This window comes from Arvicola amphibius, chromosome 9 (genome assembly GCF_903992535.2).
Source record: "Arvicola amphibius chromosome 9, mArvAmp1.2, whole genome shotgun sequence".
NCBI classification, from domain to species: domain Eukaryota; kingdom Metazoa; phylum Chordata; class Mammalia; order Rodentia; family Cricetidae; genus Arvicola; species Arvicola amphibius.
Window position 1 is genome coordinate 108,608,134 of NC_052055.2, and position 71,017 is coordinate 108,679,150.

At 46.3% G+C, this 71,017-nt stretch overlaps 2 protein-coding genes and 1 long non-coding RNA gene across 10 annotated transcripts; 2 read left to right on the forward strand and 1 right to left on the reverse strand.

Moving 5' to 3' along the window:
* The first annotated feature begins 2,001 nt into the window (after positions 1-2,001).
* Egr2 (early growth response 2) lies at positions 2,002-8,300 on the forward strand. 3 transcript variants are annotated; one of them, XM_038343439.1, is made up of 3 exons: positions 2,002-2,100; positions 4,650-4,758; positions 6,088-8,300. In XM_038343439.1, the coding sequence occupies exons 1-3, from the start codon at positions 2,002-2,004 to the stop codon at positions 7,323-7,325; spliced, it is 1,446 nt and encodes a 481-aa protein (XP_038199367.1). In that variant the 3' UTR covers positions 7,326-8,300. The 3 variants fall into 3 exon arrangements, with proteins under 3 accessions (XP_038199367.1, XP_038199368.1, XP_041911642.1); XM_038343440.1 differs by lacking the exon at positions 2,002-2,100 and adding an exon at positions 4,469-4,549; XM_042055708.1 differs by lacking the exon at positions 2,002-2,100 and having other exon boundaries at positions 4,590-4,758.
* A 2,377-nt stretch (positions 8,301-10,677) lies between these two features.
* On the reverse strand, positions 10,678-14,816 carry Ado (2-aminoethanethiol dioxygenase). Its single transcript, XM_038342267.1, has one exon. The coding sequence runs from the start codon at positions 14,690-14,692 to the stop codon at positions 13,922-13,924; it is 771 nt and encodes a 256-aa protein (XP_038198195.1). The 5' UTR covers positions 14,693-14,816; the 3' UTR covers positions 10,678-13,921.
* An 892-nt stretch (positions 14,817-15,708) lies between these two features.
* On the forward strand, positions 15,709-47,961 carry LOC119822151. Of its 6 annotated transcripts, none has more exons than XR_005286726.1 (7): positions 15,709-16,207; positions 18,946-19,145; positions 31,448-31,526; positions 34,076-37,642; positions 42,238-42,319; positions 42,417-42,614; positions 44,561-47,961. It is a non-coding gene; the product is annotated as an uncharacterized LOC119822151 (long non-coding RNA). The 6 variants fall into 6 exon arrangements; XR_005286724.1 differs by having other exon boundaries at positions 34,076-34,205; positions 34,841-42,319; XR_005286727.1 differs by having other exon boundaries at positions 34,076-34,205; positions 37,543-42,319.
* Positions 47,962-71,017: the final 23,056 nt, after the last annotated feature.

Genomic DNA, 71,017 nt, shown 5'->3' on the forward strand with positions numbered 1-71,017 from the left:
GGCACAGGGAAGTATTTCCCAGCTTCCCCCACCCATCAGGAGATCTCTCTAATGATTGTGCAGCTAGCAATCATCTGGTTTGCAAAGGCAGCAGGCTCGGTGCCATCTGAATTGGCCATCCAGTCCGTGCTTGTGCCGACAGTTCAGAGAGATTCTAACATGACCGTGCCTCCCCCTCCACCAGCAGTTAGAGCTGGGATGAAGATGACATCACAGAAGAGGGAGCATGTGAAGGTTTCCAAACATGTTCCTTTGCACATCAAAATGCATGTGGTAAATTATTTGACATGTCTCCTGCGTAGCTGTCATCCTGATACCACACTGTGAATGGCAGTTGCAAGACTGGAAGAAAAGTCGAGAACCACTCAGACAGGGCATTCCTTAGGACCTGCCAGCTGTCTTCTCCCAGTGGCCCATAGGCCCCCTCACCTCCACCCCAGGAGCGAGCCTGAGGCAGAGAAGCCTCTCTGCTTCTCTATTTTTCTCCTATACTTTTCCTCCTCTGGACAAAGCAAAATAGAGCCTGGCGGCAAGTGGCTCTTCTTGATTCCATATGTTTTGGAGTCTCTCGTTTACATGGGCAATTTGTCAACTTTTTTTTAAAGAGTCATTTGTTTGTTGTATTTTTCTCTAAACCCTTAAAGTTCAAATGCTTCAAAGTAGGGACCCTGGTTTCACCTTTGTATTCCACTCCCACATCTCTGGTCTCTTCCTTGCCTCAGCCCAGACTCAACACCCCTGCCTTCCTCTTAACCCTCCTTGCCTCCAGGAAGGATACTGTGGGGTTGGGTTCTCTTAAGATAGCAGCATTAATATGCTGGTTTAGTGCCAGCCTGGTCATTCCTTCCATCACGCATGTCTACAGAGTCTCTACATTTAAATTCTCCATCTATGGGGGTCCATCTGTAACAACCCCCTCTCGCTTGCCTTTAGCCTTCTTGACTTCAGCTTTGCTTTCCTCTGAAATGCCAAAGAAAGATGGAATTGATGAAGACAGTGAGTTCTCCCCTAATGGGGTGAGCCAGGCTTTCAACACTCAACCTTGGGACTTTCCGACGACGTTGTGAGCTCCCCACATAGTGACCAGTGGAAAGAGCCTTGGATTCTGAACCCGGAGGAGGTAGCAGGTTTGAAAGGAACCAGTCACCAGCTGTGTGACTTTAGGCAAGTGCTCAAGGTTTTCTAAACTCATCTGTCTACGCGGTGGCTGGTTTGAAATATGTGCTCTTGATTTTTGTTCCATTATCTAAGCTGCCCATATTTAAGGGTTTATACTTAAAGGGACACTCTTTAAAAAGGGCTGGGAGGAGAGGAAGAGAGAGGGAAAGAAGAATGTAAAGGCAAGGCTATTAGAGGCCATCACAGACACATTCCCTATGGATGTTCTGGAAGGGCTGAGAGAGTGACTGGCTCCGGCACCCTCCGGAACCTGGCCTGCCAGGTCTTGGGCAACTAGCTTTTGCTACCTCTTGCCCCCTCCCCCATGATGTTGCTCTCCAACAGCTGGATCCAGCGAAGCTCTTAAGGGAGGTGAGAGTTCTTGGAAGGCTTGGCTTCCATAGCGGTGCCCCGCTCCCACGCTCCCCCTTTCTAGACTCCTCAATGGTGCGAACCCCCTGTTTCACCACCACTGACCTCCTGCGCGAAGGTTGGTAGCGGCAATCCGCCAGCATCCCGCACTCCAGCTCTACCCTTGTTGGGCGTCCTGCCCTCGGCTGGCTGCCTTCTCCTCGCTCTCTCTGCCGCCCGGGAGCTCCCCCTCCGGGCGGAGCACAGCAGCAGCCTGCGGGGTTGGCGACATAGCTGGTAAGAGGGGCGGCTGCTGCAATCCTCCCGCCCACGTGCACCGACGGCAGCGAAGCACCAGCAGTCGCCAGGCCCGCGCCTGCCGCGGGTGGGTGCTTCACCTCTGGGGTTGGTGGGGGACCGTAACCCGAGTCCCACCGCCGGGACCTCTATTTGCATAACCCGACCCCCCTTTCTTCTCGGACCAGGCTGGAGATGAGAGTCGGGCTCCCTTCCGAGGCGTCGTCTTGCCTGTGGTCAGCGCGGGGGCCGCGGGACCGGCAGGAGCGCAGGCGGAGCGGGCTGGCGCACGTGGTAAGAACGCTGCTTTCTATTTCTTCCTTTTCCCCCAGCTTCGGAACAAGGCTTTGCAGGGGTTTTGCAGAGGGTGGGACACCTATAGAAGTTCCACCCTCGATGAACTTTCCCTTTGAATTTGATCCCCAATCGGAAAGAAGAGCGCGCACAGCGCGATCGAGAAACTTTCCCATATTCGCTTTTGGGCATTTGAAGTCAGGGCGATGGCCATTCCCGGGAGAACAACTTTCGCGGTTGGCATGGGGAGAAAAGAGCTGCTCGGAAAGCGGCACCGAGAGGGCTCCTGGTGGTCTTGGGGCTCCCCTGATCACCGTATTCCTGGCCGGGCAGGAGCGAGCGCGCTGCGGCCGTGGACACCGCAGGTGATCGCCGGGAGAGCGCCTGCAGCGCTGCTCTCCATCCACGGCGTGGCGCCGTGGCTCCTGCCCGCCCGGGTATCCTCGCTGCTCCGGGTAGGGGGGCAAGAAAGAGAACCGCGGGGCTCGCGTCCGATCCCTCCCCTGCCCGACTTTGGAGCTGAGAAGGATAGGGCGCTAAGATCCTAGCCCGCATCCAAGATCCCAGGCTAGGCAGGTCGCGAAGCCCGGTGTTTGGGAACCGGCCGCGCAGCGGGAGCGCTTCTGGAGGGGGCTGTTTGGGAGGTGGGAGCCGAGTGCCCAGAGAGCCCTCTGAAAAGTTTTTGGGAATTTGACAGTAAGGATTCTACTGGAAGGGTTTGCTTATTATTTGTTTGTTTGTTTATTTGCCAAGGGGAACATGTGTTGGGTCACCGTGACTCGAACCTGTGCCATTTGTTGTCTCTCAGCACCGAGCAGGTTCCAAGCAAAGGAGATGAATACTATTCCTGGGGTAGACCTTAGGCTCGACTAGTAGGATGCACCCCCGGAAAAGTGTATACACGGGGTAGGGGGAGGCTTGGTGGCTGCAGACTGGGAGGGCTTGTGAAGGTGAGGACAGTGTCTTCTCAGGCTGCCTTGTCTGATGTCTGGATACCCTGTTGGTAGGCAGGCACACAAGCGCGCTGTCAAGAGGGAGGCGTGTGGTGTGTAGCGTAAGGTGTGTGAGTGGGTGTGTAACAGGGTAGCGGAGGAGGGAGAGTGTAGCGGAAGTGGAGGGTGTGTGTGTGTGAGTGTGTGCTTGTGTGTGTGCGTGCACGCGCGTCGGGCAGGGTGAGTGTCCAAGCCTCCATCTGGTCGCCCCCACGCAACGGACCGCCCAGACACGCCGGGAAGGGCGCCCGCACTGTGCAGCAGCTGGAGGAGGGGCGGGGAGCGCGCGGGCAGAGGAAGGGGGTGCCTCTGGCAGAGGATCTCTCGAAGCTCCCGCAGTTCTTCGGCCCCATACTCTACTCTAACCTCTACCCTTAAGGTGCCTAAAATACTTAAACAAATAAACAACCCAGACCTGTTCCGTTTTCGCTCCAGTATAAATAGCACAGACTTTCCAAAAAAGCAAGACCGCATTCACTCTTATCGCCAGACACTACTTTCCACAGTGTAATTCAGAAAAAGGCAGTCAGCTTCCGTGAATGCGGCTAGCTTTTTTTTTCTTTTGCTTTCTTTCTTCTTCTTCTTTTTTTTTTTTTCTCTGTCTCTTTTTTGCTTGCGGTTTTGAGCTGCCAAGAAAGTGAAGGAGGGGTTTGACTGTAGTGTCTCGGCTCCGCTCGGTTTCTTTCCGAAGTTTAATTTTCCGGAATGGCTCCCAAACAAGGGCCGGGGAGGCGGAGCCGCCACTACCGGATCTTCTCCTTTTTTGGAAAGTCTCGGCGAACCGGAATTCCTCCCCGCCCCAAGAGACAGAGCTGCCACCTCGGCCCGCGCGTTCTCCCGCGGCGACAGCGCCGGGGTCGGCGATCGAGCCCTCCCCTCGCTGAACTCAGCAACCCGGAGTCCAGGCTGCAATGGGGGCCGAGAGCCCCAGACCCCGGCGGGTGTCCACCGGCGGCGAACCGTTCCGGGGGGGGGGGGGGGGAGTTCGGTGGAGCCCGCGCTGCCAAGCCCGTATGCAAATTAGCCATGTGACCGCAAAGGCTGCCTGGCCCAGCCCTGTTCCTCAGTCCATATATGGGCAGCGACGTCACGGGTTTTGAAAACCTGCCCATAAATACTCGGAGCCTAACACTTTCCGTCTGAGAGAGCAGCGATTGATAAATAGCTGGGCGAGGGGGACACACTGACTGTTATAATAACACTACACCAGCAACTCCTGGCTCCCCAACAGCCGGATCACAGGCAGGAGAGAGTCAGTGGCCCATAGCTATTTTTCTTCTTAAGAAGCCAACAACTTGCTTGCTAGTTTTATATCGGTTAGATTTTTTTCTTTCTTTTCTTTTTCTTTTTTTTTTTTGCGTGTGGTGGTGGTCTTTACTAAGTGTGGAGGGCAAAAGGAGATACCAACCCAGGCTCAGTCCAACCCCTCTCCAAAAACGGCTTCTCTGGCACTCCAGGTAGCGAGGGAGTTGGGTCTCCAGGTTGTGCGAGGAGCAAATGATGACCGCCAAGGCCGTAGACAAAATCCCAGTAACTCTCAGTGGTTTTATGCACCAGCTGCCTGACAGCCTCTACCCGGTGGAAGACCTCGCCGCCTCGTCGGTGACCATCTTCCCCAATGCTGAACTGGGAGCCCCCTTTGACCAGATGAACGGAGTGGCTGGAGGTAAGCCGCGTGTCCTCTTTGGAGCTGGTGGGTGGGGAGCGGTGGGTGTGCGGGACTTGGAGGGGAGAATGGGGACCTGAGGTGGTGGAGGGCGCTGACCACACTGACTCTGAAGACTGGAAGTGAGTGCAGGAGGAGCGGGAGAGAACAGGGACTAGAGCGCCGAGATGTGTGCGCCTAGAGATGCACCTGGTCACCAAAAGGAACTGGCATGCTTGCGGCCCTCTGCGCGCCCAACTGGGCGCAGGGCTCAAGACACACCCTTACTGGGCTGCCAGGCTGGAAGCAAGTCCACTGGCCTGACTCTGCGCTTCTGGGATAGGGTTAAAGTAATGGGAAAGTTGGGGAGTCCGGGGAAGAGCTGCGCGTCTGGAGAGCCAAGTGGCAGGGGAGCGCTGAGGAAGCGCGCGTGTAGCGCTCTCTGGGCAGAGCCCACTCCGGGAGGGCTCGGAGCTCTTTTCGCTTCTGGTGCGGCTGAGAGGCACCACCCCACTTGCCTATCGCCCCAAAGTGAAGGGGGATAGCGGAGCAGGGCAAGCAGCGGGAAGTGGCCCTGAGACTGCCGAGGGCGGCCAGCGCAGGCATCAGTGTGCGTCAGGCTCGGCGGCGATGCTGTGTAAAGTCGTCCTCAGTAGCCCCCGCGCCTTCTTCCAAGCCCAGTCTCTAGTCTTGGGCTGGGGCGGGGACGCGCGGGTGTCGGGCCAGGCTGAGGATCTTGGGAGGGAAGGGAAACCTAGACTCCTTCCTCCGCAGCCTGGGTTCCCACTGGCAGTCGTCAGCTGAAGCGCAGCGGGAGAGGGAGGGGGAGATGGCACCAGGAATTAGCAGCGGGAACATCACCCACCCACTTACCCGTTCTGGGGTTCCCCTCTCCCGCGACTGGCACTTTCTCAGTATCGCCTGGGATTGGTCGGATCTTGAGTGGTGTCTGTACCGTTGCCTCGGTGGTGGAACCACAAGGCAAAAAAGCACTGGGAAAGGACCGAGGCAGATGGGAAATTGTTTGATATTGTTGCTATTATTGGGTGTTTTTATTGGGGACTATAGTCACAGATGGCTGAGGGACGGAGGGGAGGGGCACGTCCTACTTTCTTGGAGACAGTTTTTACGTCTCAGGCGCTGGCTAACGTCTTACTGTCTCCAAGCCTCAGTTTCCCTACCTGTTGGATGTTGTTCTATCCCTATATTGTTGGAATCCTGAAACGAGGACGGCCGTGTGCGTGCGTGGTGTGTGTGTGTGTGCGCGCGCGCGCGCGCGCGCGTGTGTGTGAATTGGCACTTGGCTGCGTTTTCATTGTTCCACCTCTTTCCTGCCTTTTCCTTCCCCAGATGGCATGATCAACATTGACATGACTGGAGAGAAGAGGCCCTTGGAGCTTCCATATCCTAGTAGCTTTGCTCCCATCTCTGCGCCTAGAAACCAGACCTTCACTTACATGGGCAAATTCTCCATTGACCCCCAGTACCCCGGTGCCAGTTGCTACCCAGAAGGCATCATCAATATTGTGAGTGCGGGCATCTTGCAAGGGGTCACCCCTCCAGCTTCAACCACAACCTCATCCAGCGTCACCTCTGCCTCCCCCAACCCATTGGCCACAGGACCCCTGGGCGTGTGTACCATGTCCCAGACCCAACCTGAATTGGATCATCTCTACTCTCCTCCACCACCTCCTCCTCCGTATACGGGCTGTACAGGAGATCTCTACCAGGACCCTTCGGCGTTCCTGTCACCACCCACCACTTCCACCTCCTCTCTGGCCTACCAGCCACCTCCTTCCTACCCATCCCCCAAGCCAGCCATGGACCCAGGTCTCATTCCTATGATCCCGGAGTATCCTGGCTTTTTTCCGTCTCCGTGCCAGAGAGATCCACACGGTGCTGCTGGCCCGGATCGAAAGCCGTTTCCCTGCCCTCTGGACTCCCTGCGGGTCCCCCCTCCGCTCACTCCACTCTCTACCATCCGTAATTTTACTCTGGGGGGTCCCAGTGCTGGAGTCACGGGACCAGGGGCAAGTGGAGGCAGTGAGGGACCCCGACTGCCTGGCAGTGGCTCTGCAGCGGTATCTACTACTCCCTATAACCCGCATCACCTGCCATTGCGGCCCATCCTGCGGCCTCGAAAGTACCCGAACAGGCCCAGCAAGACACCAGTTCACGAAAGGCCCTATCCCTGTCCTGCAGAAGGCTGTGACAGGCGCTTCTCACGCTCGGATGAGCTGACCCGGCATATCCGAATCCACACGGGCCACAAACCCTTCCAGTGTCGGATCTGCATGCGAAACTTCAGCAGAAGTGACCACCTCACCACCCACATCCGCACCCACACCGGGGAGAAGCCGTTCGCCTGTGACTATTGTGGCCGCAAGTTTGCCAGGAGTGACGAAAGGAAGCGCCACACCAAGATCCACCTTCGGCAGAAGGAGCGGAAGAGCAGTGCCCCCTCCTCGTCTGTGTCTGCCCAGCCTTCAGCCTCTGGTCCTGGGGGCTCACAGGCGGGAGGCAGCCTATGCGGTAACAGCACCATTGGAGGACCACTGGCCTGCACCTCTCGGACCAGGACACCATGAGATGAAGCTCCGGCGGACACACCCAGGTCCCAGAGGCCCTGCGTCCACTTGAGCTGCACAACACTATCACCCATCCCTGTCCCTTCCTGTGATCCTGGGCAAAGGACCTTGATGGAGCCCGGCCCTGCCCCTACCCCTTGCCAGACACAGGGCCCTCCTAAAATTTAGGCCATTTTACTCTCTTAGGGGAGTTGACTGCCACTCCAAGCAATGGGGAGCCAAGAAGAGGGCTGGGTGAGGGCCCTTGGACTAGAAGGCTGTGGTCTGATCCTGACTGAGAGACATCTCATTAGGTTTTGCTAGTCCTTCCCTTATTTTGACCCTGGATGCCAGAGTTGTTCTGAGACCTTTTCTACAATAGGTTGGGAGATGCTGATTCCTTTGAGTGAGGACAGCAAAAAAGACTAAGGAAAACTGACATTGCACTTTATGGCTTGGAACTGATTTGGGGGAAGCTGTCCAGTGAGAGGAGCCCGGTTTCGGCTTTGGCACTCCAGGGCCTAGAACAGTGAATTGAAGGGTATCTAGCCACCTCAACCCTTAAGCAATATGTACTAAAAACTCAGAGAATGGAAGTGCAATGACGGGAGGGACAAAGCAATATTGGCTCCTTTTTGTTGAAAAACAAAGGTTATTTTTTTTCAGTGTATATCCATTCAGATTTTGTGTATTTTTGATGTGCACTGTTCACTCCGAGTCCTGAACCTTCGGGGGGAAAATGTAAAGCATTTATGATCTCTTGAAATGAGTCAAAGGTTAACTTATTTAAAGGGGGATGTACATAGGGTGCATGCAGTTGTGCTGGAAGTGTCCTCTGTGCCTTGTGTGATGTGGACAGTGTTACAGGGTCTGCATGTATGCAGGAGGCCTTACTATGGAAAAAAGAAATCATTTCCTGGGTTGAAGTATGGCTGTATATTTCTGCCTATTAATATTTGGAATTTTTTTAGAAAGTATATTTTTGTATGCTCTGTTTTGTGACTTAAAAAGTGTTACCTTTGTAGTCAAATTTCAGATGAGACTGTGCATAATGTCACGCAGCTGATTTGTTTACTAGCTCTTAATAGTTGTGGAAAAAATAAACAATCTATTCTAACATAAAACCACTAACTGGAGTTCAGATAATGGATGGTTTATGACTATGGTGTAAATAAATACTTTTCAACAATATCTTTTGCTGCAGAAGTCATTTACGAGGCACCTACTGGGTGGAACTGAAACAGCTCTTCTCGCCTGTGAACTATGGCCATAAGACCACTCTGGGGGGGAGGGGCTAGCATAGGACCTCCATGCTGCCTTGCTAGCCTGTGGACACCAAGTCTCACTCTAGTCTGCATTCTTAAGCCATAGCTAGTTTTCAGGGATTTCCCCCTTGAATCAGTGTAAAAGCCTCCTGACTCATTGTTCCGTCCCCTGTAACAGCCTATAGCTTCTCTCTGCTCCTGAGTGGGCTCCGGAAAATAAACACTTACAAACAAGTGCCTACTTGGAGATGACAGCCTCAGAGCTGCGTTCAGAACTCTGACCACGGACAGCCTGGGGCTCAGTCGAGTTGTGGCTTTGAGGAAAGTGTGGCGGCATGGTCAAATTGGAAATGACTTTTGGGTTTCCAGGATTAATCTTATGACCACAGAAAACTTTTTCAGAGAGCTATCATTCTTTCAGATCAAAATTGCTCAGACATTGCTGATGACAACATTAATGGGTGGTTGCAGGAATTACCCCAGGACTCATTTCTCTCCAGTCCCGGCTTTTCAGATGACTGGCCATATTTGGAAGGATCATTTGTCACAAGTTTGGTGGATCTAGAAGTGATTCTCAAAATAGCTTGCTAGGTAAGATAGGTGAACACCAACTTGCCAAACTCCAATGCAATCTAAACTTAGTAAGTAGCCTCCTCCAAGATACCAGAGAACGGTTTGCAAAGTAATACAGTGTAAGGTTTCTTCTTCTGGGAACCTTTTGTGATTTGGTTATAAACACAAAACAAGAATCGTATGAAGCAAAAAGATTGTCTTTGTTATTAGCATCTTTACTCTGAGAATTAGCGCCTAAATACTTAGTGTCCAGTCACCAACTCAGTCTCATCAGGAAAGCTGCCCTTGCTTCTGTTTTACCTTTATCCCCACTTCAAGGATACAGAAACTTCTTCCCAGAACTCCTAAATAGAAATTTCTAAACCTGAGCATGGGATGTTTTCTCTGTCTTATAATTTCCCACTGAATTCAGCTTGCCAACTCTCAAGAGTATTGGCACTGTTTATCCACTGTTGGCAACTATAAAGCACATTATGGCTACTTCTAAACAAAATACTTCTCTTCCGAGGAACATTATTTAAGGATGTAGTACACCTACATTTTTTAGTTTTTAACTATCTTCCCAAACTTTAATTTTACAGCATCTCCAATCAAGACCACCTAAGTCTTGTTTTTAAAAGCAAGGGTGAACGATATTTAAAGAAAACAAAAAGAACTCCCCATGCTACACACATGGGTTGTGTGATCAGTTTCACATTGGTGTGGTGGCAAACCTCACCAACAAGCCAGGCTCGTGGCTTTGACCCCCGGAGTATCACGCAGCAGACCAGCCAGCATATCTTTAACCAGGGTTCTCAGCTTCAAAGTGTTCAGCTCAATTTTCAATGCGTTTTAAAGTTTGCCCAAGAAATCAGCACAGAAAGGCAAGTTTGGTTCCTTTAATCTCTTCCCCCTGTACTTTAAGGGATAATACTGTAAATGTTTCAGCTTGTTTTGTGGAGAGGGATTCCTTAGAGTCATGCCTCTGTGATGGTTTGGTTTGTATGAACTGTTGATTAAGCCTAACGCTCTCAAGCCAGGTTATTGAATTTCCATATTCTAACTAATGTGATCAAGGTAAATTATTTTATAAACGTTTCTCAACTGTTGTAAAACTTCAGTGTATGTGGATGTGGGTAGGTGCAGACACCTGAAACGCTGCCAGTTCAAACCACCATCAAATTCATAAGGAAAGACCAAGAGATGAAAATACTTAAAGCTATTTTTTTGTTTAGGATAAAAGTTAACTTTGTTTTCTTGTTATTTTCTTTAGGTTAAATACAAAAGTGGCCTTTCTGTGTTACAGCAAAATAGTGCAATTAGACATTAAGTATTCTCAGATGTGTTTTTAGTCATCGTGTTCCACAGACCTCTCTCAGGAAAATAAAGTAATTTTAAGTTTATATCATTTCTTGGTCTTTGGAAATCTGTAGGTAACTGGCTTTTGGCACGATACGTTATGAAATAAACTGTGAGCTTTTAACAATAATTAAAATATAGTTATTGTAGGTAATGTTTCCCTTTTCCACTTTGTAATAACCAACATTATTTCCACATAATTTTTAACATGCCTTTATTTCCCATAAGTACACAGATTTTACCCAGAAACGTAAACACCCCTGCATTTAAAGCTTGGGTATCATTAACAAATTATCTTTCTTTGACAGCAGAAACCTCAGTGCAACAGACCAATGCGCATTTGGAACATGTGGATTCTATGACCCTAAGCTCTGAATTCAGGACTGCAAAATGCTGTCAGGATAGCTGAACAATGGCAGAGGTCTCAAGTGGGATGCATTGCTTCTCTTTGGGCAGGACAGCTAAAACAGGACTTATTTGCAGTCGGATTGGACAGAGTCCTCCCCAGATAGCAAAATCGAGGAACCTACAAGACAAGGCAAAGGGGGAATGAAAGGTGTACATGTTGATAGTGAGACTCTAGTCATGTTAAAAAGTCAGAGAACTCACTCTTATTGATAAAACACATTACTTAAAAGGCAGGCTTTTCCATTTAATCAGCAGCATTTGGTATTAAACCCATCGGTTCTCAAAAGAGTAGGAAGGTACAAACAATCTTACATCAATCAATATAACTGATCACTGATATAACTACGATATTTAAAAGTTTCAGAGTAGACAGACAGACAGTTTCTCATCCATGAGCTGCAGTTATTGCATTTATTATTCATCAGAAAAGTTAACTGACTAACACCACTGTGCTCATTGGTGTTCCCGGAGGGAAGAAGGTAACTTCTATCCCCGGGGTCTGGACCACAATCTACAGTGTAGACCTGTATGAAAACACAGTGGCAGCAGTCACAGCTAATAGTTTATGCATAGAAGTGCACATGTTGTCTTAGTAATGAGCAGATTCTTTCCATGGTGGCTCATGAAAACATGTTACAGTTTTCACTGGAAGTTTACTCAATGTATTAGGGAAACGACAGTTTCACTGTTCTTACTGAACGAATGAGGAACACAGTATTGCTGTTTTAGCCCAGAACAATTTCAGTTATTCTTTTGAAAAGCACCTTAGGTTTTTTCTTTCCAAATTGCTTATAATAAACCTTGAACAGCCCCCCCCCCTTCGTAATTGTAATAAAGGCCTTCATAATAATTTTTATTATTAGCCTAGTTCCAGGCTAGGTTTCTACAGGCTAGTTTAAAGTACCTCCAAGTATGCTGGAACAAACACATGACTTTCAATGATTTTTGTAAAAGAATCAACTTTTGCTACAATTCAAAAACTATATGTGGTTGAAAACTACACTCACTGCTGGTCTACGAAAAAAAATATTGTCAAGTTTAAAACCATCACTTGCTATCTAAATTTTAAATGAATGGCTCAAAAAGCTGCTTCACGGGGATCCAAAGTTATTTTAAACATTACGATGGGAAGCAACTTGAACTCCAGTAGCCCTGGTGGAAGTGCTTGGTGCTGGAGCTGTGTCAGAATTCCAACAGGTTTCATTTTTATTAAACAAAACAAAAAACCCACAAGCCACACCATCAATAATTTGCTTTTTCAGACCACTTTAACGACTGGGAACAAGTACCCTGTAAGCCTGGGTCTGTGTAACCTAGATACATGGAGTCAAAAGCAGCTTCCCTACCAGGTCAACGAACACTAGCTACCCTTGATAGTAAGACTCCATTTATTACAGATATTAGAATTCTGTGGCCACATGAGCAATCAAGAGGGCTTAGAAGACAGCTGGACACGTTTTATTTTTACAGTCTGTCTTTATGAAAAGGCCTGTGATAAAAAGGAACCCTATAAATAGTAAGAAGGGAGAACCAGTGCTCCATGGCCAAATGTTAGGGTGCCAACACGTTTGTAAACAAGGTAAAGGTACCCAGCCGGTGCTAATGCTGCAGACAGCTGCTAGTGTTTGCTCCAAGAGTTGGTACACACAGGTCTAATCTCCACTCTTGGTGCCCTAAAATGGCTAAATTCTCAACTGTCTATCCCATGTATCCATTACATAGCTCTGTATATATACACACACACACAAACATACATATACACACTTATGTTAGTGTCTCAGGTATTCAAGGATCCTCTCAAATTCACTATGCAGCCAAGCCTGACCTTTAACTTCTGATCCTCCTGCCTCCACTTCCTAATTGCTCGAGTTACAGGTGTGTGCCATACTGTTTTTATGTACTGCTGAGGACTGAGGTGAGGGCTTCTTGCCTGCTTGGCAGGCAGCCTACATCCAGAGCCACTCCCAGGGTATTGCAGGCCTTCTACCTCTTCCTGCAGGAAGGGACATCAGTAGCCAAGAGTGGTTCTTGTTTAAGGGAGGGCTAGGATATGACCAGCAGCAACACAGCTGGAACTGTGTTCCTGGGAGAATACAAAAAATGGTCAGAGTATCTGCCTCCACTTTCACAGGAAGATGCTGGAAGTAAATTGTATGGATTTCAACAGGTGGCGATGGGTTTTACATTCAGTTATTTGGAAGCAGAACAGATTCAGCTCCTGACTCTACTGTATCGTCTTTGAAGAACATTAAAAACAAAAGTCACTTGAGGATAATACAGTCTTTGCTTTAAAGGTGAATCCCCAACAACAGAACTGTTTTAACGGCAGATCTGGAGACTCAAGGGGAAGGTGACCTCAGGGAATGCTCATATGTGAATCTTACTAAAGGCTACCTGAGAACACCAAATGTGGCTACTAGGCCAGGGGAGGACAGAGCTCTTCCTCCAAGAGCGTGAACCGCAGTGCTGGAAAGACGTCTTTTCAGATCTACTCACTTTAGAAACTCGGTTTTGTATTTTTGCTTGTTTTTGTTTTGTTAAAACCGAACCAATGGCTTTAACTAAAAAACAATTCAAGGTCATGAACGGTCAGTAATAAATTATTAAGGAGCAAAATGTCCTTTGGGAAGAAGAGAAAACAAATCTTAGTCACCAAAGGGAGGAGGGGTTCAAAATATTTAGTGTATTTTGTAGAGCATGAGAAACAAGAATATTTTCATTATGGCTTTAGGATGGAAGCGCTTTAGGGTCCCCTGCCCCACTCCCTTAAATCAAAGCCTTGGTGGCAGTGCCAGTACCAGGAAGCGACCTAGCCTCCCGCTCGACCACCCCCATAACCGAGCCCGGTGGCTGTACTCCACTGGGCCGTACTCCCCAAGGTTGTCCAAGATGAGGCGCTGGTCAGTCCAGTAGATCCATCGCTCAAGGGAGGGGACAGAGAGAGGAGCCCTTATGGTAGGTCGTGGGCAGCCAGGCCTTTCTCGAGCCAGGCAGGGCACAACTTTGGCCCACCGTTCCCAGGTAGCGGGTGCTTCAAGGCAGAACCTTGGGGCCTGGGTAAGGTTCTCCCTCGCACCAGAAGTCATCGGCCTGTGGGGTCTCCAGAAGCCACACTTCTCGGGGAAGGTCGCAGGCAGAGCTGGAGGCCTCCTTGGGTCTGATGGGCTCCAGTACACGGTAATAGTGGCAGTCCCGGCCGTCGTCCGGGTCGTAGGGTGGGGCCAGGATGTCCAGGAAGGCGGCTGGCCCGTCCACCGCATCAATCTGGTGCAGGTTGTCCCGGTGTGGCGTGAGCATGCAGGGCCCGCTGGCCTCGGTGTACTCGGCTCGGGAGCGCAGCACGCCCGGCCGCACGGCCTCCCGCTCCCGGGGCTGCAGCGGCGGCTCGAACTGCTGCTCAGGCGGTGGCGCCCGCGGCCCCGCACCCGTGTCCACCTTGTCCATGCAGCTGATGCGTACCTTGCCGTAGAGCACCTTGAGCATGCCGTGCATGCCCGGGTGGTCGTGCAGCGGGATGCACGTGCCGCTCTTGAGCAGGAAGACGCCCAGGCTGAAGCCGTCGGTCTCGTAGATGTGCATGTAGGTGACCGGCGGGAGGTTGCGCGGCAGGGGCTGCGGCAGCGCTTTCCGCGGCGCGATGTTGAGGTCCTCGGCGCGCACCTGGGTCAGCAGGCTCTTCAGCTGGTTCAGGTTCTCGGGGAAGCCCGGCGCCGGGGCTTCGGAGCCCCCGGCGCCGCCGCGGAAGGTGAGGCACGCCTGGCGAGCGATGCGCTGGATCAGGGAGGCCATGTTGTCACGGGGCATGCTTGGCGCTTCCTGCGCGGCTCGCGGCCGGCCCGTTCCGCCTCTGCGCCGCCCCTTGCGGTTCCCGGCGGCCGCCACGGCTGCCCGCAGCCCCGCGCCAGGCGGGGAGGCCCCGCAACCACCGGCCGGCCGGGCGCGCGGGGCCGCTTTGCACTGTCGCCCCGCTAGCGCGCCAACGGCCGGGCGCTTGCCCGCGCGCGAAAGCGAGTGCGCAGGCGCACGGCCGCGGTCGTCACTCACGTTCCGGGCACAGGTAGGCGCCGCGCAGGCCGTGCCAGGCGCTGCCTCATGCGCAGAGCTCCATTCACGCGGCCCGCACCAACGACGATGGCCGGGCGGCGGCGGGCACACCGCAGGGCACGCTGGGATTTGTAGTCTGCGGCTGCGCCTGCGCGCCGCGCGAACGCACTCTGCCGAGCGGGGAAGCTAGAACTCTTAAGAACCGGCAGAAAGCAGGCCACTCGCTCTCCAGAGTCGTAGGGTGTTTTCTTGTGTGATAGAACTTCAACGATTCGGCCTGAGATATAGCCCTCTAACTACAACTCCCGGGATGCCCGCGGGCGGGGTGACGCACTTCCGGCAGCTGTCCGGGCTTCGCGGTGGAGGCGTTTCGCCGCTGGGAGGAACGGAGCAGGAGGGCTTTTAACCTTCTGGTGCCGCTAGGGCCTACAGGGTCATTCCGGGTCACCTTTGACCCTTGCCCCCTGGGAACGAGGCTGCTGGGTTAACCTCAGCTGCTCGTTGGCCGCGCTGTGTCCGCCGCGGAGGTCCGAGGATGGCGCTTCTGTGCTTTTCTGATTCTTAGGAGGTGAACGGGGTCGAGCATGTAAAGCGGTCTTTCTGCACAGCTGGGCCCAGCTGTTGTTTTCCCCGGGGCCTGATGACGCTGCTCCTTGACTCCCTGACAGCTGGGAGACTTCGAGAGGCCGTTTGCTAAGGCCAGGGTTCCCTAGACCAGTGGTTATCTATCCTGGGAGCGCCCGAGAAGCACCAGTTGAGGAGGAAAGGGCTTTTTTTTTTTTTTTTTTTGGTCCGTAGATTATCGTTGTCATTGAGAGATGAAGTCTTGTCATTGAGAGATGAAGTCTCTGGTGCCATGCAACCCTCGGGCCAGCTTTTGAAGTTATTTCACCGCCGAGTGATGAATTATATTCTCTGGACTTTTGGCAGACGTAGGTGGTGGCTGGAAAAAGGGAGACACTAGATACCACAAATTTAAACTTTTATCCTGAGTTTAGGATCCTCTTAGATTTTCAGAGCTAAACACGGGTTCCTTGTACATTTTTTAACTGCAGTGGCTTAGAAAATCCTCTCCAGTTAAACAGGCATTTTTTTTTTTTTTTAGTGAGTTATGTAACCTAGCCAATAAGTACAATATAGCAGGTACCTTGTTAAGTACATTAAATAACGAATGTTATCTTAGTTGACCCTCAGAGAAACTTACAAAGAATGAAGTAACGTTATTCTCCTCCTGTCCACGGGGCAAAACGTTGAGACTGCCCATGCAAAAGTGCTGTAAGTGTAACTGAATTAAATACAGTTTGAATTGGTGTAAATGGAACCAGGGGGACGCAAGCCCGTGTATTCTGTTGCTTACAAGCTGCGTGTCTTTTGACACATCCTACCCTTTCATGTCCTCAGTTTGTTCATTCATAGAATGCTGGTTCGGGTATAACCAGACTTCTTAACCACTTTTTTTTTTTCTTTCTTCATCCTAAGCCTCCGGTTAGCTTAAAAGGTGATTCTAGATGTTACACTTAAGCCCTGAAGTGAAGGATAGAATTCTGGTTGGGGGAATGCTGTCTGAAGTAGCTCTAGATTCAGCACCATTTGGGGGGCACTGGGAGATCTGTAAATGGTGAGCCAACTTGTAATAGTAGGTGGCCGTGAATGAGATCACCTGTTTGCTGCGTAAGAGAATCTTTGTGATTGCTTGGCCTTTAGAGGCCGTTGGTGTGCTGTTCTTAAATGCACCATCGAGGTTCACCGTGCGAGGAAATCCCAGGCTGCTTATTTGTAAAGTAAGGCGTGTTTAAAAGAAAGTCCTCTCTGCTTATTTACAAACACAGATTTCTACTGGCTGGTTTTACACATATTAAAGAGTAATTAGGGAGAGGCTTAGACTCCACAGAACATAGGCTTGAACAGCATACAGATGTGCTTGATTTATGTGTCCCTTCGTCAGAATTGTCTGCATTTATGTAAATGAAGCTAAGATTTAATCTGTAAATTGGCAAGGTAGGATAACACATGTAAATCACCATCGCAGCTTTGGGATCAAGTAACGACCACAGGACAATAGGGACTATTAAGATTTTCAATGGCTAAAGTTTCACTTTAAAGACCAATAGGCTTAGACATCCGGTGAGTACTGATGTGGATTGTGGCTTGTGTTTATCAGTTTCAGAGCAGAGCTTTGAAAAGTTCTTTTGTCGGTTTGAGCTGGTGATACCTCTGCTCAGGCCCTTGCTGTTCATTCTTTAGCTGAAGAGTTCACAGTTTCTAGATTACCTGCTAGGAAACTCTGGGGGTGTTTGTCCAACGTGCAGTTCCCAAATGACATCAAAATCTGTATCAGAATCTTTGTGTATTGAGGTTTTGGAGATCCAGTGAGGACCTGCAGGACATGTGGTACCTTACAGGTTACCAGCAGGCAACTTCATAGTTCCGTTTGATGCTGTTCTTTAGAGCTGCACTAAGGGAGGGTACTGGGCCCGAGGGAAGGTTTGAGAAGTGCCTTGCTTGTCTTCCGGTCCCACTGCCAGTAGCATAGACTGGGTGGGATTCTGTAATAATAACCTTTAAATACCTTTTATTTCTCATTTCTCCATCTTGCTGTAAGCAGAGTGATTACCAAAAGAAATGATAGCAAAGTCCAGGAAAATGCATGGCAGAAATATGTTCGGAGAAGTTTGGGGCACATGGGATATATTGTCAATAAATAGTATCTAGTGGGTACAAAATATTGCTCTAGGCATTAGAGGTTCAGCAAGGAATGGGGAGGGAAAGGTTTTATTTCTCAAGGAATTTACTCACATATATTGACCACATGATAATACCCAAATCCATACGTTCATGGTAGATGGATATGGGTCCTTTGGGAGGTAGGTAGATTAAGTGATGACTGTGCAGCCCCATGACAACATTGGTGTCTTTATGAGATGATGACAGCTGAGTTTGTGTGCTCCCTCTCTCTCACCATGTGATACCTACCTTCTGTCATGTGAGGATGTAGCAGGAAGGGCCTTGCCAGACGTCACCATAGACTTTCCAGCCTCCAGACCGTAAGGAATGACTCCATTTATAAATTCTTCAGCCTGGCACTGGTATAGCAGCAGGTAATAGACAAGGCAGTTTGCTCCAGAGTACAAAGACATGAATGTGAAATTTCTTACTGATGTAAACACATGAGACAATTGAAGAGGGTGATGGGATGGGATGGTGTTCGTGTGTGGTACTTTACTTCAGTTATTAGGAGTGATCAAGGGTAAGAACTGGGTGTGCCCCAAGTATCAAAAAATCAGCTACAGAAAAATATCAGAGCATGGCAGTTAAGAGTCTCAGTAGTTAAGCTCACTGGCTGCTCCTCCAGAGGACCTGGGTTCAATTCCCAGCACCCACATGATGGTTCACAGGGGATGTGACAGTCTCCTGTGGCCTTCAGGTACTGCAGTGCATGCATGTATCACACAGCATACATGCAGGCAAAGCACCCCTTCAATTAAATTTTTTTAAAAAATAAAATGGTGTCTGTGACTCAGATAAAAAGGTGCTTTCCAACTTAGGACAATTCTGTGTGCAAGAAAACAGTGCGGTGTCACTCTCCCAGAGTCCCTGAGAGTGTGCACCCAAGAACCTCTCATCTCAGGCTGCGTCCGTGGTGCTTGAGAAAATCATGTAACACAACAGCAAGTATCTCTAGTCCTGTGAGTCAACAGAGAAGTTGCTATAAGCTATTCATGCCACTCAGGATGTGTTAAGACACAGCCATGGCCTGACACACTATGACTGACCGAGTCAGGAAGAACCTGAGTCCTACCAAATAGGAAGGGAAGAGAAGTCTTCAGGGACATTGAGAGTTGGGGGTCTTGGGTGGTGATGATGTTGGAGAGATGGGCAAGAACTAGCTTGTGGATGCTTTACAGCTATGGCCGGGGTTTGGATTGTGTTATAAGTATGGCAGGAAACCTTTGAGAGCTGTGGGCTGGACAGGGAACTTGACCAGCTTCATTTGCATGTTTTTTTTTAAACAGGAGAGATTGCTGGTGGGTCAAGTGTAGAGAACCCCAACTGGATGCAGTGATTCGGGGAGACGAGAGATGGTGTGAAGACAGATTCTGCTTTGAAGGCATAGCTAGCAGGGCTGTCTGGTGAGCTGTTGCTGTAGCACTGTTCCAAAGTGTTAAACCCTCCACATTCTCCCTTTAGAAGCTGACAGCTCTGTGGTGAACAGGTAAGCCTGAGAAAGCTATTGAGTTTAGGAAGTGGGGGAGCAAACAGAAGCAGGAATAAAACAAATGCTTTTTTCTTCAAGTTGGTTCATTCATGGGAAGCCACTGGAAGAGCTCCAGCTGTGTCTGTTTAGCTCCCTATCCCTACTAGGGTTCCATTCCTCTTTGGGAGTAGGCTGTCATTTTGTTTTTCATCCTTCTCTTCAGCTCACAAAGACTAATTTTCCTTTAGTCACAAGATAACTCCCAACTTTTACATGAACTTTCCCCTGCAATCTGTCTTGCCCATCTCTTGGTCACACTGCCCCTCGCGGAACAGTGACACAGTATTAGTACTCTGAACTGCTGGAAGATGTAAATAAACTGTATATAGTGAGACTACTTATATTTAGTTATATTTAAATATTTGGGGTTTGCATTGTGGCTTCCCTTTTAGATTTTAAAAAGATGTTACTTTTCTCATCCTATATTATGAATGAATACCAAGTTGTAAGAATAATAAATAATTGCCAAATCAGAAGAACTGGTTGCATGGCCTGTGCGTGTCTGGGTGTCACTTGACTTCACTAGATGTGCCGCCCCCTTCTCCAGGGCATGTTGTGGGAGATGATGCTCACATCGGCTTCAGGCCACTTAAATGACACCCTCTTTTTTTTTTTTTTTGCAAGACAGGGTTTCTCTGTAGCTTTGGAGACTGTCCTGGAACTAGTTCTTATAGACTAGCCTGGACTCTGAACTCACAGAGGTCTGCCTGCCTCTGCCTCCCAAGTGCTGGGATTAAAGGCGTGCGCCACCACCGCCTGGCTAAATTACCCCCTCTTAGCTCAGGCCATCTCCACTGATAATCTCACTCAGGAACTCCTTTCCTGTTGCTTGGTCTCACTGCTCTGGTGCCAAAGCTATTCACTTATATATGCTAAGCTTAGAGATATTTAGTGTTGGGTTAAACATTAGGTGATCCTTACACCAACATGCTGCAGATATCCATGGTATCATATAAACAGTAGGCACCATTTTCTGGCTACTTTTGTAGACCAGGGCTTCTTGCTTTTTCCTATTTGTGACCCCTTTTTGACAGAAATTTTTATACCACTCCTGGTTATAAAGGAACATAAACTTTATGTCTTAAAGATATATAAGAGTCAAGTATTTACTGATAATTCTTTATAAAGACATTTATTTTGAAACCATTCTTGAGCCAGGTATGGTACAGGTACTTCTGTAAGCCCATCACTTTGGTGGCTGAGGCAAGAGGATCACCAAGGGGGTGGAGGCTAGCCTGACTACAAAGTGAGATCTGATCTTAAAAACGTTCACAAAAGAAAAACAAAAACAAACCTCTGGAATCCATGTGATTTTTTTTTTAAAACATTCATTAAAGTGGAAAGAGAATTTGTACGCTAATGAGATGGGTGTGTTTATTTACATTTGCATAAAGGACTAAATCTTGACTGAGTAACACTGAAGGACCTAGAGCTTCTTCCAATAGTTTTCAGAGTTAGTAAGATTTTTGTTAAAACAATTGTGAGCGCTGAGAATGCCACCTTGTGTAACTGTGCAGCACACAACAGCCACATCAGAAATCGCTGGGCATTCTATCTTAATTCTAACCCCAAATTTACTTTGAAATCTTTTTTTTTTTTAATGAAACACAAGTCAGTCATTCAAAAAGCAAGTTTTAAAAGCCAGCAGTATAATCTAAGGATAGAAACATGCTGAGAGACAGTGGCTGGAAATATGAAAAGACTGTTTTCCCCAGTGAAGCCATTGTCTTCCTGTGAGAGCAGAAACTGTTCTGTGCATGGGGAAAGCACTGCAGCTGCGACACACAGCTCAGTGGTGGTCAGAGCCAAGGCTGCCGTGCCCTCGTCCAGTGCAGCAGGGGCAAGCACTGTCGGAAACACCTCGGCCTGATTAGGCATTTGGTTTTGAAGCAGTTTTGGTCATTGTACCTTCAAAAACTTTACCATTGATGTGTTTCCATGCCTGCCTCCTACACTCACTTATGGGGTCACAGCCCCCAGGTTAAGAAGCCAGACTTTGGACCTGTGAATCAGGGTTGGGATAGGGAGGGACCTAAGCTGACTCCTTTCCCTTCCACACCAGCTTTTTTCAGGCAATGGGAGATATGGGAGAAAGGAATGAAAAGCGAATTTGCAGGCAGAAGTGGGGCAGGGGATGGCTCATGAGTTGTTGAAGAGAAAGAAACTTTTGCTCTACACGGCCTGACATGCTGCCAAAGTCAGTGTACTGGATAGTTTCATGTCAGTTTGACACAAGCTAGAGTCATCAGAGGAGGGAACCTCAACAGAGAAAATGTCTCCATAAGATTGGGTTATAGACAAGCCCGTAGAACATTTTCTTAATTTTACAATGGGATGGCCCATTGTAAGTGGGGCCATCCCTGGGCTGGTGGTCCTGGATTCTAAAAGAAACCAGGTTGAACAAGCCATAAGGAACGAGTCAGTAAGTAGCATCTGTCTGAGACTTCTGCATCAGTTCCTGTCTCCAGGTTCCTGTCCTTTTTGAGCTCCTGTCCTGACTTTCTTTTGTTGATGTGGAAGTGTAAGCCGAATAAACCCTTTCCTTCCCTGCTTGCTCTTGGGCCTGGTGTTTCATCACAGCAATAGTGACCATAACTAAGACAGCCAGTTATACCCCCTTTGAGAGTGGATTTATGGTTTCAATCCCCACACTTTTTTGCTTTGTTTTTGTTTGTTTGTTTGCTTTTCGAGACAGGGTTTCTCTGTTTCAGCTTTGGAGCCTGTCCTGGAACTAGCTCTTGTAGACCAGGCTGGCCTCGAACTCACAGAGTTCACCTGCTTCTGCCTGCTTCTGCCTCCCAAGTGCTGGGATTAAAGGCATGCGCCACCATCGCCTGGCTCAATCCCCACCCTTACCAGCTCAATACTGAAGAGGATGTCCTTTTGTGCTTTAAGCAATGTGACTATTCTGAGACCCAAAATAGTCACAAACTGTAAATTAAATTCAGACACATCTTACCTCTCTTAAGTACCCACCCTCCCTTCATGCTTTTTGTTTTTCTTCCCCCCAACCCCCCCAGAAGATAACAGCTATCTCCACCTCCTCCGCTTTTCCATCTGTCCTTTTCCTCCTGGCTGAAGCTGAGATTTTTTTTTAACTTTCTATTTATTTTAATTAATGGATTTTAAACACAAGTGGTGAAACAGTTGATGTTCAGCTTTGAGAGGCAGTGAAAGGGGAAATTGGCTTTATCCACTATCAGGAAGGATCTGTGCGTTCATTGGTGGCACCTGCCTGAGCCTGGAGTGGAAAGGGGCAGGCTAGTGAGTTCCCTGAGCTCCCAGGTGAACGGAGCCCTGACCGGAAGGGATGAAGGTGGGAATAATGCCATTCTTTCTTGGGCGGCGTCCTTCCTCCAAGGATGCTTCTAAGTATTTCTGTATGGTGATGGACTGTGCGTTTAGGATCAGATTTCCTAGGAATAAGATAGCAGGGTGCAACCTAATTCTCTAAGCATTCTGATTTGGGAAATCCATGGTTCCTCTTTAGACAGGATTTTAGGCAGGATGTCTGCCTCCATCCCCTGCTGTTTCTCTCTCTCTCTCTCTCTCTCTCTCTCTCTCTCTCTCTCTCTCTCTCTCTCTCTCTCTCTCTCTCTCTCTCTTTCTCTCTCTCTCTCTCTGTGTGTGTGTGTGTGTGTGTGTGTGTGTGTGTGTGTGTAATCTGCACCCTTTGTAATTAATCTTAAAATGCATTCAATGTGCTTGGAAAATTTACAATAAATAGTTATGTTATTACATTGCATTACTTTTGAGATGACCTTGTTGATATTTTGAAAAAGCCACCATTTTCAGCTTGTGGTGAGTTTAACTCCAAAAGCTAGGGTACCAGACAGTCATTAGTCATCAAAGCCACTCTGGACAGTGGCTTCCAGATTCATTAACTCATTTCCAAGCAAAATAAAATTTGGAAGACGCATGAGCAGAGTAAATGTAGATTTATTAAGGAAAAATGAGAAAGCGGTCCCGAGAGTGGGAGGGGCTCCGAGGGAGGGAGACTGTTATGTTGCCTGCCCTGTGTCATTTTGGCCAGAGCTGGCAGGAATTTGGTGGACACTCAGGTACTTTTTTATTGAGCTTAGTCACATTTTTGTTTTCTTAGCTTGGGTCCAACCAATAGGGCATCTACATGCTCTGTTAGTGGGTGGTCCCACCCAATCAGAGGAGTGGCCATGTGTGCTCATGATCCACCATGGCTTTGCAAGGGAGTTTGCTCCAGGTTCAAAGTGAAATATATTCCATGCCATGTTTTGGAAAAACAACCTTGTCGGTAGTGGCCCTGCTCTATCGTAGAGCCAAGTACAATTCAGAAGTGGAGCAGCTGCAAGACTATGGGCAAGAACATCATCTGACTACTTTATACTCTCCTTCCAGATTAAAAAAAATGTGATTAGATGACATTAAGTGATGTGTTTAACTGACATACTGCAAACTGCTGTGGGGTGTTACAAAAGACATTTCTAGGTGTATTTTTAAAAGTGACACACAAGGGACACTAGGCAGCCTGCATACAGTGATGATCTAGTTTCATTTTGTGTCTCTGTTGTAATTTTTTTTAGTTCCTGTGGATCTTATTGGCTTTTCCTGAATATAGATCATGGAGCAGAGTGAACAGGAGTTCCCGTTGAAAGCATTTGTCGTTATTCTGAGTTTCCACAGCATATTTTTCAAAAGAAAACTTCTTTTTTTCCTTCTAAGCACAAATTATCATGCAATCAGAGTGGCATGTATTGCTGTTGAGAAAAGCAAAACATGCCTTGAGTTAACTACACATTTCAAGAGGACGTGCTGAGGTAATTGACAGCCAGCGTCAGAGCGCCTTGGATGCCTCTAAGCCTGCAGCCTTCAGTTTAATTAGATAATTAGCCCTGGCCAGCCCGTGATGAATGCACAGGCAATTAGCAATGAATTTGGGCTGCTAAAGCCTATTTTTCCTCTTTTGTGTTCCTTTGCTGTCATTAACAGTTTTAACTACCGAACAATTTATATCTTCACACTAACAATCAACTTTATTATCATCAAATTCTTTGCAAGTGAGAAAGCAATGAGACCTGATGTTGGTTGCACAACATTAAGTGATTATGTTAAGTAATGCCATCTATTTGCCTGGCCATCCCGCTGCTGTATTATGTCAAACAAATAGGGCTTTTAGAAGTAGTGCATGCTCCGTGGTTTCAATGATTGCTTTATTTGTCAAACTCAAGCAACTAGCAAGAGCTGTGCCTCAATTTGTAGTTGTTTCTGAGTAGCTTTCGAATAAAAGAAAAATTCTATAGTTTCTTCCAGAGACAAGGCCCTCAGAGGAGAGGATTTCTTCCTGGCTTAGTGGTTCTTAGAGCTGGGACAATTGGCAGGAGCATCGGTAAGAGAGAGAAAGTTCCATGGGCTCACGGTGAGGAAAGGAGCCACCGTGGCCTTCTCTCAGATGTTCCCCTGCACATCTTTCTGCCATTCTTGGCCTTGCTTTGGGAATGAGAGGAGAGGAGGGCAATGCAGGTGGGAGGCGCCTTCAGCAGGAGAGGCAAGGCAGGGGTCACCAGCGAAGGACAGCTGAATTCCCAACACTTGTCTTGAAGGCATTTACGCTGCTCTGGTTCTGGATATGTGGACCAAAACTCTGAATTATGTCTCAGTCAGAAGCGAGTTTTGAGACGTGGATATTTTAATTCTCCAGGCTGTTTTAAGTTTTGTGCACCCACAGGAGGATGACTTATAGTAGCGTAAACCAGTCTGTCCCCATCACAGTTTATGGTGTCCTTCAGAGAACTCTGCTCTGCTTATTCATGGCCTCATAGGATTTGGGAGATTAAGCCCAGCGTTAGAAAATTAGTCAGCCAACTAATAGCCATTTAGGAATCAATTAAAGAAATGTATTGCTTACTACTTAAGCAGAATAAAAAATGGATAAGCAGAATTTTTCTTTGGATTGGAATATGAATGCTGGATTATAATTCTTATCTTGAGACTTCCCATCTGGCTGGTCTTAGAAATATTTTCTTCCCACAGCAAAGCAGTAACTAGCAATTAGAGTTTCAAAATTGCCAATTTTAATCATGACTTCCATTTCCCAAATAGAAAACATACATGAACTATATAAAGCCTCTTCCTTTTACTCAATTTGTTTTGGAAAGTAATTTAAATAATTCAGAATCAAGCTTAAAGTAGCCCAGAAATGTTCAAGAACACAGGATAAAGTCTTCTGGATCCTAATCCCCTTTGCTTTGAAGGTGGCACAGGAGTTTCACGGGCATTGGTGGCTTCTGTATAGCAAGCACACAATAGGCTTTCTCCATCTGACACTTGACACTTGGCACTTGTTGGTGATGTTCTCTCTGTGTGGGATGTCTAGCAATACTCTCAGCTTCTTTGTTCTGCAGCAGTAGCACCAGATTCTCTACCTGCCCAGGCACCAGAACCATGAATATCCCCATCTGTTGCCTATGTCTCTAGGCTAATACCCCCAGCTAAAAACCAGTGGTACCAAATAAGACCGTGGCAAGTTTTTACTTTAAAAAAATACTTATATATTTATAGACATGTATATATATACATATATATATATATATATTACACATGTATAGTTTGCATCTAAAGCAGACATGTATATTTATGTGTATACATATAATACACATGTATATTCACATACATACCCATTTATATAAAATGAGGTAAGCCAAATTTGGATGTCTAGATAACCTTTGGTTAGTATTTTTTGTTTGTTTATTTGTTTTTTTGTTTTGAGACAGGGTTTCTCTGTGTAACCTTGGCTGTTCTGGAACTTGCTCTATAGACCAGCCTGGCCTCAAAGAGATCTGCCTGCCTCTGCCTCCCAAGTACTGGGATTAAAGGCGTGCATTACCACCCCACCCAGTTTGTCTCAATAGAGATAAATCAGTCAGAACCTTGATGATTTGGAGGTTCCCTGTTGAAATGCTGCACCCAGACTGTAGCTGGCCTTCCTGGTGGGCTCTGCACACTAGAAAACCCTGGTCCTGCTCTCAGAATGCTGTGTCCCCAAGGGCATCTTTTATAGCAGAGCTGAAATTTCAGACCAAAGCTAAGGTACTGTCCGTGCCTCCCTAGCTTCTGCCTGACATAGTCTTTCAGGCTATGGAGAACCTGGGGAAGACATATGTAGGACCCAGGAGAAGTGTACCCCAGGCCTAGGAGCTACTGGGTGAGTGGGCAGTGCCTTGGTGAGAGAGCAATGAAACAGGACCATCTCTCAGAGGCTGTCGTTAAAGAGTCAGTCCAGTCGCTCTTACCACATTAAAGTGTTTGTTTGTTTGCTTTTCTCCTTTTGTCTTTGTTTTTCCTTTTTAAAATTGTTTTTATTGAGCTATATATTTTTCTCCGCTCCCCTCCTTTCCTCTCCCCTCCCCTTCTACCCTCTCCCATGGTCCTCATGCTCCCAGATTTACTCAGGAGATCTTGTCTTTTTCTGCTTCCCATGTAGATTAGAAGATCCATGTATGTCTCTCTTAGGGTCCTCACTGTTGTCTAGGTTCTCTGGGGTTGTGAATTCTTTCAAACATAACGAATAAGCAGACTTGGCATTCTTTAGCAGGTGAATGAATAAACAAACCATGACCTACCCAGACAGTGGGGTTCAACCCCAGAGAGCAACAAGCTATAAAGGCAGTAACAGATATGGAGGAAAGTTACTGCATGGGTCTAAGTGAAAGAAGCTGCTTTCAAAAGACTAAATAGTCTGTCTGTGAGTGCAACCATATGAGACTTTGGGGAAGACATGACTATGGTGGTAGATAAGAGTTGATGGCTGCCACGGGCAAGAGGAGAGGAACTGATGAATAGCCAGAGGTCAGGGGACTCCTAGATACTAGAACTGTGGTTACGGTGCAGTAGTGGGGGGACATGCCATATAAATTTTCCCAAATCCATAAAACGTACACTGTACAGTCCTAATGTAAGCCAGGGGTTCTGAGGCATGATGATGCGTCAAGGTAGGTCATCAGCTGGAGCCAGTGCCCCACTCTGGGCAGGGGACTGCAGAGCCCTCTGACTGAGGACTGCACGTATGGGAGCAGATGGTACTAGAGCCTGCACCCTCCACTGATTTTTATGTGAGCCTGTTTCGGGACACCCAGCTGAACATCCCATTAAGATAAAAGAATTCTCCTTTGCTTGCTTTGCTCCTCTGACTTTAGGCTCTGGAGTTTAGCATTTGACCTCACATATTTTAAACCCCTTTGTCTAAATGAAAATTGTCATAATATCATACCTTGATGACAACTTTCATATTTGTACTTTTGGAGTGGTTTTCCTAATCTAGCATAGGCCATTTCCTCACCACTGGAGGCAGGGACTGGGGGAAGGGAGAGTCTGGACACTGGGTTCACATGTTGACTTACCCCTTTCCTGAGGACAATCGTATGTAATTGATGCATTCATTTTCCTAGACAGACCCAAGACGGTGTGAGAGTGAACGAACGCTTGGTAGTGAACACGGGGCATGTTCCTTTTGTCTTCTTTCCAAGTACATTCTGGACTCCACTCTTAGATGGTAGAATGCTTGGGGAATGTTCTAGAGAAGTAAAGACAGTGTTAAAAAGGAACCAAGATTTTGAGATGGAGATGTTTTATTTGTGCTTTGCTCAAGTGATGAGAAGAAAAATTCTGAATCCTCTCCTCTCTGATAATACTGGTGAAAGGGAAGAAGAGCTGGGGGAGTAGTTCAGTGGTGGATCCCTTGTCTAACATCCGTACATACGCACCGAAAGGTGGCAGGGAATATAAACTTCAATTTCTGAGCTTTAAGTATGAAGAGTTAAGAGGACCTGTCAAATAGTCCAATCAATAGTTCTGTGTGTGTGTGTGTGTGTGTGTGTGTGTGTGTGTGTGTGTGTGTGTGTAGGTGTGGGTGGGTTATTTGCTTGCACAAGTGTACATGGGTGGGAAGACAACCTCAGATATCATTCTTCAGGTGCAAGCCACATTTTTATTCTTTGATTCAGGATCAGTCATTCAACTAGCCTCAGGGACCTGCCTCCCCAGTGCTGGGATTATAGACCAGCCTGACTCTGCCTGTCTGGTGTGCGTGTGTGTGTGTGTGTGTGTGTGTGTGTGTGTGTGGAGATAAGAAGCAGAAAATGAAGACGGCTATAACCTTCAAAGGCACATCTCAGTGACCCACTTACTCTCCCTCCACCCCAGTTCCTGAACTTGTCACTCCCTCCAAACAAGGAAATCCATGTGGAAATTTTCAGGAGGATCTGGATGACTTCAGGGATCTCACTAGTTTATTCTTAAACTCATCAGTGTTTCCCACTGAGATGTTGAATGGATGAAATGTAGTTTATACTTGACTTTAGAAGTTCTGTGAAAAACACACTGCCTGTGAAGAAGATCATGGCTCAGATGGCAGTACGTACTCTAGATGTGACTGGTGCCCCAGGTCAGCCTTTCTTATGTTGCTTCCAGAATATTGGACAGCCGATAAAAGAGCAAGCCAGTCAAGCAGGTGTGCCTGTGCAAGCTGGTAAAGAGAAAGGACCTCTGTTGTTAAAATAGTTTATCCAGACACTATTTCACAACAGAAAATTGCCTGCTTTCCCACACTTATTAGTCAAGCCTCTCTTCTATTTAATGTATAAAATAATAGTGCAGTTTTCTGGGGCCCTGGGATTTCCCCTGCACAAAGGTTATGGGTGCCTTTTCATATCTCCAGGCTGGGGAAACCCCACTCTAGGCAAAGGGCCAATTTCAGAGCCAGCTCATTAAGGAGATTAGAGTCTGAGCAACCCCAAAGATAATGACATGGAGGACACAAGCGGAGACAATACCCGCTGCTCTGACCAAGCGACCTCACTGTCTTAGAAAGAGGAGGATGATACAGAGGAGGTGGGATGCCAAGTGAGAAAAGATGTTCTCTCCCACTTGTGGCAGTGTGTTTTATGGGTAAATATTCCAGAGACTACAAGGCCATTTTTATCTTATATGACTCCAACAGGTGCTTTATAAACTGAGATAAAAAAAATCCATCTTGGAGCTGGAGAGATGGCTTAGTGGTTATGAGTACTGGCTGCCTTTCCAGAAGACTGGAGTTTCATCCCCAACACCCACATGGCACCTCACAACATCTGTAACTTCAGTCCCAGGGGATCCAGTGTCATATTCTAGTCTCCAAGGGCACACAGACAAACATTTCAGGCAAAATACCCATACATACACACACAGAAAAAAAAAATAAAAATATCAGTTTCAATACTGCCCAGTCACAATTTCTCTGATGAACATAGACACAAAATTTTTCATTAAAACACCAGCAAGCCAAATGCTAGAACACATCAAAAAGATCATCAACTGTGATCAAGTTGGCTTCAGTACAGAGATGGAGGGATGGTTCACCATATACAAATCAATGAATGTAATCCTTTACATAAAGGATTTAAGGATAGAAGTCTCAAGATCATCTCAATAGATACACAAAAGGGTTTTGTTTTTTGCAAAAATCTGATGCCCCTTTATCATAATATTGCTGAAGAGGTTAGGGAGTAGAAGGAACATACCTCATCATAATAAAGGCTATTTCTGATGAACCTAGAACAAATATTCTACCAAATGGAGGAAAACTGAGAGCATCTCTGCTAACATCAGGAACAAGTCACGGTGTCAACTTTTTCCACTCTCACTTGATATAGTGCTTAATGTCACAGATACAACAACAAGACAAGGAAATAGAAGGGTTACAAATAGGAAAGGAAGAAGTGAAAGTATCCTTTTTGTTTTGCTGTTGATTCTATACGTAAGAGATTCTTAAAGACTTCATTCACAAAACACAATCCTTAGAGCTGAGGAACACTTTCATCAAAGTGGCAAGATTCAAAATTAACTTACAAAGACTGGTAACCTTCTTATAAACCAAGAACCAATGCAAAGAAATAAGTCATGGAGACAATCCTAGACACAGTTTCTCTGAAGACACAAACCCTAAATTATATCTAACTGAGAAAGTGATAAGGAAAATCCTAAAACACTGGAGAAAGGAGTTGGAGAAGACACTAGAGGGAAAGACCTATCACACTCAAGAACTGGAGGAGCTAATAGTGTGGAAAAGGCTACTGCCAAAAGCAATCCACAGATTCAGCGATCCTGATAAAATTACAGTGCCATTCTTCACAGAAATAGAAAAGTGTCTTAACATTTATATGGGTGTACACAAGACCCCCAAAGGCAAAACAAACGAACCAAAGGCCTAGTGCTCAAGTTATCCCATACCTGATTTCTACAGAGCCATAGTCAGAGAATAGTGGACCTTCTCTGCCTTTCTCCTGCCTCGCAAAGACCGTGTGACTTCAGCCAGCCAGCCCATAGCTTGTGAGTTTCCGCCTTTGAGACTAAGAGCATCACACACTTCTGCTCGCCTGGTTCTGGTTACTCTAGGGGGAGATTGACTTGGTTTGTGGAGGTCCTCCGTGAAAACCACTGCTGGGTAAAAACCACAACTGCTGAGTGTCAGGTGTGTCCCCCTGAGCGCATGTGTCGAGAGTAGCCTTCAGTGTAGCAGTATTAAGACACAGGGCCATTAAGAGGGAGTGAGCTCATGGGGCCATGGCCCTTACATGGATTAATGAGGGGTTGTCGAGGGCGTTCGCGATAAAAGGATGAGTGATCTCCCTCCCTCCCACCCGCTCTTTTTCTCTCTTTTTCATACCACCTTTCATCTTGGGTCAGTGCAGCAATAGGGCCCTGACAACGTGCCAGCACTTTTATATTAGATTTCTCAGCCTCCAGAGCTGTAAGAAATAAATTTCCCCGTCAGAGGTATCCTTTTATAACAGTAGAAGGTAGACAAACATGATACAAGAGTCCTCTGGATGGAGTACTGAAGTCTGTATCCCCAGTGTAGGGGGACAGTGGTGTCATCGGCTGTGGATGCAGATTGAGCATTCGGCCTCATTGATATGCTTACCACCCTGTGGCTCATACTGATGTGCTCATAGGACACTTCGTTTCTGTTGTTTGAAGCATAAGCCAGTTTCTCTCCTCTGCATCTGCGTGTGCCTGTACATGTATGTGTGTTTGTGAGGGTGGTTAGATTCTAGGTCTGGGTTTCAATTTTCCCTTTAGTAAAGCACTGGATAGATTTGATAAGTAGACTTTTGCCACCTCTACCCCAAGTCACCAATAATGTGTTTCAGTGGGAGCTTTCAGCCTGCAGCACAGAGGGAACACCCACCCATTCCTTTAGAAGGGTCTATGTGTCTATAGTCACTCTGTGTCCTTCTTGCTATTCGTAGCACTCGATGTATTGCCTCCCCTTGTCTGTAAGGGCCTTCACATGCTTTGAGGAATGCTGGCTGGAAGGACAACACACAGGTATGGTGATCCCCCGGGTGGATTTGCTGTGCCTGTGGGGATTCTTGGGACCCTTTCTCACCCCAGCCTCCTCTTGGTGATACGGCTGTATGTAAACCTCTAAGAAACATCAGGATATAATGCAAACTATTATTTTTATTTTCCCTCTGTGATCAGTTTTGTGACTGTAGGCAAGACAGTTCATCTCTGCCGATTTCCCCTTTAAAAGAAGACCTGTGCAGTGATGGGCATTCTGTTATTTAGAGTCCCATGCCTAACACTGTTCTAGATAGTTTCTAGAAACAACAAACACACCACTGTGCTTTGCGACTTTTTTTCTGGAAAGAAAAATTTAAAAATGTGTGTCAGATGACATTTTAAGAAAAAGATTTATTTATTTATTTAGTGTGCATTGGGATTTTGCTTGCATATAGTCTATATGAGAGTGTCAGATCCCCCAGAACTGGAGTTACAGACAGTTGTGAACTGTCATGTGGGTGCTGGGAATTGAATTGCTGGTCTTTTGGAAGACTAGCCAGTGCTCTTAACCACTGAACCATCTCTCCAGCCCCACAAGATTACATTTTAGACATTCAATCACATTTTAAGTTTTTTCTATGAAAAAAATCTAGATAAACCACTTCCTCTACAATTTTCATTATTTATATATCTGGTTATATTTTTGTGTGTTCAAGCATTTTCCTCTGCATTTTTTTGCAAGAGACATATACGTAGTTATGTAGAAGGATTAGAACCCCAAATTATAGCATTTTAAAAATAGATCAGCATCTTTATTCCTATCAACTTAGCTCTTTTCTTAGGCCTCTGATGTCCCGGAGTTTCTGTCTCTTCCTCGGTTCGCCAGGTACCTCAGGGCGATTGGCTGTGGGTAGCTGAAGTGAAGTAGATAAGCTGTCATGGTTATCTCCAGGAGGACCTCAGAGCCTGCTGTCACCGTGGCCAATGCTGTGCCTCTTGGCTCCATGGACTTCAGATTTGGTCTTGCCGAGGCTGCTATGGCATTGTGGAACATGACACAACAGCCTGAACATGTCTTCCTTCCTTCCTTCCTACCTTCCTTCCTTCCTTCCTTCCTTCCTTCCTTCCTTCCTTCCTTCCTTCCTTCCTTCCTCCCTTTCCTCCCTCCCTCCTTCCCTCCCTCCCTCCCTCCCTCCCTCCCTCCCTCCCCTCTCCTTCCCTCCCTCCCTCCCTCCCTCCCTCCCTCCCTCCCTCCCTCCTTTCTTCCTTCCTTCCTTCCTTTCCTCCCTCCCTCTCTCCCTCCCTCCCTCCCCCCTCCCTCCCTCCCTCTTTCCTTCCTTCCTTCCTTCCTTCCTTCCTTCCTTCCTTCCTTCCTTCCTTCCTTCTTGGTGGCAGGGGGAGGGGTTTCTCACAGAAGCCTTCGATGTCTCTCATTCTTAGTTATAGGTCTGCAGCCATTGACACCACTGCAAAAGAAGCTTTCCTGCCCATAGCAGCGGTGGCAGCATGGATCACAGACACCAACATGTCCTGAACTTTCAATCAACAGAGAAAACAGCAACAAGGGCAGGCCTACTTACTGCTCCTGAGTTCACACTCCCACCCTTGGCTCTTTGCCCTGACACACTTGACTTGGGGCAGCGCAGTGCTGAGGTCATCATTTCCTTATCTCAGCCCATCAGGCTAGCCTCCTTCCTAGCTTCCTTGCAACCTTCCTTGTTGATAGTGGTGGCCACATGAAACTCTGGCCAGCATGTCCTCTGAATGGGAGGTTTCTGGGAACTCTTATTTTCACGACAGAGTGATATGCGTTAGAAGATAGAAGGCTCTCAGGGACCTCCCCATCTTACTGTATGTTAATATCAGGTACTATAGTAACTCTCTTGACAGCATGAGGTAATGAACATGGGGCAAATATTCATACAGAGATCAGGAGAACAAAAGATTTTGAGTCATGAGACCAAGCCTAGAACTACCTACGTTCAGATTGCTGGCTGGGTGAGATCACTGAATGGCCTCATTGTTTAAGTGGTTGCAGTTGGCTCTCCCATTACTTGCATCCCAATGTGCTGATGGTAGAAAGGCAGTGGCCGCCGAATAATGTCCTGTGGAGATGCTGTAGCTATCCTCCAGCTCCCTCCTTTGTTGTGTGGTGGCTATGGGTTTGGGAGACAGCTGGACTACAGCTTCCCAGTCCTCTAGGCCAAGTCAGATGAGCCCATGCTTACCCACTTGTAGCCCTTGAGAATCCACTTTATTCTCTTTATTTTTAATCTAATTCTTTATTGCTATATGTGTATTGTATATATTACAAACATATGTATTGCATAGTATTACTATTGCTATTATTATATGTGTGTATATATATATATATATATATATATATATATGTATGCATGAGTGTGTGTCATGCCACATCTATGGAGATCAGGGGACAGTGAGAATCAATTCTCCTCTTTTGTCATTCGGGTCCTGAGGCTTGAATGCAGGTCATCAGGCTTGGTGAAAACACCTTTTCCTGCTGAGCCGTCTCACCAGGGGATCTTCCACTTGATTTTCTGTATTGTTGGTATGTTTTCTATCCTGACTAGATGTGAAAGCTTCCAGTCAGAGGCTGGACCCTTTCCCCTTCTCACATCTGTTTGGAAAGAAGATTCTTAGCGGCCTGGGTGAAGTGAGTTGCCAGGCATCTTCCCTTTTTCCACAGCAGCACGGAGGGAGGTAAGCATGCGGGCTTTGTCTTCCGAAAATGCGCACCCACTATGTCCTTGGTTTTTAACCTGAGAACAGAAGACCCATGTTCTACAGAGCTGTCTCCACTCCAATCACTAACACTGGGGTGGGAGGTCCTTTGGATCTTGGTTGCATCCTGCGATTTCCATTTCTATACTCTGTAGACACGTGGTTCTGGGGGTGTCCATGATGGCTGAAACACCCTCCCACAGGTGTCACTTCTAGGTTATTTCGTTGTGATTCACTAAAGAGGAGTGTGTGTGTGTGTGTGTGTGAGTGTGTGTGTGTTAGGAGCTGGTACTGGGGAGGAGCTCAGGGCATTGCCCTTCACCATGTGCCCCACTGTAGCCCTACCTGTGTGCATCCTTAATGCCATGGTGGCATATTGCTGGGTTAATGTCATCCCAGGCTTTGCCCTCATCCCTCCTGTGCTGAGCCCCTCCCTTCTCAAAGCCTGCCCTGCTCCTTCTTTCTCCGCAAGCACAAGAGCCTTTTGTGGGCCCCGAGATGTCATTCCAACACAGCTTTGTGCCAGCAACTGTGGGTTCTCCTTAAGGTAACTGTGGGTGGCCCTCCATTTATTTTCCTGCTTCCTTTTTGTTTCTGTGAATTCTGCCCTCCAGGCCCCCTCCCCGCAGCACATGCCGTCCGTGTCATCTGAATGGCCACTTAGAGGAAGGATCAGAAGTTTGTTGTTTCATTTCCAGCATAAATCAAAACTTTGTGTTCAGGCTGCGATGCGAGTGAGCCCAGGAATAGCTTTGGGATTGCTAAGTGTCTGGAGAGCACCGACTACAGACATGTTTTGAAGCTGGTCATAATAGTTGCTACAGCTGCTAACAGTTCCTGGAAGAATGGTAGCATTATCCACCAGGCCTTAAAATGTGCCGGGCTTGCATTGCGCAGAAGTCACACTGGGGTAGATGTGGATTTTTTTTTTCCCTTTCTGAAACTCAGCCATAAAAGTCTTCAATAACTAGAGAAATTCCTTTCACCGCTGAATCCAACATGAAGGACATTGTGTTGTGACAATTCCATATCACAGCCCATGAACGTTGTCTTTGTGTGAGTGGATGTACGAGCTGTACTGTTTTGTTTTTATTTATTCTGCATTCTTTATTTTAATGTCCTTTCCTTTTTCCTGACCAGAAAGATTGTTATTGAGCCCTTCACAAAGCTGAAATCCTGCAGTGTGTTAAAAAAATGTTAACAATTCAAAGAAGTTATAAAAATTTATAAGTTGGCAGAATGCTTGGGAAATATCTACATATTTTAATATAAATAGATAATGCAAATATTTGTTCATTGCATTGAGAGATGAGTCTCTGTTTTCCAAAAGACCCTGCTATTTAAATTTGATTTATTTGATTACATTGAAATAAAGGGTGTCCACAGTGAATGAGGCCAAAGATGAAATGCCACCATTGTGAGCAAGTGAAAGACAGTAGGTCAGCTATATTACTGCATTGTGGGGCTAAATGGTCCCTTCCCAGCAGTGGGCTGGTTTGGTGATTAGAATTCTCATGAAGGTGACTTGCTCTTAATTATTTTCCTTTTGAGATTTCTAATTTGAGATGAAGGTTTAGAGTTTTAGAAGAGTGATCAGCTCTCCCCTTCCCCCCATCTCCTTCTCTTTCTCTTGGTTAGTTTTACTGTCTCCTTAGAAAATGAACTGCCAAGGCTGGAGAGATGAGATGGCTCAGCAGGTAAGAGTATTTGCTGCTGAATTTGATCCCCAGGACCCTCGTGGTAGAAGGAGAGGACTGACTCCTGAAAGCTGTCCTCTGACTTCCACACATCACAATTAATTGTGGCTTGCACAATTACACACGCATGAATACACACATAAATGTAGTTAACATTTTTTTTAAAGTATACTGGCAGACTTAAGGTAAGCCTGGGTTGGCTATACTGAGGGGATAACTGTATAAAGAAAGGTAAGTAGAGTTTACTTACGTAATTAGCATGAAGAGGGAGGGGATGCTCTGCTTGGCTTTTATGATCAAGATATACACATTTAGGATAAACCTGGGCCAAATGTCTGTGTAGAAGGACTAGAATCTAGTGTTCTAGGTCTTTCTGAAGGTCAGGTCAAGGTTGCTAGTGGAAACCTAGAGGATGGGTGGAGCTCCACAGGACAACCTACCAAATAGGTCTCCCCATCTGAGAGGAGACTCAGGTTGCTCTCTAGGGATCAGACTGCAGGCTGGAATACCTGGCACCTTGGAAGTATCTGCAGGAGGCAGCTTCTTCCACAGAGTCTGTGGCAAATCAAGAAGGTGCCCTCAGGAGATGAGAACAGACAATGGCTGAAGGGGCAGCTCTGTAGTTAAGACACAAGAGTTATGGGGCTCAGCTTTGATGTTCCCAAATTAAAAAGCAAGAAGCTGCCTTCAGGAGAAAAGCTCTGCAAAGCGCTAGTGAGTGGTCACACCTCACATTCCCCAGCACCAGCTTCACCTGCCAAGGCCCCGGGGTCGGGAGAGACCAAGGGGCACAAGAGGAAAGGATGAAGGCTACACCCAGGATTGAGCAAGTCCATGCACCCAAACACACAAACTGTCTCACAGCATCATCTGGACAGCCACTGGCTGCCATCCCACACTATGGCAGACTCACTCCATGCTGCCCAGGGCCAGTACGCATGCTACTCATAGCCTTTAGCTCTCTGAGGCTTGGGTGAACTCAGTACACCTGAGGAGTCTGGCCTTCCATGGGAAAGAGGCTTAAAGAGGAATGATGTTGATAACGTCTCCCTGGCAGAACCCAGAACAGAGACTTTTACTGTCCTAAACCAGAAGGCCCCACTTGACTGAGAAATAACATCAACAGCTAATATTTGTAGAAGGCTTACAGTGTGTCAAACATTGGAGAGCTTCTTTAAAAAGAAATGACAGAGCCGAGCCTGTTGCACGTGCCTGCAATTGGGAGGCTGAAGCAGGAGCATTGAGAACGGGTGGCTAACCTGCACTCCACAGAGGGAGCCTGTCTCAAGGAAGGCAACGTGGGCTCTGGGGAGATGGCTGTGTGGTTTAGAGTAGTTATTGCTCTTTTATTTTCTAGCACCCACATGGTAGCTCACAACCATCTGTAACTCCAGTCCCAGGAGATCTGAACTCCTTTTTATGACTTCTGAGGACGCCAGTCATGTGCGTAATGCAGGCAAAACACTCGTATACATCAACAGATTTTAAAAAGGTGAAATAAAATCAGCTGTAGCATAAACTACAGACAGAATTGTCAAAGTAGCCTAAGGAAAGATGAAGCCTAAGCAGAGGTGGCCCAGGAAACATAGAGGGAAACTATTTTAATCCTGTATTTTCAGACACTGGGACCCTGGGCATTGCTGACATCTTGCTCTGGCCTTGTCTCCGCAGTCTTTGTGGTCTCCAATGGAAGAATTCCAAGGAGACCTACTGAGTAAGGTATAGAACGTGCTCTTGGAAAAGGAGCCAGGTTGTAAGACTCTTCTTGTGAAAGGGTGTATCTATACAAATGTAAATTAATTAAGAGTATCTGAAATCATGCATCCATTGTGGAATCTCATAATGCTATCAAATGGTTGTGTATGTATGTGTGTGTGAGGGGATGCGTGTGTATGTGTATGTATGTATATATGTGTATCAGGGCATATGTGTGGGTACAGTCATATTGTCAAATATAGGAAAGGTACTGAGGGACAGATGAGGGATATCTGGTGGCTAGTGGTAATCACACCTGACTCAACTCCACTTCCCATCAGCACTTGGTTTCTTTACCCCCTCTCAACTCCAGCACTTTCTGCCTGGGCAAGAATCCAGGTACTTCCAGAACTGGGGAAATCCTTTTTTGTGTTTTCTTCTTGAGTATACTTCAGGGTGGGGCTTGGGAGCAGAGGAAAGAATGAGGTGGAGGAGTGAGGGACTCTCCGAATATGACAGTGTTTGGAAGAGGTGGGAAGTGCTTTATGTAGAAGAGGGTGCAGACAAAACTCTAGAGATTCTGAAGGATAGGCGACCTTAAAGACCACCAAGGAAGATGTTCCAGAGGTGACCCAGAAAGTGGGCCTGAAAGGGTGTGTAGTATTTCTTTATTTTTACTTTTTCTGTGCATGGGTGGAAGAGCATTAAGCCTGAATGGGCATTGCACCACAACACGTGTGTCTGAAGCAGGAGCATGCGTTCTTCCACCCAAGCTCCTTGTGAGATCTAGGGGTTAGCAGTACCGTGGACTCTGACTGTGTTCTGGGCGGTGGCCCGCCCCTGGCCTCCCACCTCCTTCTCTCCCTCCTCCTCTTCCTTTCATTTCCATCACACTTTTATTACACTGTGTCCTTGACACTTGTTTTATTAAGCGCTGAGACCAGCATTCTCCTCCTTGGGATGCCCTGTGACCAGGATGGAAGTGGTGTTAGGTGGCTTCAAAATCCAGGTCATGGAACGTGAAGAAGCCTCCTCCCAGAACTGTTGGGACCCTCAACTTCAGAGGCTGAGCTGCTGCCGTGTTGGACTACAGGGCTCCAGGCTGGGGTGAAGGGCAGCAACACCACCTGGAAATGTGCATGGAGGATGATCCTGAAGCAGAGTCCCCCTAGGCTGTCAGTTCTTTCTACTGCCACCTTAGGTGTCACTGAGCAGAGAAGGGCAACCCTACTGATTCCTTTTAAATCTTGGCACAAAATAGGCTAGCATAACGAAATGGTTGTTTATGCAGCTAAACCTGGACAGTCTGCGCATACATCTACAGCAGCCATCACCGCCAAACGGTGATGCTCTCTTCTGGTTCATAGCTTTCTGTTCAGCAGAGAAGGGGGGGTGGGGACTATTGACTCTTGAGAAGTCCTGGTTGGCTGATGCACACCTGTTTTCTCATTCCTAACATGTGAGGAAAGTACCATTGGCCTTATAGTACAGAGAACAAGACTCTGAGAGGTTCAGTGGTTTCCCTAGGGCCACAGACTTAGAACACAGACACAGTTTCTTCAAGGGTCGCACCCTTCTCTACCATGCGGCACAGCCCTCCGTGTGAGCCCTGGAAGAACTTTAAACAGTCCACTCCCACCACTTCCCAGACCAAGATCCGGGGAGGCAGCTGGAGAGAGGGGTAGACTTCCTGCCTCCCAGATACTCTGGTTTATTCTTTGTGTGTCAGGAAAATCATTAATATCTGCTACTTGTAAGTCACAAGTGGCCCAATTGGGACTATAAATACTATGCCCCCCCCCCAAAAGGTGTTTTAAAAATGCAACTTTTTGAGTAGAATAGGATAAGGTGCTGTTGAGTGACTGAAATGGCATGAAGGTCACAGTCATTATGTACCACAGTTTAAAAGTTTTCATGTCTGAATTAACAAACACAGTCATACCTCAAATAAGATACCACAAGTAAAATAGGCCTCAGTTGTATCTGTCATCCTGTTTGATGAGACTGCATATGACCAAAATGGCAGCAGCCGTCCCTGTCTCTCTTGGGTATAATACTAGGCCAGGCTTCGTTTCTCAAAAGTGTGGTCCACAAACTATGAATGGCAGGCTGGTGGGGAGATAGGCTAAGGTTATCACACTTCACCAGGGACCACAAAGCCATTTTCACAGGTAGGCCCAGGACTCAACATTTTGAGCAAGTCCTCATCAAATTCTGTGGAAGACGGTTCTGAGATTACATGCTTAGGGTCAGGGAACGCTGGGGTCCTAGAGAGAGATAATTGATTGGAGAGTGTTGTTTAGTTAGCCTGCTTAATTTAAAATTGTGAATGCATTGATACTTTGGACTAGGAGTTTGCCCACCCTGCCCTGCCCAGGGCCATGGTCACCTCATTCAGGGCTGTTGAGAGATGGCATTGGTCTTGATCCCACACTGCCTACTCATGGGTCATAAACTCACCTACCAGGACGAGGAGAGTTGCTTTATTTTATTGTAGAAACGGTGGTGGGTTATGAGTTCAGCTTAGTCTTTTTCTCAGTATGGTCTAGATGAATCTCACAGAAGGGCTGCCACACACTCTCTAATAATGAACTACAGAGACAGTGGCTGTGTGGGCCAGAGTCTATTCCATTCGGGTCCGCTGGAAATAACGCTGGGCAAAGGGGAGTGTGGGCAGGAGCCCTACAGACTCAGGTGAGTGAAGGCAGGTACCTCCCTTTCCCTTGGTATCTGTGAACCTGCAATCAGGACTTGGCAACAGACTGAGGAAGCCCGACGGGAAACCAGGAATTGAGCTTTGGAATCAACTTTCTTATTTGTATGGAGGAGTAAACTGAGGCACAAAGAAAGGCACTTGCTGCACTAAATCCCGGCTCGTTCAGTTCCCGACTGTGTCACCTAGGAATATGCCCTGTTCTCTCTGAAATGTAGGGTGACAGCAGGGCCAGTGGTCTTCGTGCTGCGTGAGTAAAACAGCGCGAACATGGGTGGAGGGTGGAGATGGCTTGGCGATGCAGCTGCTGTTTGCTGCCTCCACAGAGCTAGCAGGCCCAGACCTGGCTGTATGCTCCCAAGTGTGAGCTTCTGTGGTCTCCAGAATCTCAGCACGCAGGCTCACCAGATACCTGCGTTTCCCAGTGCAGTCAAGTACTATTTTTAAGAACTTTCTAGACAGAAAGTGCCTGGGGACAATGGGCTCTGGCTGGCTGCCTCCAGTTTCATAGTCTGTTCTCAGGGGTGGGTGGGTGGCCTCTATGTCCTGTCTGTCTGTTTCCCCAGGTGCCCTGTACAGCTGCCCCATTCCTGCTTGTTTGCTACATGGGGTCACAGATGTGAGGCTAAGGCCTCAGACTCTATAGCCACTTAGTAGGGATCTGTTCCTCAACAGCAAGCTCTCCCTGAGGTTTCTGACTGCTAGGTTTGTGTGTGTCTTTAATCCCTAACCCCTAATCTCTACCTCCCTTTGCTCCTTTGTCGGAGTTTGAGTGGGAATGTTTACCTCACAGGATGGTTAGGAGACTAAAAAGGAAGGGGCAAAGCGCAGGGAGTTGCCCTTCCCTGTACACAGTAGTGCACTGGTCACTTTTAACCTAGCCTTGTGAATTCAGAGGAGACTTAGGTTATAGAAATTGCAGTTTGAAATGCAATATTTTAAATAATCACAAAGATAAAATGTCAAAATTGAGAGGTAATTGAAATTATAGTGTGACCCTATAAAGTCAATGAAATTGACAGTGGGTCTCAGAGAGAGAGAGAGAGAGAGAGAGAGAGAGAGAGAGAGAGAGAGAGAGAGAGAGAGAGAGAGAGAGAGAGAGAGAAGAAGCTAAGGAAGGGACTTCAAAACTTTTTTCTCTAGCTCTGTGAGTTCCTCCCTAACTTCTGCCTTTCCACTTCTGCCTGGGCTTTTCATAGTTGTTTAAGACATTGACTTAAAAATAAATGTGCCAGGAGGGCCTATTCAGGTTGATAAGCTTATATCGCAGGACTTTGAGGGCAGTTGTGGTCAACAGTAAATCCTATCAGTGGAGTTCATTTGCATTTACTCCTAAATTAGATAAAGGAAACCAGTGCAGTGGGCAAGCAGAATACACTTCACAGGATTTCAGAATGGAGAAAGAGCTTTCTTTAGAGGAGTTGCTGAATCAGTGCGGGTAATGGCTGACCCAAGACCCTGGCTTCTTAATCCTTCTCCTTTTGTGCATAGCTGCTCCATTGTTCAGGGTGGGTCAGGTGATGATGAGGTAACAAGCACCTCCAAGGCCCAAGGCTCTCAGAGGCAGAAACAAAATCCTTAAGTGACAAATCTTTTATCAGTTTATCTGGGCCCCAGGAAGCAAGAGGCTAGAGCAACTTCTGTAGGACACACTGGCTGCCAGTTGTCATGGTCTAGGGACAGCGTGGTAGACTGAGCTATCTGGTAAATTAAAAGCTACCACCTAGAAAGAGCATACATCACTTTGGATCAGAGGTCATGGTCAACGCAAGAACACATCTAGCTATCACGGAGCAGAGAAGTGTTCCTACTCTGGGTTTGGGTGAACAGCTCCGCTACATCTACACACAGGCCTTTCCATGACTGTTAGTTATTGACTTTTTCTTTGCTCTCTTCCTGGCACCAGGCTGCTGTAGAGATGGGATCATTGTTAGGTGCCTGCCTGACTCTGGAGCTAAACAAGTGCCTGGAACAAAATGGAAAATGGGGTGAGAAAATTTGATCTTCTGTTTCATTTCCTCTGTTGGCACCCCTCCTTCCATGATCCTGGGTCACCATCAACTTCTCCAAGTATCTTCCTTGCAGATAGCAGATGGGGACTCTCTTAGTCCTCTGTGGATCATGATGGAGATGTAAAGGATGGTTGTTAGGACTCCCCGCACCCTCGCCTGCCGTTCTTGAGTGTCCATTGAGGCTCCGTTCTCCATCAAGCCTGCTGCTCTCACTCCTCCTAGCACACAGTCTACACTGATCTCTCCAATACTCCTCCCGCCTGTTTCCATGGTAAGATTTCCTGTTCATATCTGGCTTCATCACAGCACTCTTGTCTATGAACTAGGATAGCATAACACCTGTGAACTCATGGATGGCTGTAGGTTAGGAAAGATCCCGTCACAGCCCTAGTGACTGGTCATCCTGAAAGGAACTCACCAAAGCAGGCTAATGATAGTTATAGATTTATAGCATGCTCAAAATGAATATCACTTCAGAGACCATCTCATATGATGGCCTTCCCCCCCCCCCCCCCAACTTCGAAAGAACCTCAAGACTCTTGCTTCTGTAAGGCTCTTCTCCTTGAGAGGCCCCGGAACATATGTATAGAATTAGGCATTCTCTGTCTACTTGAGCCCAAGCCTCTGGCCATACTGAAGAGAGACTGAGGCCAGAGGGAGGAAGGGATGCGGGACTGCAGACAGATTGGCTGAGGTCAGGCGTAGGAGACCAGGTTACCATCATGTTTCTTGTCTGACACACCTGCCTCGAAGAAGACGCCAGGGAAGAAAGGGGTCATTTCTGATGATTCACAGACTTTTCATAAGCAAATTTATTTTTCCTTGTGAGGCTCTGGGTGACTAGACAGAGATAATAAGATTAAAAAAAAAAACAACTCTTTTCCTCTAAACGACTGGTTAAAATGTGGTACAGGCTGTGAGTTACTTAGGGTCATTATTGTGTGATGGGTTATCAAAGGCCTATGCGAAATGTGTGGGACTTTTATGAGCTTGTTTTTATTATAGTAGACTGTCTGAGGGCCCCTTTTGTACAAAGTGCTTTGAAAGTTCTAATGGGACCCCATAATCATCTGTGTGATTACGGAGGTCAAATTGTGCCGAACAAACCCCAGAGCTATTTTTGACCAAATTAGTGGATGAACAGAACAGAATATTAAAAAGCATAATTTTGTTGTTGTTGCCCTTCCAGCCTTGTGGGCACAATGAAATCTCTCTTGCAGCTGAGAAAGTGCCTGCTGTCATACATTTTCCCACTTTGTTTTCTGTTCTCGTGGCCATCGCGTCTACCCCGGACAGCAGGGATAGTACCGACACGGCACAAAGCATTTAGGGCACCGATGGAAACAGTTCAATTTTGTGTCAATCAAGAAGAAAAAGAAATGAACTCTCAGGAGGAAGAAAATGTGATCGATATCAGGACAGTTGTCTGTATACGGGCACAGCCATGAATAGTTTATGTATTACCTTGTGAAAGATGGGGCCAAGCAAACAAAACCACCGAGTGCCCCCAAAGGTCCTAATGTACCCCCACCCCATTGTCAGTCTATGGTCTGGCCAAGAAGGTTTTCTTTCACTGCGTTCAAGGTGAAGGACAGGGCTACACTGGCTTTGGGACGAGAACTGGCTGAGTAGCCTCCTGTTTGCCCAAGTATGACTATGCCTGTTCCTGTAGCCTGAGTCCCGGCTGCCCCTCCACAGGGAGGCCTGTGCTTTCAGCCTCCGTTTTCACACTAGGAGTGTGTGAGGTTAGAAACGCGGTGGGCTGTTTCCCTTCTCCTGTGAACCAAGAGGCTGAAAGGACGTTGTGTTCATTACCCATAGGATCGACTTGGAGATAAAGGTTATTCAAGTCCAGACATACCAGAAGCTCAAGTCCCCACTGAGGTCTCTAGGGTCAAATGGACCCTGCTTTCTGCATCCAGCTTTCCTTTCTAGTATTTCCTATCAACACTGGGGTTCTGAATGTGCTGAAAAAAAAAAAGACGTGGACATGGGGAAGGGAATGGACACAAGTCAGGTTCATTTTACTGGGAGGTTTGTGTGTGGGGCGGGAGGGGAGTCTTCCCCTGTAGCTTGACTCCAGGCTACCTAGAACTGTCATTGCTCCCCGGGACAGTTACGTTTCCTAGAAATTCGAATTTTAGATCCCTCGCTGCTCCGAAGCGAAGATGCAACTTCCTGCCGCTCTAAATCTCCTCTCTGTAATACTCCTTGCAGAGGGCCGTGTTCTTGAGCGTAGAGAGTTTGTGGCCAGAAAGCCTTCATCTGGTGAGTGACACAGATGTCACAGGATGCCCGTGTTGCCTCATCACACTGAGACTGGGAAGGAAATCAGCTCGCACACACCGGTGACTGTCTGTCTGCCCTGTCGACATGATAAAGCTTTAGTGACCTTCTAGCCAGACCTTCTTGATGCACCTAAAATCCACAGGATGCATCTAAAACTTGCAAAGCTGCAGCAGTGTGACAGTGGGGGTGGCAAAGAAAAGCATGATGGGAGGTCACCTGAGCAGCACGGAGCTCCTGAGCCGGGCATTGCCAACAGGTGGGACACATTAGGACTTGTAAGGGCACTGGATGGGTTTGCCATTACGGTCCTATTACCCATCAAAGTAAATACATTAATAATTGTACCTTATGGCTATTTAACCAACAAATATTATCCTTATCTATCACAATATTTCCTTTCTCATGAGAGTTCACTACTTTCTTTTTGTTTAAAAACATTTTCCTCTGTACTCTGAAAGTCTGTGGGATGTTGACCACCTGTTGGACCAGATGGTGAAGCTGTCCATGCTAACGGCCAGCAAATGTCTGTATCCTCAGGATGGCCTTGGGAGGCTGAATAGTTATGAATAGGGGCTCTTTTAATTACTCTAAGTGGTAATAATACACGTTACAAATGGGTGTGGTTCGTAAAGTGGGAGATCTTAATTACATAGACAATCTACATGTCAGTGTCTCATGGTTAGCAATAGGCTTGTCTATGAAGACCTTGACATTCCAAAGCAAAACTCAAAACATTCGTTTTAGGGACAAAGGCCAGAGGTTTTATAAATTTTGAGGTGCTGTGGCCTTTGGTCAGAATCCTGCTTCTTGTGCAAAAGTCTTCTTGGGCAAGTCGTTTCATTCTGTGCTGGGACTTCCTTCTAAGTGAGATAGGAAGACAGAAGCCCCACTGAGGGCATGAAATGAAGTGTTTGCAAAGTCCTCTCTGTGCAATGCCTGGGTTACCGTATATTTTCAGTGTTGGTTACTATAATTGCTATTATAATTGTTATAATTATTATTATGAAGTTATCTTATTTGACAGAAAGAGAAACTCAGGATTCGCCATCATTTTGTAAGGCAATCATTCTGCTAAGTTCAGACAGGTAGTTCAGAAAAAAAGATGTCAGAGGTTAGCATTAAGCAATAATTTGCAAAGGGAAAAAGGGGGAGGAAACAGAGACGTTTCAAAGATATTTGACCTGTAATAGTCCTCTTTTCCCTGCTCTATCCAGCAGTGGGCATGAGCTATGTCCTCTCCAGCATGTTCACACTCTGTGTGTTACCTTCCTGTAGTGACTTGGCTCTTTTTGGCTTTATCAGATCAACTGTCATGTGTTGCTCGGTTTTAGTTCCTGGAACCTTTTCGTAGTAGGCTAATGTGTTGTCACAACCCATTACCTGCTTTATCCTCAAATGACCTGATTATGTAAGCTTTGTATCATCTCAGATCATCACAAGAAGGGTGACGGTAGCACAGTATTGAGAGAGAGAGAGAGAGAGAGAGAGAGAGAGAGAGAGAGAGAGAGAGAGAGAGAGGAGGAGAGATCATTTACATAATTGTGGCAATTGCTCTATTTTACTCCCATGGCTGACATACTGTGCTAATCTACAAATTCAGCTTCATCATAGGTACACAGATGTAAGAAGAACCGTAGTTTATAACAGGTTTGGTACTGGCTGCAGCTTCAGGTACCTGCTGGAGTCAGGGAACATATGTCATGGATAGGACGACTTATTGAACTGATCTTCATCAACTAAAGACCTCTGGAGACCAGGCTCATGGAGAAAAGACCAGCAGGGAACTGAGAGGGGAAAACTTTAGCTGCGGAAGGCAGGCATTCTTTTCTGATGTTTATAGGAGGAGAGATTGCTCAGTTACACAGCGGCACTGGCCATACTGCATCTAGAATGACTAAAATCTTAGTCGGGAAACAATCATACAAACAGCATGGTTTGGTCTCGTCATCCTGCGTTCCCCAGCACAAGCGGGTTACGGCTGGATGCATCATACCAGAAATAGGAAAGAGGAAAGCACCGCCCAGAATACAAAAGTAATGAGGCCATTTTAACAGCATCAGCAATGTTAATGACATTAATATTAACATATTTGGTGTTTTTAATTAGGAAAAAGCTCCCTCCATTTTTTTGGCAGCTGTGTGTGTTATACCACAGTGTGGCTACTGCCTTAAATCAATGGCTGAGTCTGGTTCGTTTGCCTAAACCTCACAACTAAGTTTTGGACCTTCAGTAATAGATCTTAGATCTATGCTATCTGTTGAATTCTTAGTGGGCCAGAGAGATGGTTCAGCAGGTGAGGGGTGCTTGCCACCAAGTCTGACAGCCTGACTTCAATAACTCACACCCACGTGGTAGAGAGAGAAAGCCGACTCAGTAAGCTGCCCTCTGATTGCCACATGCTCTCCACGGCACATGCGTGGTCCCCCCTGCAACAAAGTTAATCCAAACAATAATAACTGCTTTTGTTGGGCTACTACTGTTCCTTTGCCCTGTGCCAATCTCGACTCACAGTTTCCCATGGTTCCTTCACAAGGTGTGGGTTTGCAGCCCCATTGGTAGTTGGAGAAACTCAGACTCCCTGAGGGTACATGACTTACTCCTGATCCTAATTTTTGTTCTCACTGAAGGTCCTGCTTCACTTCACGGGACAAGATCGTTGTGCTTGGTACCTATGCTTGGCATTTGAGTGGATATAATTTTAATCTTTAGTGACTACTAGCCTGTGTGTAAAGTAAGTACAAACCGCTGTAAAACAGAACCCAGCCGGGCTAGAAAGATGCCATCACTTATACAAATGAGTAGACAGGTAGAATTTTTCAGAAATGAGGCTGAGACATAAGGAGAAACAGAACTCACCGCTCCTCATCCATCAGGATTAGTCCTCAGGTGTGAGGCCTTGACTAGCTAGGCTAGACAGCGTCAACCTTTGTTTGCACCTGAAGGTCAGAGGAGCCTGCAGGCGGAGCCCAAGTAAGGGTGCCATTATTGCTCTGCTCAGAATGACTTTAGGGGTCTCCGCACTGCTTTCTGCTGTCGGTCCTCTTGGGGATTTCAATATTCACAGCGTTGGATGTAACAAGCTCTGCTCCTCAGAGAAAGGTCAGCTTGTCAAGACACGGAGACAAGCTGTGAATTGGTCTTTCATGCAGAGCATGGTTCACAAGGCCAGACCTCAGCCTTACCCATTCTCAAGAACTCATTCATTGCCTAGATGTGAAAAATAGCCCTCAGTTCCTCCCTCCGTCATTTTCCACATTGCCTTTTGTGAGCCTGAATATCTCGGAAGATTGTGGGTTTGATAAATAAACAATAAACAATATTTTAGAGAAGCGAAAGTTTCTATGAATCTCCCAAGGACCCTGCGCTGACTGACGGCAAGCATGGGGGTGGGGGCTTTAGGTCCAGAGCGCCGCCGCTGTCCGCTCGCTATTCGCTATTCGCTATTCGCTATTCGTCTGTGGCTATTAGCTGGAAAACACCTGTAATCACCCCTGCAGGGTAGGGCTAACTAAACAACCCGTGACACTGGTTTCTGTACAGACTACCTTAAAAGTACTTAGGAGGCCTTGCCCTTCCCGCTGAGTTAATCACAGCCACTTTCTGAAGGGTTCCTCTCTGCCACAGTCCTAAAAATACCCTGGTGTCTTGCGCCACTAGCCCCTCGTTTCACAATGGACACCCATAACCGGGGACACGTAGGCCACTGGTTTTGGCACGGTTTGGTTCTTTCAAAGGAATAGATAAATCATCCTGCTACGTGATGAGAGAGGAAATGACAGTTGTTATCTTTTATTCAGGTAGCCTAAATTTACATGAGACCACAAAAGTTCCTGGCAGGATGTTATTGATTGCATTCACCCAGCTGGGGCTTGAGATAGATGGGTCTTCCTGCCACATCACGGGGCACCCTCTTCCTCTCCCTTCTGCCCTTGAGTCAAATCTGAGGTCTTCTGACTCTCACACGAAAGTAGATGTTTAGGACAGACAGACAAAGCAGGACCTTGGGCAGATTTCCCATCAGTCACCTTCCACTGGGTTCCCTTGTCTCCACGCTTCTCAGCAACAGTACCCTCTGCTGTTGTCTGTCCCAAAGGACAGATAAGGGAAGCTCAGCCACTGTAATATTTATCGAGTACCAGTTTTCCTCACGGATGATTTATTTATATTAACTCGCATAATCTTCAAAACGCCGTTCTGAGGGAGGTGATATTCTTAATCCTTATTTTATAGGTAAGGAAGTTAAGAGCCTGGCTTGTGGTTTAAGGCAAAGGCAAACCATTCTCCTCTCCCCACTTCCTTGCTTTCATTCAAGCCCTAAATATTAGCCCTTACTCTGTGCCTAGTTAGCTCTGTGATGGGACAGGAACTGGCAGTAGACAAAAAAACCTCTGTCCTCATTTGAGATTAACCAATCCCATTTCTTCCTCGTGGACTTTCCCAGATACTTTTACCCACTTTCTAACCTTTCTAAGCGATAGTCTCAGCTTTCTTTCCATTTCAATACTTAAAATTTAAAAAAAAAAATCAAAATTTGATTTGCTGTTCCTGTTTGAAGCCTTGCTGTGCTTATTGGTGATATATCTTCCACATGAACCCCAGGAAAGCTGCTGCAAACTCTTGCCTCCTGTGGCCACTCACTAAAGTCAAAGTTATAGACATTTCCTAGGCTGCGACACACACACAGACACGCAGAGATGGGGGAGGGAAGGGGGGAAAGAGAGACATTTTCAGGAAGAGATGGAAGGATCTACGGTGATCGAGAATATTGCACTCAGCTCAAGAAGACTGTTTCCCCGATAAAAATCATTATTAAAAGTTGACTTTTCAACAGAAATAATCAGAGAGCCAATTCAGGATTTCCTGATGAAGTTTGCCATTTGAGAGCGGAGCTTCTGACCCTGAAAGCCACGATCCTGATCCCATGGGCTTAAGAGGCCAGTCTAGACTTAGTGAAACACTGGCCCCTAAAGAAAGCTTCTAGATGCCTTTGTTGGGAGCAGCTATGTTCACAGCTTCTTTAGCTTCCCACTGAGATGCTCCTCATGTTGGGTGGTGTGGGGAAGCCATAGCTACCTGGCTTGGCCTTAATCTAAGATGTTGGTGAACAACTGGGAATATTTTTATATCGAGATATAATAAGATGTGAGTTTATGGTTTTGGTCATTTACATGTTATCTCTAGTTATGTACTGGCATATATTCCAGGGAAATTTCCATTGCTTGTGTGTGTTGAGACCTGGAATAGTGACACAGACATTTGCCCAGAGGGTCTGTCTTCATATTGACGTGTTTGATGGTCTGAGCGTTAGGAGCGAGGCGAGGAGAGGCAAGGTCGGAGACAGTGTTGGGAGATGGTGCATGCAGAACTCTTCCCAAACCTACAACTCAATGACAGGAACTTGACTGCACTTTTCTCCAAAGCTGTCAATAATGCTAGAAGTACAGGCTAGATGCCGTTAATAAAGACGCAGGTTTCCAGCAACTGTTAGAAGAGAAGCATTCTTCCTGTTTTCTCAATTAAGATTATAAAGTTACTATCATATAAAGAACAAACAGTGGAAGAAATATCACCTAGGTATGTCTGTCAGGGCCGGAGAAAGAGCCGAGTGGGTAGCAGTGCTCCCTGATCTTGTAGTGGTTCTCAGCCTTCCCAATGCTGTGACTCTTTCATACCCTGCATGTTGTGGTGACCCCCAACTGTAAAATTATCTCTGTTGCCACTTCCTAACTGTAATTTTGCTTCTGTTATGAATTGTAATGTAAATGTCTGATACGTGACCCCAAAGGGGTTGTGACCCACAGGTTGACACCCGCTGTTGTGGAGGGTCAGGGTTCTATTCCTAGTGTCCACACAGTAGCTTACAGCCATCTGTAACTACAGTTCCAAGAGAGCCAGCGCTCTCTTCTGGTCTCTGCCAGCACCAGACACCATGAGGCATACTTACATACGTGCAGGCAAACATCCATACGCATAAATTGAAAGTAAATAAATCTAAAAATAGGTTCTTGTTTTGGAGTTTGTTGCGCTGTGCCGTTTGTCAGCTTTTACAGTTTGCGGTTTGTTGTGATTCGTCTTGGAATGCTCGATAAATATTTACTTTTGTACTCCATTTTATCTTCAGCTTTGTGTTTTTCGAGGAGAACTCTCAAACGTGTTTCATCTTTCTGGGACTGACCCCTGCCCTTCTCAGGTACCTTTGAGCTAAATGAAGTATATGGTGTACACGTGTCCTTCTGAATCCCTAGGCCATTAAGAAAGATTTTCCACTGGCAGATTTCTGCTGCAGCTGTCTCTCAGTGGGTTCTAGGCCAGCCTGGTCTACAAAGTTAGTTCCAGGACAGCCAGAGCTACATAGAGAAACCCTTTTTCAATCCCTGCCCCCCCCCCCAAAAAAAATAGAGAAAAGAGAAAAAAAGAAGAATGGTTTCACCTGCTGACCTGAACTCATGGGAGTTCATGGACTCTGTACCAACAGCCAAAGAGCCTGCATGGGACAACCTAGGCTCTCTGCATGTGTGTGACAGTTGTGTAGCTTGATCTGTTTGTGGGGCTCCTAGCAGTGGTATCAGTACCTGTTCGTGGTGCTTGAACTGGCTTTTGGGAACCAATTCCCCAGGCTGTGTTGCCTTGCCCAGTCTTGATGTAGGGGGAGGAGCTTGGCCTGCCTCAACTTAATGTGCCATGCTTTGTTGATGCCCATGGGAAGACCTGCTTGCTCCCTTCTCAATGAAGATGGAGGAGGAGTGAATGGGGACCGGGGGACGGGAGGTGCAAGATGGGGAGAAGAATGGGAGGAGAGGAAGGAGGAGAAACTGGTCCATATGTAAAATAAATGAAAAAAAAATTCAACAACAGTAAAAAGAATGGTCTCACCAGGGGATCGTCATAGTTGCCCAATACATGTTTTGTAATTGGATGTGCTACTGTGCTTTGATGGAAAGAGAGAAGGATTTGGAATCAGAATAACTGGATCTGTGTCTGTTCCAGAACATTGCTTATTAGCTGTGTGACCTCTCATGAGACACAATCTTTCTGAGTATCAGTTTTATGAACTGTATAAGAGGGCTGATAATAACATCTGCCTCACTTACTGCAGGGCTTCTTTTCATGGTCAAGTAAGATCAAAGGCAGAGTTTATTATGCTTAGTCAGATGCTGTACAAACGTAAGTGCCAACCCTTTTTTCTTTGGTTCAGTCTTATTGGATGCTCTCCGTGAAAGATTAAATGAAGATCAGTCAAGGTGACATGCTGCATTTGCCTGCCTATAAAATGGATCAAGATGATAATGTCTCTGTTACTAGGAGACCAGACAAGCTTTGTTGCCTGGGGGTGAAGGGGTATACCCTGAAACATGCATGGAGGAGGCCAAAGGACAACTTGCACGAGTTGGTTATTTTTCACAATGTAGGTTCTAGGATTCAAAAACTCACGCTGTGAGGTTTGGCCACCAGTGCCCCTACCTCACACTAATCTACCAAACCAGCCCTGAATAAGTGATTTTTTGGGCTCACTGCTCTGTCTTGGGTTTTGGAAGAATCTCTCCCTGGGTGCATGCGGTGGATAGGTTAATGGATTCATGATTTTCAGGAAAGCTATCATCACTAATAAGAAGTCAAGTGAGTCACATGATAAATGGGCTAGGAAAGAAATCAGAGAAACATCACCCTTCATCATAGCCACAAATAGCATAAAATATCTCGGAGTAACTCTAACCAAAGTGGAAGACCTATATGATAAGAACTTTAAATCTTTGAAGAAAGAAATTGAAGAAGACACCAGAAAATGGGAAGATTTCCCATGCCCTTGGGTAGATAGAATTAACATAGTAAAAATGACAGTGTTACCAAAACTACAGATTCAATGCAATGCCCATCAAAATCATAGTGAAATTCTTCACAGACCTCAAAAGAATAATACTCAGCTTCATTTGGGAAAACAAAATACCCAGGATAGGCAAAAATAATCCTGTACAATAAGGGAACTTCTAGAGGCATCACAATCCCTGACTTCAAACTCTTCTACAGAGCTACAGTACTGAAAACAGCCTGGTATTGGCATAAAAACAGACAGGAGAACCAATGGAACTAAACTGAAGACCCAGATATCAATAGACACACCTACAAACACCTGATTTTTGACAAAGAAGCAAAAAATATAAAATAGAAAAAAGAAAACAAAATTATTTAACAAATGGTGCTGGCATAACTGATTATCAACTTGCAGAATAATGAATATATATATATATATATATATATATATATATATATATATATATCGCCATGCACAAGACTCAAGTCCAAATGGATCAAAGACCTCAACATAAAACCAGCCACACCGAGCCTCATAGAAGAGAAAGTGAGAAATACACTTGAACGCATTGGCACAGGAGACCACTTCCTAAATATAACCCCAGTAGCACAGACACTGAGAGAAACAATTGATAAATGGGACCTCCTGAAACTGAAAAGCTTCTGTAAAGCAAAGGACACAGTCAACAAAACAAAACGGCAGCCTACAGAATGGGAAAAGAGCTTCACCAGCCCCACATCAGACAGAGGTCTGATCTCCAAAATATACAAAGAACTCAAGAAATTAGTCATCAAAAGAACAAATAATCCAATTAAAAAATGGGGTATGGACCTAAACAGAGAACTCTCAACAGATGAATTTAAAATGGCTGAAAGACACTTAAGGAAATGCTCAACATCCTTAGCCATCAGAGAAATGTAAATCAAAGCAACTCTGAGATTTCCATCTTACACCTGTAAGAATGGCCAAGATCAAAACCACCGATGACTATTTATGCTGGAGAGGATTAAAGGGACTCTTGCGTTGCTGGTGGGAGTACAAACTGGTACAGTCCCTTTGGATATCACTATGGCAATTTCTCAGAAAATTAGGAAACAACCTTTCTCAAGACCCAGCAATACCACTTTTGGGTATATACCCAAAGGATGCTCAATCATACCCCAAGGACATGTGTTCAACTATGTTCATATCAGTTTTGTTTGTCATAGCCAGAACCTGGAAACAACCTAAATTCCCCTTGACCAAAGAATGGATAAGGAAAATGTGGTACATTTACACAATGGAGTACCACACAACAGAAAAAAAAATGACATCTTGAAATTTTCAGGCAAATGGATGGATCTAGAAAATATCATACTGAGTGAGGTAACCCAGATTCAGAAAGACAAATATATATACTCACTCACAAGTGGCTCTTAGACATAAAGCAAAGAAAAACCAGCCTACAATTCACAATCTCTGAGAACCTAGACAACAAAGAGGAGTCTAAGAGAGACATACGTGGATCTAATCTACATGGGAAGTAGAAAAAGACAAGATTTCCCGAGTAAATTGGAAGTGTGGGAGAGGGAGAGGGTAGAAAGGGAGGGGGGAGAAGAAAAATATATAGCTCAATAAAAACAATAAAAAAGCTCAAAAGCTGAGGCTTTCTGGAAGGGCTTGGACTCTGAGAGGTAGGAGTCTGGGGTTGTCGGTTCAGAGAGTTCATGCTGAACTGTGGAGTGGGAGGGGCTAGCTGAGAGAGGTGGGCTTGAATAGCAGGTATTGGGAAGGAAAAACTGAGGTTAGAGGCTGGTGGAAGTGCTTGGCACACTCCCCCCCATTCCTTGTCCTGTGGCCTCTGGGGACCAAAGTACAGGGTAGATTTAATGGCTTACACAGTGTTTCCTACACAGCTCAAGAAGACCTTGTACCTAAGTCTGTTATGGCAAAGCCCCACTCAGCAGAAAACAAGGCAACAGAAAGGTTTGGGCTGAGAAAGTCAGAAGCAGTATCCCATAGGCCTGAAGCCTCAGACATTCTAGAGGCCAGAGATATTCATCTCCCTGGGATGAATGGGATGAATGGGATGAATGTGGCCTTTTAAAGTTTCTACTTTCTAACACATGGAGTTCCCAATGGCTGGAAACCTGAATTCTTGCCTTGCCTCTGGACTCTTCTGTGTGACTTTGAAGCAATCTGTCTGAGAAGATAGCAGGAAGTAGAGGATGCCATGGCAACAGATAACTGAAGCCAGCATAGAAAGGAGCTAATAGGCCTGGGTGCTCTCTCAGAGGGTACTTTCCAGTAAGCCTGCAAACAGTTGGTCACCATCTGTTCTGACTGACTGATGTCAGTGTTTTCCTACTCATTGAACTCATCTTGCTCTGAAACCTGTTGCCCATTGCTTGATAGCAGAAAGTTTCATAGACCTCTTCTCCCAACTTGGCTCATCACAGAGAGCTAAGAAGTAGAAGGAAGGAGAAGAAGAAAGGAGTGTCCTGAAATGACAGGTCGTTCTTCCCAACATCAATCAGATTGATTGGGTTGACTTTGGTTATCAAACTGTAGTTTCTCACCAGCATCTTATGAAATAGTTTAAGCTCAATCTAGTGCAAAGAAGAGAGAGCTCCGTATTTTAGCCTGCAGAATCCCAAGCTGCTGCACCGTAAGGTGCTGCATCTGAGCATCTTCTCTTGCATGTAAGTGTATGTAGTTGTACGTAATGGCTCTCAGGGGTTCTGCCATCATTCATCTGCTCAGGCGAGAGAGAAGACTTGCGTTCTGTGACGTTAGAGGATGATGGTGTGTTGCCCCATGGAGTCTGATTTACCAGCCGACAAAGGGGACATTGCCTTTTTACTTTTTAGGGATTAAGAAAAGCTGATAGAGACCCCGTGACAGATGAGGAGCCAAACCATATGTTCCTTCCACATGAATTAAAATCAGACCCTGATTTGATTTCAAACAGGAAAAATATCAAATACAAGAGTCAAATTCAAACCAAGTCAACTAAGAAAGTAAGAAGAGAGGCCAAAAGGAAAGGAACGAAGAGAGTCAAAAGCAAAGGAAAGAGAGGCAGGAGGTGAAATCCTGAATGATGGTGTTGTCGCACTGAGCATGGCCATGGGAATAGCCAGGCTTTCTCCCGAGTCAGGCTCAGAGGAATAACGAGGCTTCTTGTGATCAGAGTTCAAATGTTGACAGAGTGTGCACAAAGTCTCAACATCAGCTTCCTTCTCTGGGGTGACTGCAACCTGAGACTGATCCTGCTGAGATGAGCGGAACCTGCCTCACTCCTGCCTCACAGAATAAGCACACTGAGTTTTTAGGCAGCTCTTGGTGCATCCCCATCGCTGCAGTGCACAGATCACCTCATCCCAGCTTTTCGTGTGTGTCTGTCATTCCCTTTTGCCCCAGTTAGGTTAGTCCCTAATCCGGACAGACTGTGGCACACATAGGTTGATGTTTCTGTTTTAGCACAAAGTCAGTAAAGAGAGCTAAAACATTCTTCTAGAAAAGGAATCAGTCAACATGTCTGGGGACAACATTTCAGAAGTTTTAAAGATAATCATTTTCATATATAAAAGCAATAGGCAGATGTAAAGGGATTTAAGGAGAAGTCTTTATGGAGAACTTACGTGCCCCCTAAAAATGTTTCCTTTGCCGGCATGGGGTAGTATTAGGGCCCTGGAAGTGGTCTAGAGATGGGTATGCTGTAGTTTATGTCACCCAAAGACTCACGCGCTAAAACCTTGGTCACAGCCTATAGCACTAGTAGGAGGCGGAACTTCAGGAAGTAAGGCACCAGGGCAGAGAAAATCATATTTATTATTATATATGAATATGTAAACTACTGCCCTGACTATATAGACAGTCTTGTTAAAAACATAAAAACCATAGATTTGTGTGGTCTAATCATTTGTCAATAAGATCCAGGATGACAAGAGGTAATGCTTGCATATTTGCATATTGTTTAGTCAGTGCTTGGCAGAATTCTTTGTCTCTAGGCAGTACTTTCTTCCCAGACATAAATGGAGCATCCATCCCACATCCCTCCCCCAAAGTCTCAGGGAACATTGCAGAAGACGGGATGGAGACAATGTAAGAGCTAGAGGGAGGACTGGTGTGGAAATTTGACTTCCAGGCATGACCTGACTGCTGCGATTACCTGCGGAAGGCTGGGTCTGTCAGCAACTTATCATTAAGAACGAGGGGCTCATGAGTCCCATCCCTCTATAAGGATGTGTGTGCAGATAATGAGAGATGCAAGGGGAGAGACATTTCCTTCAGTGGTGGTAAGGCACACGTGATCAAACTCCCACCCGTAGTCCTTTACACACACACACACACACACACACGTACACACACACACATGTACACACACACATGCATAAAACACACAGACATAAATAAAAGTCGAAGGAGTAGTTGGGAAGAAGAAGGGTGTTACTGCATGTGAGAGGGAAACAAGACAGGGTAATGGGTGACTATCATCAAAATACGTTATATACATATATGAAAATGTCACAGTGAAGCCCATCATTGTATATAATTGGCGTATATATGTACTAAGGAAAGCATCTAAGAAGAATGACTTCTCTGTGTTCGTTGTCAAGTGGGCTGTTCGTGAGCAGCATCTACCACAAAGCAGAGGTGAAAGTGTGTATGACTCAGGTTGCAGCTCTTGGTGCCTGTGTGTGTTGAATCACGGTGGACAGATTCCCCCTCCAGATCCCTGGCAACTGCTGTTTAGTCTGGTCATATCACAGCACCTAACCCTCCCTTGTGCTGCCCTGGAACAGTAGCTTCCAAGTACTTTATGATTGACTGTCACTTAGCTGCTCTGGTCACAAGCATGAATGCACCTGTGCAGAAAAATGCGCACAAAAATTCATTTTCTGCTCAGGTTAACATTACCATCAACACCATGAACTGTAAATGTAGAATAATGCTTGTTTTCAATCATGTCCTCTCTGGGATGCTCTGGGTTATAGCATTGCATTCCTTGTGCTCTCTTTCAATGTTGACAGTAGGAAAGGATCCTCAGAGCTCATCAAGAAGAGTTTTTCCATTGATGTGAAAAGACCAGCCTGGGAAAATGATGAGGAGACATCTATTGTAAAGATCCATGGCCCTGTGCATTGTAGAGCAAGTTTTCAAACACCTTAGCGTTGGAGACCATACCTGACCGCCTAATGTGACAAGGAGTTTGTCAAAGGTGGGGATAGGGGAAGAGTAAGTCAGATTAAGAGCAGCAATAGGGAGAGAGAGAGAGAGAGAGAGAGAGAGAGAGAGAGCACTCATTGATGACACTCCACTACTTCAGGGGTCTATAAATGGGAGTTAACACTGTCCTAGTAGTGAATTCAGAGTCAATGAATCAAATCAGAGTGTCAGCACCACTCTGGAAGCTAAATCTATGAGTCTGGTGGGCTGCTCTGTTCACAGCTACCTGCATGCCACAAGGCCTGGCTCCAGGCCTAGGCAATCATGGAGGTATGGAGGCCAGACTTCTTTAAGACACCTGGTCAGCCTCATAATGGGACAGAGAGCTGGAAAGTGCTCTGAAGAGAATCGGTGCAGGAGGGGGAGGGGCAGAGCCCATGCACCCACAGTATAGGGTCCTAAGAGCCAAATGGCATATTGGTACTAGGAGATGTCAGGCAACTGAGAAAATGTACATAGGTCTGTGGGGTGCTGCTTAGGGTGTGACAAGGGGATCTGGAAACATTGGAGGCACCAAGTATGGAGTGCCAGATTTGACTCAGAGTTGGGGTGCGTCAGCCCTTCATTCATCAGTGAGTCTGTCTGTGTGAGGGGTATGGTTTTCAAATGACACCAGCTACTAGGAGATATATGTGCGTGTTCATTCCCATCATCCACCTGTGTATATACACTTAGGTACTTATGTAGAAATGCATAAAGTACATAGAGTTAATGTAAAATGAGATATAATTCATATTCCATAATTTATAAATGTATATATCAGTATCAGTATAGATTGTTACACCTTTATACCTTTGTCTCTTTCATTTTGTAGATGTATGTAATCTCATTCATTTTTTACTGAATTCTTTTTCATTTAAAACCTATTGTGCAGCAAGCACAGTTTCATGTTTCTCATCTAAATGAGCCACTTTATTTTATGAAATGACCCTGAGATAACACAAATATTCATTTCTTCACTTCACAGGAGAACAGGACAGGTGTTGTGCCAAGTACCTGACTCTCTTTCTAGTCGCCTCTTGGCAGTTGCTACTTTTGTGTAATTTGGATGTGTTCTTCCTTTAACCCCGTTCATCCAGCTTGAAGTTTTTCTTTCAGTTTACAGGGCTTCCTGTCGTATTTTCAAGAGAAAACTTTATAGAGGAAAAACTTGAGCAAATAAAGGAAATGAAAACCCTAATGGATATTGTGTAAGAATAGAATTGTATCATTACTCATGAAATATTCTTTCCTATAAACAAAATGAGGAACCAGACTAAGAAGCGTTGAGTACGCTCAAATATGCTGAAGTGTTGGAAACTTCAGCAGTAAGAACAACACCCACCGCTGCTTCTGTTGTGGAGGTATCGCTTTCTCATCCTTCACATAGATGAGTCTTGAGAACTGACCCAAGGGTGGGCTTTCGGCTTTGTGGTTCTAAACTCAGTGTCAACAGCAAGAGGTGTCTGGAAATACCTTGTGCTAGTGACAGTCATAGCTCTGTTGAATGGGGGAGAGTAGAGGGACAGGATAGAACTCATGGTAAGTCACGGGCCGGGATAAGCCTGGAGTGCTGAGCCATGGAGTTAGCGGATCTGGTGGAATGCCTCCACCCTACCCGCCATGTCAGTGGGAGACACCTATTCCTTAGCCTCAAGAGGGCTGGGTGGGTGGATCTCAGCCAAGTCCCTTTCTAGGTATTGGGTATAGTCTCATGGTACAACCTGCAACCTCTATGAATGGGAATACCAACTCCAGAACTCCATGTTGCATCAGCGGTGGGGGCATCATTGTACAACATCTGTTGCTGAGTTTGGCTTACCTTTCTCCCTGACAGGGGGCTCCCGAGCACACATCCCAGTGAGCCTCCTGCACACAGACCTTAGCGCTCCTGTTTTCAGGATGCCTACCTGACTTACTGTCCAGCTCTACAGTCAGAGAGCAATTTTCATAGCCGTCTAGTTATACTGGAATACTGGATTGAGTGCAGGGAAAAATGAGACAAGTACAGAAAGGACTCCCGTGCTGGGCGAAAGGGCAAAGCTGGAGGATCAAAGCGGGCAGGGAAAAAAGGGGATTAGGAAACCCAAAGGCAGGTATGGCTCATTTATGTCAAATTATCATAATAGCCTTTCTGGTTTCATGGAGGCATCATCACAAGTAACAGAAAGAAGTGTGCTTATGTGAACATTCAAATGCAAACGCCACCGCAGTGGGCCACGTCTCTCATTGTTTCGCTAGAGAATCAGGAATTGAGCGAATTGTCCATTCAAGCACGAGTGGATTGTCCATTCAAGCAACCTTCACATTCATTGTCAAAGGAGCCGCTAAAGGTTGGTGCTGCCTACTCTTCCTTGGCAGCACGTGCTCCCGTTAGGGGGAAATCTACTGTGCATTACGAATAGGTGTGTCACCTCAAACCTCATGACTCAGCCAGGTGGGATCAAGAAACCAAGGATTGAATGGCCGAAGGGACCTGCCTAGGGAGGAAAGGGAGGGTGGAGAGGCTGGTTAATCCCACATTTCTCTAATTTGGAAGCCCCAGTCGTGCAGGTCAGATGAGCGGGTCTCATGGAGCCCATGATCTGGGCCTCGTGCTCTGGGGCCCTGACTCACAAGCCTGTGTGGTGGCCACAACATGTGCTTATTAACCCCTTAAGTCATCTGTTTAAAATGAAGCAGTCATTCAGCAGCTCAACAGTTGACCCGGCCTATTTCCTCTTTAATAACAATCATAATCACAGAACACTTCTATTTTTAGAACCCGTGGGGCCTTTCCTTGTGTCATGTGTGTGGCCCACAAGAGAGTGTAGTGAGCAGTACGGGGCTCTGCTCCCATTCTAGAAATGCAAAATCCGAGATACTCGTGTCCAAGCCCATTCACCCCAAAACGGGCAGGGCGCTCACACTCCCCTCTCTTGAAGTTTGTTTTTCTTAAGCCACTTGTTTAAGCAGCTCAGAAGGCTGAGCTTCTGAGGGGATATCTGATCCCCTCCCCCGTGTGTGTGTGTGCTTGTGCACGTGTGACCCTCTGCACATCATCCTTTACTCTGATTCTTCAGGAGGCCGTCACCTTGTTTTCTATGCATATAAGCTATGGCTATCATCTTTATCTTCATTTACCTGTCCTGTCCCCTTCCACTCCAGCTGACCTTCCCTTTTCTTCCTAAATCCTCCTCCTCCTCGCTCCATATCTTTGTGTGTGTGCAAGCCTTGTGCAGGTCAGCCCTGCAGCCAAAAAAAAAAAAAAAAAAAAAAGTCACCCTCTCCAGGGCCCCTGAACATTGCAGAAGAGGCAACAGAGAGACATAGGAGCCCAAGCGTGGAGCAGAGTGCTGTGACAGACTGTGTCTTCTGGATATGATGTGGCCGTGGCAAGCATGATCACACCTTGTCTTGACACACAATCTTTCACTTGGTTCCAAGGCTCACGGATTAGATGGGGATGGCTGGCCCACAAGTTCCAAGGACCCACACCCGTGGCACCTTCTGCTCGGGGATCACAAATATACCTGGTTTTATATTTGGATGCTGGGGATGAAACTCAGGTCCTCGGTCTTGCTCAGCAAGCGCTGTATCAACTGAGTTATCACCCCAGCCCCTCTTGGTTGAACAGAAAGGTTCTGGTAATATACCCAGATTGATTCATCAGGTGAGAAGTAAAAGTGATACATTGAAAGTGATTAAAACCAGGGTCGACCCTATGTAACTCGCTTGGTCGATATCAGCCCTTGGCAGCGTGTAACTGGCTCTAATTACCTCTCACTATCATTCTGCTCTGGTATTTGCTTCTCCTTATATCAAAGCCTGATCTTTTCCCCTCGCGTCATCTAGACGGTCCTTTCTCTAAGCTCCCTAGGACTGTCATTTAAAACTGATCATCATGTGCCATCAATAAAAGAACCCAGGGGACTAACGTGAGCGCCGCCCTTCAGCCCTTGGGTTTTCTGCGTCTGTGTACCTGGGATCTGTGTGCTCTTCTCCGTGTGTCCTGGCATTCCTCCCCTTCCTGATGTCATTTGACACTGTAAGCACTGGATATTTTGGTTGGTTCCTGGTTTTTGCAACGTCGCTCATTCTTGTTAGTATGGCCATCCTGCTGGATAATGAAGATGGGAAGTGCCCTGTCACCCGGACACTTGAGTAACCAGAGATGGGGTAGGGAGAGGAGGGGCAGAGCAAAGGGCAGGAGTGGACCCGAGGAAATAATGTTTCTCTTGGGGCTTAGTTAGGCACTGCACTTCTCTGTTGAAACTTCCTCTTTTTTTTTTTCCTCCATGTAAGTGAACTGTGTGAAGGAAAAATGACCTCACACATTATTCTGCTTTCCACGAAGTAAAAGATCGTGGTGGAAAATTTACAAGGAAATCCATTCGATTTCTCTGCCTCTCTCGTCGTATGATTTTCAGTATGACTCAGCTCTATGACTGCCACTGCTAAGTGGGTCCTTATTTTCCTCATTTGTTTTTCCAGACACTTTATTTAGCAGCTTGCTAAATATAATGCCCCTCACCATGTGTTTTTTAAGAAAAACAGATTAAGGAAGAGACCGGAAGTAGTGACGAGATCCCTGAATTCACACAGCAGAGACGTGGGGCAGGATACGAACAGAGAGCAGTACCTTCGTGACCCTGGCCATGGAGCGTAGACCTTCCCTGCCTCCAGGGAGGAGTTTCTCAGAACCTGGCAACCCTGGCCTCTAGATCAGTGGCCAGCAGACAATAGCCCAGCCTAGCCAGATGCATGTTTTTCAATAACCCGTGAACTGAATTTTTTTTCCTTTTCTATCAGATTAAGACAAAAAAGTCAAAATTTATGAATATTCCCTGACAGGTAGCAAATTATGTAAAAGTCTAATCCAAGCTCTCAAAACTACAACCAGTTGTACTGGAATGTGGCCACGCCCATCGGTTTCTGTGTCGTCATTACGTCATTACGGCTTCGCTCACAGAAGTGCTGCGGCAGAGGCAGGTGGTCGCAGCAGATACTCGTGAAGCCTAAAATAGTTTATAATATATGAACCACATGACTCACAGAGCCTAGAATATTTGCAATGCAGCATAAACAGGGAGTTGACCGACCTTTCAGGCCGAGGATGCAGTGGCGGCGGCGGTGGTGGTGGGGACAGTTAGGTGAGCAATAAACATCAGATGGTTTGAGTCCAGCCTAGGACCGCCGCCAGTGACACAGGGAGGAGGAGGGTCGGGTGTGGAACGATGCTACAGGAAGGGCTGTCCCACGTCCCACCGCGGGTCCTCTCTGAGTCCCTAAATACCAGAGATGCTTAAGAGACATTTCTTTAGTGGTGTAGCCGCTAATCCATTACCTATGCTTTTGGGGCACCGAATGAATGAATGAATGAATGAATGAATGAATGAATGAATGAATGAGTGAGTGAGTGAACAAATAGATAAACAAACAAATGACATGAAAATAGAAAGGGAACTATTTGAGAAGCAGAAAAGAGGAAAGGGATTAGTGGGAATGCAAGGGGAGAAAAGAGAAGGCAATAGAGGATGAATGTGATATATGTAAACACACACACACACACTGCATGCTCACCCTGCACCCTGCAGCACAGGTGGGTGGCCGGGTACCGCTAAGATCAACAGGTTTGTGGTGGAGAAATGGGAGAGAAGAAGAAGTGGAGGGGTCTGTGCACTGTGGAGAGAGAAGGAACTGAGGCCAGGACGGTGGTGAAGAACAGGCTGACACGGGTGGCCTACGCTGCCACCTGGGGCCTGCCCTGCCACCGAGAGCCGTGTCTAGGTCCATGGCCCTGCTGCAGCTGGCATCTACGTTGAGGTCCATGGTCCTTGTTACTACTGAAGGCCATGCAGATACCCAGGGTCTGGGCCTCCACCTGAGGCCACATTGGTGTCAGAGGGCCATGCTGTCGCCCGGCCCATAGCAATCCGAGTGGCCTGTGCAGCCACCCAGACCTACGGTGATGCTCACCGGAGGAATGGCAGAGGGTCATGTCTGGTGCAACTAAGATCAACATCGACCCTATCTATGACGGGCTGGAGTTGGTGAATCGGCTGGTCCTGTGGAACCAACCATAGCCGCAGGATCCCCATGACAGGGAACAGCAGGAGATCCCAGAGGAGTTTTTTTTTTTGAGACACTCAGACAATTTTTAGTATATGTATGTCACATATAATATTCCAATTTATCTTCATAAAACACACCTCAAAAAGTTACATTGTAATTATTTATTATTGGGGCTGGAGAGATGGTTTGGGGGCAAAGGGTTGTACTGTTCTTACAGAGGAGGCTCACAAACTCCAGCTCCAGGGGATCTGACTCCCTCTCTGCACTTAACTTCACAGACACACACACACATACACTATAAAAAGATATCATAAAAAATAAAACTTTTTATTGACTATGTGGAAATTAAAGAAATTAAAAAGTCAGAGCAGTTTTATGTTTATAGCAAACATGAGAAGAAAGCACAGATAGGTCCCCTCTTCTAACCTATAACCCTGATAGGGCCCATACCCCATAGCTGCAGATACATAGACTTATTATCGATGCCCCCCACAGAGGGGTCCCTTTGCTGTACTTCTAACTCTACCCTGACACAGCATAGTTTTTGACTGGGCTCGCCATTGGTCTACGTTCTGCGGCTTTGGACAAATGTCTGACAACAGGAGCCTGGCATTTTGGTGTCAAACAGAATATGCACCATCCTAGAACTCCCCTGAGTTCCACCTAATTCCCCTTCTGTCCTAAACTGATGGAACCCACTGCTCTTTCTGTTTGCCGTATAGTTTCAACTTTTCCCAAATAGCATCTTGTGCAAATCGTATGGTACACATCTCTTGGCGACATGCATTTCAATTTCTTTCTTAACTTCTGGATATCTTTCTTTTTAGTGCCGAATAGTATCCTCATTGTCTGGATGTACCAGCATTTATCTGGTCCAGTTTCACTGTTACTACCAAGTGGGACCTGAAGAATTTTTTTAAATTACATAAAAGAATTCCCCTGGCTACACTTTTTCCTTTCTTTTAAAAACATCCTTTCTTAGTTTTTCAGTTAAAATGTTCACAAACTTTCTCTGATTAGCGTTTTGATAATGTTTTAATATGTATACTTGAAAACACTGTTCTGAGAAGAGGCCCTCGGGTTCACCACATAGCCATAGAGGGGTTCCCCTTGAACAGAGAAGCGATTTAGGATGCCGTAAAGGGGAATTGTCCTACAAAGTAAATAAAGAATTACCTCATTTCTACAGGCCTCAGGATTACAGTACCAACTTCTATCTAAACTATGACGCTGGGCAGAAACACTTAGGACACAACACACAAAGGAGTGGGCCCTAAGATGTGCGGCCACATGTCTCTGTGTATACATACATGGCACCCTCAGTACGATGGTGTCATAAAAAAGAGGAGAAGCAGCCCATAGTGCTAACAGGGTACCTGTTGCTTTTATGCACATTGTTATATTAATTTAGTGCTGTGATAATTTCATATGTGTGCATGCTGCATTTTGATCACTCCCTCCCCACAATGCTTTTTTTCTCCCCCATCTCTATCAACTCCCCTCTTTACTTCCAGTACCTGCCCAACATTTATGACTTCGAGTTGGTTTTACAACTCACATAGTTGAACCAGGGCCATGTGTGTGGCTGTTGGATTGGGACTATCCACTGGGGTCTTCTGAATCCAGTTGTTTTATTATGTTCTGATATCCACTGATACAGCAGTGTTGAGCCCGAAGATTAAGGAGCACCAACAAGGCAGGGGTCTTTACTCTGTGGCAGAAATTATAAAGGCTTCCAAGAATATGTGATACCCATGCTGGGTTTAACAGCGAGAGTAGAAATCAGCTCATGCAAGGAAGTGTAAGTCAGGAAAAGGGAGGCATATGTGCCAGGCTGTCACTGCAGAAATGGGCACACTACAATTTGGAATGATGAGATGGGCTGGGTCACTGGTCCATGGGTGTTTGGGGATGATAGGCAGTTGATGAAGACTGAACCCAAAGTTTAGTTTAGAAATTAAGCTCCAAGTTTATGTAAAAGTGGCCTTGGAACGAAGGGTGCCATAACTTCTGTTCTCAGTGCAGAGACACTAGTGGACAGCTCCAGGGTCACCAGCCTAACAGCCTTTGCATGGAAGCTAAAGCACACATTCCTGTTCTGCATCTCTTTGTTTCAGGTTGACCCTGAAGGACAGATCAGCTGGGTCCCTGTTGAATCACCTTGGCTAGGTTGTTTTCTCCCACAAAAATCAGCTCCCATGGAATCTTTTCTCCAGCATCAGATGTATGCTCTGGTTCCAGGACATTTCTCCTACCCAGACTTTAGACTAACAGACCCCAAGTCTGCGTGGACCAGTATTCACGTCTCATAAACAGTTATGTTTTTATCTCTTCCAGCTATCCTGTTTGAGTGCATCCTTGTTTCTCAGTGGGATTCTGACTGGCACAGAGAGAGTGAGTGTTACAATAATCATTCATTTGCTTATTAATTCAGACCACAGAAAAGGTTATGTAGCCATCAGATGACTATCTACTGTGCAAGGGAATGTCCTGGGTTTGGTAATAAATCATAATTTCACTTTAGTTAATATCTTTATAGTATAACAAGTGTTCAACTTATCAGAATTGCTGTTCCTTTTGCTGGTTGAAATATAGTGGTCAAGAACACTTTGATGGGGGCTGGAGAGCTGGTTCAGTGGTTAAGATTGCTGGCTGCTCTTCCAGAGGACCTGGGTTCAATTCCTAGCACCCATATGGCTGCTTGCAACTGTCTGTAACTCCAGTTCCAGGGGATCCAACACCCTCACACAGACATACATGCAGGCCAAACACCAATGCACATAAAAAAACAAAGAAATAAATGATTAAAAACACTTTGATGTTAGAGAGATCTAGTTTTGGGAGTCTGAGTTCTTTTAACTACTACTTTGTGGTTAAGGAATAATGATAATGTTACCTTGCTAGATACCTTCATAGCTCTAATATGAAGATGATAATTGTTTTCTCACAGATTAAATGAGAGATTATTAAACTCTTAACTGGCTGTCTCATCTATAACGGGATTAATGCCAGAATGATGCTTTAAAGGCTGTGTGTCTTAGGAGCCAGCTGCGGGGGCTACAGCTACACCTGCAGACAGAACTATCTCCATCTGTGTCTGGGCTGTTCTCTACACGGCCATTGAAAACTCAAACCATTTGACGTGCGTGTCTCAATAGCTGAATTTTTATTTTACCTAATCCCTTTGTGTATGTATGGAGGTTCACATGTATGTGTGGGGGAACTCACATATGGAGGCCAGCGTTGACTTCAGGTGTCTTTCCTGTCGCTCCCCACCTGATTTTATCCGAGACATGGTCTCTCACGGAACCAAGTACTTGCTGATTCAGCTCGACTGGCTGCCCGGCAGCCCTCCAGAGGATCCGCCTGTGTCTGCTTCCCCACACAGGGATTACAGCCATGTACCCCATATCCAGCATTCATGTGGGTGCGGGGGTCCCAAATGCAAGTCTTCCTGCTTCTGCAGCAAGCGCTTCATCCACCAAACCCATCCCCTATCCCGTTTTATGTAATTCTAACAGACTCTAAATAGTTACACACTGCTCATGGCTCTCAAATCTGACAGGGCAGACTTCAAGAGTAACCATAAACACCAAGTGATTTTGCAAGATTGCCAGGACCATCTGGACTTCTGCCCTGGGAAGTCATCATTGAGATAAAGTCAGAGCAATCTGTCAATCAGTCAGATGCTGACACAATGCTAGAGTATTTGCAATGCTCACTGAAACAAGCACCTGAGAAATTTGTTAGAGAGAGGCTTATAAAAATGGATATACATATTCATACCTAAAGGAAATGTCCTAGAAAAAAATCATTTTTAGCCGGAAGCTATAGTGGTCATTTTGCATTCATTCCCTTGTGAATCTGACGTTGATGTGAAGACTCTTTGATGCTCTAGTCTGGAGTCCCTGCTGGACATTACTTGTCAACACAGCTCTTGTTCCTACTGAGCCCCTGCCCCCAAGTACTGCACTACGCTCAGGTATGACTATAAATTAGAATGAACATGTGAGAGAAAATGCAGTTACCGGGCTAGATTTAGGCATAGTCTTTTAAGAGAACACTTGAGTCGTCTAGAGGGGAAAAAAAACACAGCATATAAAATGGTAGCTATATTTGGAGGGGGTTTTCTAGGGAGAGAAGTTTTAGAGAGACAGCCTGTTTTTCTCGAACGTGAGTCATTGAAATGTTCACAGTATTCTGCTGTGATCCTTAGAGTGCCCCTCCAGATGCCACATTCACCTTCTCCATGTTTTCTGGGGAGCTTATTAGCGTGAAATTGGGGCCTTTGTTCCCCCTATCGCCCTTCTTATGGGGGCACTTGGACTGCAGTGTTAAGTCAGCTCCTATCTTTTCTCAGATGTCTCTTCTTGGATGCTGATCCCTCCCCTCGAATCTTTGCCCTACTACTAAGGGTGGCAGGCGTGTGGCTGTTGCTTGCTCCCAATGCTCTATGGTTTTCTTGTGGTTTTTCCCCACCCTGACCACTTCTCTGAAAAGAACTCTTTATTATAAACTCCCCTTGAATTTCACAACTTGACTTTGCAATTGGTTCCTGCTGGGACTCTCTCTGCTAGATCTCTGAGCTAGTATATGGATGCTTCCTCACCAAGCCTTTTTTCTTCCTCGAGACAGTTGCTACAGAGATAATTTAGGACGGGGTGTTTGAAAGCAGTTGTTTAACTGCCTTACCAGACACCACAGCTTAGACCCCTCCAGGGTGACTCATTCTGTTTGTGTGGGTGGGGTTAGTAAACTCCCTGAAGTGTAAGAGAGATTGTCTTGATAGTGGTGACAGAGAATTTTTTCAAAAGTCCAACTCTATAACCCCAAATAAAATAAGCCAAGAAAAGAAAGGTTCTATGCATTTGGAAGCCTTCGGCAGCGACCCACAGTTCAGCCCATCCTTTACTGGGCAGGATGTGGTCAAAGTGTTGCACATGTGGTTAAGAAATTTCCCTCTGAGCATCTTCATCCTGCAGCGCGGTGTGGATAAAAGGCTATTCCAAGTGATATTTATTGAGATGCCATACCCATGGAAACAGTATAGAAAGATTTGAGAAGAATCAAGAGAGCATCACAATTTTCTTCTGCTTTGAAAATGATTAAAAATGGCTCTTGGTGGGGCTCACTTCCTTAATTTGGGGCACAAACAGAAGAGGCTTGACTTTCTATGGCCTGCCAGGGCCAGATGACAACCTCCCCTGGGTGGTTGCCTATCTGGTAGAATGTTTGCAAGAGTGCTAAAAGCCCTTCCTCCTCTGCCTGTGAAATTCCCTTCTTTTCTGAGTCTCTGTCACAATTCCTGAAAGTCCCATGCTTAGCATGGGACCCTCTCGGTGTTGTGGAAGTCATTGGCAGGACGAAATGTTCATAGCTAACACTTTGCCTCCTAGTGGTTCTTGCAGGATGGGGAAGTTGGCACCCTGATTGGGCAGGTTGCAAGTGCGGGTGTGACATTCAGACTCATTCAGGGTCGGCAGACCTGTTGGAGACAGCACAGCGGGGTGGACAGGTGTCCAGAGAAGACACTGGATCCTTTCCTGTGTTGCTGTGTGGCTAGCATAGCCACCAAACCCAAGCATCACTGAAATGTGGTCCTACAGCTTTTGTAAAATCTCTATATAAATGTTGAATAGTATTGCTACGTTTCACTTCCTGGATCACTCATAAGGAAGATGGAGGATGTCTAGTACAGGAGACGGACGAAGGACGTCTAAGAGTTCACTTGATCTGGAAGAACTAACCTAGTAGGATAAATCAGAATCCAGAATGCCAAGCATCTCTCAGGACTGCTGATCCAGTCTCAGTGACATGGCTGAGCAGCAATGAGTTTGGGACTTGGGTTTGGAAGGAGGGGAAAGGGATGCACATGGCCCATGTCTGCCAGGTCCTCCAAAGGACTCGTTCTGGCTTCAGTCTGTATTCAGTGGTCCCAAGTAGACCTCAGGGGTCTAATGCTACCCTCCTTAAAGTTTATTGCTGTGAGTTCCCAAGGAATGAACACTTGGGCCTGTATTCTTCCCTATAGTCCTGTCTCTCCCTTGGGCATGGTGCCAGCTGATGGCCTCCGGAGCCTTGCTGAGTTCTAATGGAACAAGAGGCTTATTCTCTTTAGAAAATGTCCTCAGACACTAAATTTCTTACCCCTATCTTCTCTGAAAAAAAAAAAATAAAGACCTGAGGAATCCTCTTTGGTTCCCCTCTTTCCACCACACGCCTTTCTAATTTAGTGGTGAATTCCTGGAGTGATGCGCCCTGAACAGTATGGCGTTCCACCCTGCTCTCCACCTCCATCCAACCAGGCACCATCTCTCATCCCGTGTTCACAGACTTCTGTCCTGGGCCCTGTGTTCACTCCAGCCCTGCAATTCTCAATACACGTTAAAAACATAAGTTAGGTCATACCATCGCTCTACCTGAAGCCCTCCATCAACCTCCCGACACATTTGGGGTGAAGTCAGAAGGTCTCACGGTGGCCTCAGATGTTCACAGGATCTGACCCTCCACCCATCGCCAGCCACACTGCCCTTCTCTCTCTTTCAGGTGCCCCAGCCTACATTTCTGCACCGTCACCCACGCTGTTCATCTCCTCCCTCTTCCAGACTGTTTTCTCCCTAGGTCTTCAGACAGCTTCCTCCCTTGCTCATTAATCCTCCTTCAAATGCTGCCTCCTTCTTGGATTCCTCTGCTGGAAGGGATGCCCTTTCTTCTGTACGTTACTCCCCGGCTCTGACCTTACCCTGTCTCATCTTTCCTAGGGCAGTTCTCCCTTTCCAGCGGTTATTCTAACAGCTCCTTATCTATGCATGGATTCCCCATTCTCCCCTCCAGGATGCTAGTCTTCAACAGCAGGGATTCACTTATTGGTCATTTCGTCCTGCTGCATAAATGAGTGTTTGGAATATAGCCATTGTTAGGAATTGGTTGTTGAGTTCATGAATGGATTGTGGAAAGGGGCCATAGGGTTCTAGGTCAAGTCATGTGACAACTCAACAAGATGATCCTTGTGGAGACAATGAGAAAGGCCCAGTAAGCAGTGGGGTGAGGGCTGATGTCAAGAGTTGTTCTGGAAGCCACAGCCACTGGTGTGGGATACTATGGAGCTTCTAAGAAGTTGTAACCATATTAGAATTCAGATCAGTGACCATAATGATGACCGTTATCAAAGCCGAGGTCAAGACCGTGGCAGCCAATGTGAATTCCCAGTAAGAAGAAGGTAAGCCACCTTGAAGTCCTTTCTTAGATGGAAACTTTTTACCTTATTGATGTTATAGAGCCACTCTGGGGCCTGGGTAGCTCTGAAGTTCACCTTGGTTCAGAGATGGTAAACC

Bases quoted from the DNA above. Each gene is read 5' to 3' on its own strand.
- Egr2 (XM_038343439.1), top strand. From the start codon at position 2,002: ATGAGAGTCGGGCTCCCTTCCGAGGCGTCGTCTTGCCTGTGGTCAGCG. The intron at 2,101-4,649 runs GTAAGAACGCTG...TTTATGCACCAG, and splicing joins GGAGCGGGCTGGCGCACGTG to CTGCCTGACAGCCTCTACCC. The intron at 4,759-6,087 runs GTAAGCCGCGTG...TTCCTTCCCCAG, and splicing joins GATGAACGGAGTGGCTGGAG to ATGGCATGATCAACATTGAC.
- Ado (XM_038342267.1), bottom strand. From the start codon at position 14,692: ATGCCCCGTGACAACATGGCCTCCCTGATCCAGCGCATCGCTCGCCAG.